Genomic DNA, 72,089 nt, shown 5'->3' on the forward strand with positions numbered 1-72,089 from the left:
CTCTATTATCATTTCCTTGACTTGCTCTAAATACTCTTTTTTCTTCATTTTGGTTTGATCTGTTGAAAATCTTCCAAACTGCTGGACCTTACAGAGAGAGGGGGTATTTATTCATGCAATCCCAGACATCCCACCTCTCCCGGAAGATCCGGGAGTCTCCCGCATATCAATAGTGGCTCCCTGATGCCCGGAAATTATATACAATATCCCGGAAGTAGATTTTTTTGAGAGGGAGAGCGAGCATCCTGATCGGTCTCTCTTCGTGCTAAGAGTGGTCCCCAACCACCGGGCTGTGAGGAAACAATATGATTTGGCGATATGAAACGATATGCGTCATTTGCACCTTCCCTCATTCCCTGTCACGCACTGTTGAACTTGAAAACACGCGAGGTCATTACCCGCGCGTCATCCATGTCAGCGCGGGAAAAAGATCAACTCCTCGAGCTTGCAAATGACGGCGGGTTGAAAACTATGTTTGACATAACATCTCTGCCGGCGTTCTGGATCAAAGCCAAGGCTAAATATCCTGAGATAGCCACGAAAGCACTGAAAACGTTGCTTCCATTTCCAATATCATATCGCTGCGAAGTGGAGTTTTCTGCAATGAATGTAACAAAACTAAATTGCGGAATAGACAGGACATAAGGAACCCCCTTCGAGTATCGCTGTCTCCCATCACCCCTCGATAGGACCGTGTTGTTGCAGGAAAACAAGCCCAGGGCTCCCACTGATTCAGCGACATTGGTGTGTTGCAATGATTTTATATGTTCATATGGGGAAAATATGCGCTGTGTGTTTAATAGCCAAACGTTACTTAAAATGTTATGATGCTATTGACTTATCACCTATATTCCGGTTGTGATTAACACCCCCCCCCCCCCACCACCACGGGTTGGCCGGTCCGCAAGAAAATTGTCAATATTAAACCGGTCTGCGGTGCAAAAGATGTTGGGGACCCCTGCTAAGTAGACCTATCAGTTTTCTCTGTGGGCGGGCTTTACAGTCGACCTCAAAAATAATGACAGTGTTGCTCGCTGCACTGTTTGCAACAGTGACTTTTCTATTGCCCATGGTGGGTTAAAATGTAAAAGACATGTTGAGGTGAGTTTAACAGGTGTCGTTACAGCATAGCTAACGTTATTTAAACTAGTTGACTAGCTGCTAAGGATCTACGCTATTGATGTCCTATGTGATGAGGCCAAACTCCCTGTAGACTTGCTTAAAGTTGTAATAGAATAAACATGATAATATAATATAAGTACATATTTTAATGTCACATTTGCTGCATATACCCAACTTGGTTTACAGATTAGACAAAATCACTAAACAAAGTATTACATACACCCTTGGAGGTCGCCGGGGTGGGGGTGGGGGGTGCTATCTCCCTGAAATGGTGGTGATACCTCCCTGAAATGAGTTTTTGCGGGATGGGATGTCTGCAATCCTCCAATTTTCAACATCAACAAATTAGGTGAATTGGTAAGGTAATATACAGTCTTGCACCTGAGAAAAGTTAGCGTAGTAAATTACAAAGGAGATGAATACTTTTTCAGCTTCAATTTTGGTTTTTAATTTTTTGTAATTTGTTGACAGGTTTTGGAATTTTTTTTTGATTTGATATTGCACAATGTTTTAAATTTAGAAAATGAGACAGTAAAATGTGAAAATAGTTGGGTCTGAATACTTTATCAAGGGACAGTATACATAGATTGATTGTATGTCCACAGAGCGATGCTAGGCTGCACATAAGGTGACTGATGGGAAATAACAAACTAGTGGTAGAGTTAGTGGGTGGAGATTTTGATCAGTCTTACTGCTTGAGAAAACTCTTAGGCACATGTATGATAGAGAAATGGAGGGCTGTGTGGAAGGAAAGGTTAGATTAACCTTAGATTATGTTAAAAGGTTGGTGCAACATCGCGGGCCTAAGGGCTTTTACTGTGCTGTAATGTTCTATGTTCTATGATCTAAATGCCGAAATGTAGCATTTCTTTTACACCAGTAGCTTGGAATAAAAAATTAAAGCGACAAATGTGAAACATGTGTTTGTTAATTATTAACAGAGGCCTAACATGGTGATTTTAAGTCTGCAATCTTAAGCACATCACTGATCCTAAATGCTGCCCTCGAACCAGATGAACCTTGAGCTTTGACAGTCAGAATGATTCAGATTCAGATACTGACTGGGTAAAATTGGATGATTTACCTCCTTACACAGCTACAATCAGTGGCCACCTGAACGCCTGCTCATTAATCTAATCAGCCAATCGTGAGGCAGCAACTCAATGTATAAAAGCATGCAGACATGATCCAGAGGTTCCATTGTTGTTCTGACCAAACATCACAACGGGGAAGAAATGTGATCCAAGTGAGTTTGTCCATGGAATGATTGTTGGTACCAGATGGGAAGGTTTGAGTTTCTCAGAAACTGCTGGTCACCTGGGATGTGCACACATAAGAGTTTACAGGGAATGGTGTGAAAAACAAAAACAAAAAATCCTGAGTAGTGGTTCTGTGGTGAAGAAGACAGAGGAGAATGGCCAGACTGTTTCGAGCTAACAAGATGGTGACAGTAACCCAAATAACCATGCGTTACAACTGTGGTGTGCAGAAGAACATCTCCGAATGCACAACACTTCGAAATTTGAAGTGGATGGGCTAGAACAGCAGAAGACTATAAACATGCACTCAGCGGCTACTCTGTTAGGTGTAGGAAGTACCGAGTGTATAGTGAACTGAAGGGGTTTCTACTGCAGTCCAGTAGTTTAGTAGTCATGGTTTCTCTTTTGAATTCCAGGTTTTACATAGAAACGGGCCTTTTGGCCCATTGTGTCCACACTAACACTCAACCATCCATATACACCAATCCTAAATTCCATGTTTTTTTATTCCCCACACACTCTCTTTAGCTCCCCACGAAGTCCACCACTCACCTACATCCTTCACCTCCCGACCTCCATATCTTTAGTAAATGGGAGGAAATTGAAGTATCCAGGGAGAGCCAATGTGGTCACAAGGAGAAAGTGCAGACTCCACAAGGCCAGACCCGAGGTGGGGATTGAACCTGGGTCTCCGGTGTTGAGAGACCAGCTGAGCCCCTCTGCCACCCAAATTTACTTAATGCAGATTCAGATTCATTTATCTATCACATGTACGTTGAAACATACAGTGAAGTGTGTTGTTTGCATGAACAACCAACACAACCTAAGGATGGGCTGGGGCAGCCCGCAAGTATCACCACTCATTCTGGTGCTGATGTACCATTCCTCCCTACTACCCACCCACCCGTGTTGATTGTGCCTTCTGGTCAAGATAGGGCTGGATTGCTGTCTCCATCAAGATCACGGCTGAGACCAGGAAATCAAACCTCAGCTTACCTGCACCTCCAACTCTAGTGCATTGTTCACCTACAGGAAACAATTCATCACCATCTATTCTGACAGAATCCCCCCAGCTGCCCATAGAGAAGGACAAGGGCAGCAGATGCAGGGGAGCACCACCACCTACAAGTGCTCCCCACCCCCAAATTATCCCCATAGTTAAACTTCAAAGTAAATTTATTATCAACATACAGATAGGTTACCATAAACAACCACATGATTCATTTTCTTCCAAGTATTCACAATAGGACAAAGAAATACAATAGAATCAGTGAAAAACTACACACTGTGCAAAAGATGACAAACTGTGAAAATATAATCAATCAATGAATAAATAGAGTAAATAACATGAGTTGTAGAATCTTTGAAAGTGAGTCCATAGGTTGTGAAGTCAGTTCACCATTAAGGTGAGTGAAGTTATCCATGCTGTTTCAGGGTCCTGATGGTGCAGGGTAATAACTGTTCTGAACCTGGTTGTGGGGGCTTCCAGATAAAATTTGCCGGATGATCCCACCCTTTTCCATTTGGACTATCGGTACTGCCATGGTTAAGGGATGCTTGTTGCTGATGTGGTTATAGAGTCATTGAGTCATTCCAGAGTTGGTGAAACCAGACATAAAGGCTCCCAACGTCAAAGCCCCTGGTTCAGCTTCAGCTTGTCCGGAGGTCAGATTGGTAGGCATGTTGTGGTGAACTTCTGATTGGAGTTTGTTGAAGGTCAACGTGATGGGCAGGGTTACCGATGCCAGCCAGCAACACAATATAACAGAACAAAATGGAGAGGATCACTTTCTCTCGTGTTAACCAAAGCCACAAAGGAAGAGTATTGCTTTACTTACTGTTAAGATGCTACAGGAGAGCTAAATGTAGCTCTCATGGTCATACTCTGAAGGCAGAGTGAGGCACTTCAGGGATCAGATGAAGTGTCTTAGCCCTTCAAACAGTGGAAATTAATTTAGACAATCCAGTGAATGATCTATGTACGATCATTAAAATGTCACATACAGTTACAGAAAATGATTAGACAGGCTAATGGAGCAATGACCTACAAGTGGATGGTGAGACTGTGCTACAGGTGATTTAGGTCAGATTAGACACCAGGAGCACGAAGCACAGTTCTGGCCACCCCATTCTACTGAGAATATATGAGGCTTGGCAGAGCACAAGGGTTTATCAGAACCAACTCTAGGCTCTAAGGGTTTAAAAATGCTTTATTATTATTGTATGTACTGAGGTACAGTAAAACATTTTGATTTGTGTCCATCCATACAGATAATTTCATCACAGTGATTAAGGTACAAGGTAAAACAATGCAGAATGCAGAATACAGTGTAAACACAAAATACTCTGCAGATGCTGGGGTCAAAGCAACACTCACAACACGCTGGAGGAACTCAGCAGGTTGGGCAGCATCCGTGGAAACATTGACTGATCATTTCCATGGATGCTGTCCAACTTGCTGAGTTCCTCCAGTGTGTTGTGAGTGTTGCAGAATACAGAGAAAATGCTGTACAGGTAGACTAGGCGGTAACGAGGTAGATCATGAAGCTGAGAGTTCATCATGTTGTACCAGGTGACTGTTCTGGGATAGATGTGAGGCTGAGAGTTCATCATGTTGTACCAGGTGACTGTTCCGGGATAGATGATAACAGCGGGATAGATGTGTCCTTGAGCCTGGTGCTTTCAGGTTTTTGTATCTTCTGTCCGATGGAGAGAAGAGAAGAGAGTGTCTAGAATCACACTTCTATCTACCCCCCACTTTCTGCTTTCTGCAGGCATTCCTCTCTCTCTGATTCATCTTTCCTCTCTAATGTCCTTCCTGGCATTTATCCCTGCAAGTGGAAGAAGTGCTACACCTGCCCATTCACCTCCTCCCTCACCTCCATTCAGGGCCCCAAAGAATCCTTCCGTGTGAAGCAACACTTCACCTCTGAGTCTTTTGGATTCTTCCACTGTATCTAGTACTCCTGATGTGGCCTCCTCTACCTTGGTGAGATCTGACGTAGACTGGAGGACCACTTTGTTGAGCAACTTTGCTCTATCTGCAAAAAGCAGGACTTCCTGGTGACCAACAATGTTAAGGCCAATCCCCACTCTCATTCTGACATATTGGTTCATGCCCTTCTTTACTGCCATGATGAAGCCCCTCTCAGGCTGGAAGAGACGCCTCTCATACTCCCTCTGGTTTGCCCTCAACCTGACGGCATGAAAATTGATTTCTCTAAGTTCCAGTAATTTCTCCCCCTCCCCCGAACCTCTTCTGCCATTCCCTACTATGGCTCACCTCTTACCCCTTCCCTTCTCCTTACCTGCCTATCATCTCCCCCAGGTGTTCTTCCTCTTTCCGTTTCACACATGGACCACTCTCCTCTCCTATCAAATCTCTTCTTCTTCAGCCCTTTACCTTTTCCACCTATCACCTCCCAGTTTCTCACCTCCCCTCCCACATTCACCCAGCTTCACCTATCACCTTCCACCTTTTACTCCTTCCCCTCACCCCATCCTCTTATTCTGGCTTCTTCCCCCTTTCTTTCCCATCCTGATGAAGGGTCTCAGCCTGAAATGTCAACTTTCTATTCCTTTCCAGATATGCTGCTGAGTTCTTCCAGGAGTTTTCATATTCCTTTGGACTTCCAGCATCTTCAGAATATTTTATATTCAGGTTTACTATCACTGACGTACGATGTGAAATTTGTTGCTCTAAAAGCCTTCTCGTAGGCACTCTAGAAATTCCCCCTCCTGGAATGCAGCACCAACATGATTTTCCCAATTTACTTTAATATTGAAATCCCCCATGGCCACTGTAACATTCCCCTTTTGGCATGCATTTTTTACCTCCTGTTGTAATTTGTACACTATATCCTTACTACTGGATGGAACTCCCATCAGGGTCTTTTTACCCCTGCTGTTCCTTACCTCTATCCACAATGGTTCAAGATTCAAAGATTCAAAAAACTTTATTGTCATTCTAACCATACATCAGCTCTGCAGGGCAGAATGAAACAGCGTTTCTCAGGGGCAGTGCAATCATAACATAACAAACGCAACATTAAATAATAAGCATAACAATAAATAGTAAAACACAACAGCCACATGTCAGTTACAATCAAGTTATAAGTGTCCAGTGCAAGTTAAAAGTGTCCAGTGCAGAGTCAGGTAGAGCAGCTATTTAGCAGTCTGACTGCCTGTGGGAGGAAGCTGTTTAGTAGCCTTGTGGTTTTAGTTTTGATGCTCCTGTAACGTTTGCCTGATGGCAGAAGAACAAACAGTTCATGGAGAGGGTGTGAGGGGTCTTTAATGATGTACCGTGTCTTCTGGAGGTATCAGCTCTGAAAGAGGTCTTGGACAGAAGGTAGGGAGACCCCAATAACCTTCTCTGCTCCCCCAACCACCCTCTGCAAGGCTTTTTTGTCTACAGCACTGCAGCTGGAGTACCAGGTTGTGATGCAAAAGGTCAGCACACTCTCAATATTCAACACCTTCTGACCCTATGTCACCTCTTTCTAAAGATCTGATTTCTTTTTTTTACTAACAGAGCAACGTTGACCTGTCCTTTTGATAAAGTGTGTATCCTTGGACATTAAGCTCCCAGCTGTAATCTTCTTTCAACTATGATTCAGTGATGCCTACTTCATACCTGCCAATCTGTAACAATACAACAGCTTCAGACCTGTATTCATACTTTTCAATTTTGTCAGCCTTTTATGTTGCAACTCATCCCATTGATTGTAATTTTGCCCGATCAGCAGCATCTCCTCACTACACATTGCCTCTGTTTGTAAACCAGCTACCTCATCTTCAGCACTATCATCCGCCTTTCTAACTTACACTTCTTGCATTGAAAAATACACAGGCCAGGGCACTAGTCACACCACATTCAACCTTTTGATTCCTAACTTTGTCTGAGGTCTTACCAACATCTGCCTCCACAACCTCTCCACTACCTGTTCTGGCACTCTGGTTCCCATCCCCCTGCGACTCTAGTTTAAACCCCACTGTGCAGCATTACCAAATGTTCCTGCTAGGATATTAGTTCCCCTCCAGTACAAATGCACACAATCCCTTCAATACAGGTCTCACCTCCCCTGGAAGAAAGCCCAATGTTCCAAAATCTTATGCCCTCCCTCCTACTCCAACTCCTTACCCATGTAGTAAACTATATAATCTTCCTTCTTTTGAACTCACTAGCATGTGGCACGGGTAGCAATCCTGCGATCACAATCGTAGAGGTCCTGCCCTTTAACTTAGCATCTAACTCCCTGAACTCCCTATGCAGAATCTTGTTACTCGTCCTACCCATGTCCTTGGGACATGGCTGTTCACCCTCCTACTTAAGAATGCTGAGGACTCGATCAGAGGTATCCCCGACCCTGGTACCCGGGAGGCAGCATGCCATCCGGGAATCTCATTCTCGCCCACAGGACCTCCTGGCTGTTCCCCTAACTAACGAATCCTCTAACACCACAGTGTGCCTCTTCTCCTTCCTTCCCTTCTGAGTCACAGAACCTGACTCAGTACCAGAGACCCAACAACTGTAACTTTCGTCTGCTAGGTCAACCCCCACAACAGTATCCAAAGTGATATACCTGTTGTTGAGGGGGATGGCCACAGGGGTAAACTGCACTGCCTCCTTAACCTCTTTCCCCTTCCTGACTATCACCCAGTTTCCTGTGTCCTGCACCTTGGGTCTAACTACCTCTTGGGTTTAACTACCTGTGTCCTACATATCACCCCTTCAGCCTCTCGAATGATCCAGAGTTCATCCAGTTCCAGCTCCAACTCCTTAACGCAGAATGTTAGAAGCTGCAACTGGATGCACTTCCTGAAGTTCCAGTCATTAGGGACACTGGAGGTCTCCCTGCCTTCTCACATTCCGCTAGAGGAGCATTCAGCTGTCCTGCCTGGCATCTCTACTGTTCTAGCTGAGCAGATGTACAGAATGGAAGGAGAAAAAACAGCTTAACCTCAAGCTTTTCTTTTGCTTTCTCTGACTGAAGTCTCAAAGAGCTAAAGCCTCAAGATCACCACTCTGACTCAGATGAAGGCTGCTGCGATGATGGCCACTGGGCTTGCCCCTGCCTTCCTTTTCTTGCTAATGAATCCCAAACGCGGTTTGGTCACTATTCAAAGCTCTTTTTCGCTGTAGCGACCCACTGCTCCCTTTTCTACTCGGACAATGGACCTGAGTGAAATCCCCTCCTCTCAAAACTTCTGATGTCCAGATTGGTCGCTGGTCAAAGCTCTTTGACCTTGAGCCTGGCTTGTGGTTAGGGTTGAGTTTGGGTTGAGTGTGTATACTGACCAAGTTCAAAGTAAATTTATTATCCAAATACCTATGTGTTACCGTATACTAACCTGAGATTCATTCTCATGAAGGCATTCATAGGAAAAAAATAAATACATAGAGTTTATGGAGAATTATAACTACGCAGACAAAGACTGACAGGCAGCCAATGTGCCAAAGAAGACAAACTGCGCAGCTGCAAATAATACTGTGACCGTGAGTTGTAAGGAGTCCTTGGAAGTCATCCTGTAGGTCAAAGAATCAGTTCAGAGTTGAGGTGAGTGAAGTTATCCATGTTGGTTGTAGGGGAATAACTGTTCCTGAACCTGGTGGTGTGGGACCCAAGGCCTTTGTACCTATGACACAGTGGTAGTATCAGGAAGAGGTTATGGCCACTTGACCATATTTTTGGGTTTGGGCTAGGTGTGTGTTCTGACCATACATGTGGTTTCAGGGATGGGTTAGCCAGTGCCTACCGGCCTCAGTACTTAATAAATACTTTCAGGAAGAGCAAGGTCTTTCCTTCTGCTTTCTTCAAGACCCTCCTGAAGATATAAGAATTACAATGTGTAAGCAATAGCAAGGTTTAGTTAATAGTGTCTACAGTGGTGGTCAGGACACATATGAAAACATATAACACCAGTCATGAGTTTGGATCAAGTTGGTTGTGGTCAGGACGAATCGAAGTTGGTTATGACAGCTCAAGTTCTGATTGGCTATGGTTGGGTAAAGTTTGGACAGGCTATGAGCAGGTTGAATTTGTATTAGCTGTAAGTGAATTGAATCTGAATTGGCCCCAGGAGAGTTGAGTTTGAATTGGCCCTGGGAGAGGTATGTTTGATTGGACCTGGGAGAGTTGTGTTTGGACTGACCATGGATAAGTTGAGTATGGTTTGGCCCTAAAGAGTTAGGATTCAATTGGTTTTAAGGGAGTTGAACTTGCATTGACTGTAGGAGAGTTGTGATGGATTGGTTAAAAGAGAATTAGGTTTAGTTTGACTGTATGAGTTGGGATGGATAAACTAAGGACAAGTTGAATTTGGATTGGCCATGGGTGAGCTGGATTTGGAATAGCATAGGAGAGGTGAGTTTAGATTGGCCAAGGGCAAGTTGTGTTTGAATTATCCATGGGTGAGGTGAGTTTGGAGTGACCATGGGTGAATTGATTTGGACTGACCCATGGGTGAGTTGGGTTTCAATTAACTATGGATGAGTTGTGTTTGGATTGACCATGACTGTGTTGGATTTGGTTTGATTATAGTAGAATTAGATTTGGATTGGCTATTGCAGAGTTGGACATGAATTGGCTGTGCAAGAATTGGATTTGAATTGGTTGTGGGAGACTTGGTTTTGGATTGACCATGAAATCACTTACTTCTTATCATGGCAGTCCTGTTGGTTGTTTAATCTCCACTTGAGAGTAATAATGTTGTATGTAGAAAACACTCTAACATGCAGCACTCCCTCTGTACTCCATTGGAGAATCAGCCTGGATCTTTGAGACTGGGTCTCAAGTGCTTTGTGAAAAAAGGTAGTTATTCTTTGTAAATTTTTCAGTTTTGCAATGAGTGGTTTGGTGACATAATTGCGTTATAGAAGTTATTTCCAAAGTTTCCTGCAAAAATTGCCAAAAAAAATATTAACTATTCAGATATGTGTTTGCCTTACTAAAAGTCTCATCTGTTAGAAGGGAAGAGAGGGGCATCATTGGTGCAAGACTTTGGATGATGTTGTTATAATGTTATGTCATTAGATAACCTCTACTAGGTTATCCCGTAGCCACCCTCACTCCAGGGAAAACAGTCCCAGCCTACCCTGTCTCCTTAGTTGAATGGTGATCTGAACGTGCTCCTGTATATAGGACATTTGGGGCCACTTAGTGAGTAATGCTTTTAATAAATTTGAGAGAATATCTATAGGTCAGCATGGTAGAATAGTGGTTAGCATAATGCTATTACGGTGCCAACAACCTGGGTTTATTTCCACTGCTCTCTGTAAGGAGTTTGTGCGTTCTCCCTGTGACTGCATGGGTTTCCTCCCATATTCCAAAGACGTGAGGATCAGTAGGTTAGTTGGTCACGTGGGTGTAATTGGGTGTCATGGACTCACTGGGCAGGAAGAGCCTGTTACTGTGCTGTATCTCTAAATATAGAAAAATAATACCACAAGGAAGCAGTAACCTGATGAAGATTCGATGGCCAGAAACTTTCCCTCCTGGTTGGGGTATCAAAAGCAAGTTTTGAGAGGTGAGAGAAGGAGTTTTAAAGGGGATTTTAGGGGAAAGTTAAACAGAATGGTTAATATCTGGAATGCACTGTCAGAGGAAGTACTGGAATTAGATACAATCACTTCATTAAAAGCAGATTTAGACATTTGTGCCATCAGGCACAAGGATAACTTCTACCCAATGGTCATAGGGCTGTTGAAATAACTTCTGGAACGTTAAAGATTAATTCTTGACTTCACAATCTGCCTCGTCATACCCTTGCACATTATTGTCTGCCTGCTCTGCACTTTCTCTGTAGCTGTAACACTTTGTTCTGCATCCTTTTATTGTTTTTCCCTTTGTACAGTGCCACCTTAATAATCAAGGTTTCAAGGTTTTAAAGGTTTCAAGGGTACATTTAATGTCAGAGAAATGTATAAAATATACATCCTGAAATGCTTTTTCTTCGCCACCATCCACAAAAACAGAGGAGTGCCTCCAAAGAATGAATGACAGTTAAATGTTAGAACCCCAAAGTCCCCCCAGCTCCCCTCCCTCCCATGCATAAGCAGCAGCAAAGCAACGACCCCCCCCCCACCAGCAAAAAAAAGCATCGGCACCCCCCACCGAGCACTCAAGCATGCAGCAAAGCAACAGCAAAGACACAGACTTGCAGTACCCCAAAGACTACTCATTCACCTGGTATTCAACATACCACAGGCTCTCTCTTCCTAATAAGGGAGAAAGAGGTGTCTCTATTTCACAGTGGGAGGGGAGACATAACAGACAACTCTCTGGTTTATGGTGTTAAATGTCTGTTGTGTCGCTTTTTCTGAGCTGTGTGCCCAAAGAACTCAGGTCTCTGGGCAGCTTGCTGCTTTTGATTTTCCATCTTCTACGACAGACAGGATTCCTGCAGAGCCACTGACCTCCGGGCTGCCCATCTCCAGAGCCATGAGATCCCGAAACTCAAAAGGCGAGCTAATCTCTTAGGCCGTATCCTTGGCATATTGAATATCAACTAGTTGTAAAACCCCGAGAGTGGGTCCCATTCCTGCAAAGAACTGATAATGACTTATTTAGTAAATTATAATTTATATTAATAATAATAATAATAATAGTAATAATAATAACTTATTTAGAGAGCACTTTTCACACAGATGATGTGGTTGCAAGTACTGATGTTTTGGACAATCAGCATGTGTTATGCAAAATTAAGTTTCTCGCTGTATCCTGGTAGATCTGATAATAATAACCAGAATCAGGTTTATTATCATTGACAAATGCCAAGAAATTTGTTATTTTGTGGCATCTGAACTGTACAAGAAATAAAACTACAAAAATCACTAAGTAGTGCAAAAGAGGAATTGTGTGGTAGTGTTCATGGGTTCATGGACCGTTCAGAAATCTGATGTCAGAGGGGATGAAGCCGTTCTTCAAATGCTGAGTGTGGGTTTTCAGGTCGCTGTACCTCCTCCCCAGTGGTATGAATGTGAAGCTATCTCTAAAACACTGAGTGTGTGTCTTCAGGCTCCTGCACCTCCTCCCCAATGGTAGTAATGGGAAGAGGGTGAATTCCAGAATCAAAATAATCAATTCCAATTCTGATTCCAGACGGCCACTTAAATAGACAAGGCATAGAAGGATATGGCCAGGTTGGGTGGGCAAAAGGATCAACACAGAACTGGTGGGCTGAAGGGCCTGTTTCTGTGCTGTAGAACTCTATGATTCTCTGCCTTTTGTTGTTGCTGAGAAACACGTTGTAAGTACAGAGCCAACCAAAAGCAAGGTCAGATGAATATGATAACAATTATAAATATTGTGGATCTATAGGACAGCAATGAACTTGTGTTGTAGATTAGATTGAAATGACCTTTACTACCATAAATGCCATAACATCAGTTTACACAGGATTGCACGAGATTGATTTTGTTGTCTGCAACACTAAACCTTGGAAGATGACTCGAGCATTAATAGGTTTGAACTGTCTCCAAGGTTGCTACCACAAATGGTATTAATCAGGCTCTTTTGATGATTATTTCTGTGCAGGCTGTCCCTGAGAAAGTCATAGCTTAATGTCAGATATTTCTATTAGCATACAGTTAGGATAAGGTGATTTAAGAATTATTCGGCTTCTTTTCAATCACTGTGCAATTCAATGAGAGATGTTTAAGAGGAGTGCACACAGAGGGCAGTTTATTAGGTATCTCCTGTACCTAATAAAGTGACCACTGAATGTACATTTGTGGTCCTCAGCTGCTGTAACCCCATCCACTTCAAGCTTCAACATGTGTGTTCAGAGTTGCTCTTCTGCACACCACTGTTGTAATGAGTGGTGATCTGAGTTACACAGGACTCACTTCACCAGGTTCAGTACAGCTATTACCCCTCAACCATCAGGCTCTTGAACCAGAGGGGATAACGTCACTCAGCATCACTTGCCCCATCACTGTACTGTTCCCACAACCCATGGACTAACTTTCAAGTACTCTTCATCTCAGGTTCTTGATATTTATTGCTTGCTTGCTTGTTTGTTTATCTATCTATTTATTATTTAATTTGTATTTGCACAGTGGTCGAGTACAGTCTTCCATTAATTCCATTATAGTTATTGGATTTACTGAGTATGCCCACAAGAAAATTAATTCCAGGGTTGTATAGGGAGAGAGGAGAAGATGGCGGCGCGACGCAGCGTGCGCGGCCGTTCCGAATGAATATCAATATATGTAACTAGGGGTGCCATGCATCAATCCGGATTTGATGGGGACAGCCGTGAAAGCGCAGAGGAACATCTGGAGCAACTTCTGAAATGCCTGCTTCGCTGCCGCTGCTACTGGGCGATCGAGAATCTCTGGAGACGAAGGCTCCAAATCCTCGGCTTTGCGTATCGTCTATTGCCAGGGCTGGGGTCGAAACGCTCAGCAGAGATGGTGCTCGGTGCTCGGTGTCGAATAGGTGGTCGGAGGCTCGAAGTTTTTCGGACGGACTCGGAGTCGGACTGTGATCGGATGCTTCCGGGATGCTGCATCGGCAAATTGGCGGCGCTGGGGGTTTACCGGCTGCATGAGATGATGGGACTTTTGAGAGACTCTGAGACTTCTGCTGTGCCATGGTCTGTTCTTATCAAATTACAGTATTGCTTTGTACTGTTGTAACTGTATTATAATTATGTGGTTTTTCTTAGTTTTTAAGTTGGTTTGTCATGTGTTTTCATTATATCATTCTGGAAAACCATTTTTATCATTTCTTAATGCATGCATTACTAAATGACAATAAAAGGGGACGGCGTGTCCTCATAATCATAATCATATATATGGTGACTTTGAAAATAAACTTACTTTGAATTTGAACTTCACTGTGGCTTTTCTGCCAGCTTGAACCAGTATGGCCATTCTCCTCTGACCTCTCTTACTAACAAGTTGTTTTCATCTGCAGAATTGCAGCTCACTGAATGTTCCCTTCTTTCTCTGAACACCAGAGATTGTTGTGCATGAAAACTCCAGGAGACTGGCAGTCTCTGAGATAATCCAATCTACCTGGCACCAACAATCATTCCACGGCTAAAGTCACTTAGATCACATTTCTTCCCCATTCAGATGTTTGGGCAAAGCAACAACTGAACCTCTTGACCATGTCTGCCTGCTCTTTGCATCGAGTTGCTGCCACATGATTGGCTGATTAGATATTTGCATTAACGAGCAGGTGTACCTAATAAAGTGGCCACTGAGTGTCACTCCAATCGATTTTCCCTGTTATTCAGCGCAATATAAATAAAAATGAAATCAATTGATATGTAAAAGGTTCAAATGCAAAACAAGCCTAAACTGAAATCCCAGAACTAATTTGCAGTAATGGCCGTGTCACATGGAACATTAAGAAGGGAGTGACTCTGGCAGGAAGCATGGCTCAGCCCAGCTGATGGCCAGAGTCACAGGAGACTGCTCATGCTGGGATCCAGCAATTTACACTTTTTATTGTGGCTAATTGAATCTTGCAGCCTGAGCTGAATCCAGAAATGAGCCAAAACGAATCTCAGGGTAGTATATAGTGACATATATGTACTTAGATATTATTTTTTGTGACTGTACATTACACTGCAATTATAATTATGCATGCTGTGTGTGACTGTTGGTACTGTGCTTTGCAAGCTGGCCCCGGAGGAACGCTGTTTCGTTTGTATTCATGTGTGTAGTGGAATGACAATTAAACTTGAACTTGAACTAGAAACTTGCTTGATGTGGAAAGGAGACATTTCCTGCCACTTTGCAAAGCGAGAGATCCAAAGGAGTGACAAGCGTCTCAAAGTTCAAAGTCATTTCTTTTAAATTTAGAGATCCAACACGGTAACAGGCCCTCCAGCCCAGTGAACCCACACTGCCCTATTACACCCATGGTACACCTTTAGAATATGGGGTGAAGCTGGAGTGCCCACAGGAAACCTACACAGTCGTGGGGAGAGTGTACAGACAGTGGTGGGAATTCGGCTCAGGTTGCTGGCACTGTAATAATGTTACAGTAACCACAACGCTACCACGCTGCCCTGACTGCATTTCATCAAAGTCAATATTTGTACTTATACACATTTATGTCACCATATACAACCCTGAGATTTGTTTTCTTGTGGGCATACTCAGCAGAGCAAAGAGACATAATAAAATCAATGAAAAAAACGCACACATCAAGACGGACAATGTTCAAAAGACAACAGACTGTGGAAATACAAAAGAGAAAAAACAATAAATGAATGAGCAATAAATATTGTGAGTAAGAGATGAAGAGTCCTTGAAAGTGAGTCCATAGGTTGTGGGAACATTTCAGTGATGAAGCGAGTGAAGTTGAGTGAAGTTATTCTGTCTGGTTCAAAAGCCTGATGGTTATGGGGGTATTAACTGCTCCTGAACCTGGTGACGTGGGCCCGGAGGCTCCTGTATCATCTTCCTGATGGTGGCAGTGAGAAGGAATCATGGTCTGGATGGTAGGTGTGCTTGAAGATGGCAAGGAACCAGCAGCTGAAGGAACTCATCTGGTCAGGTGGCATCTGTGAAGGCAGGGAGATGGTCAACATTTCAAATCCAGATCCTGCATTGGGACTGAGAGTGCAGAGGGGGACTAGCTGATGAGAGGGAAGGATGAGGCAGGAGCTGGCGGTTGATCGGTAGAACTAGGTGTGGAGGGGGATAGTACCAGGGGAAAGAGTTTGAGGGGTTGGGTTTGGAGTCTGGTGGGTGGTGGGGAGAGAAAGATAAGAAAAAGAGAGGTAGAAGGAGTTAGATAGCTGTAGGGGAGCTAGAGACAGAGGTGCTAATGATTAAGGTTTCACTTTATTTGCCATATGTAGAATCAGAATTAAGTTTAATATTATCGACATATGCCGTAAATATTGTTGTCTTGTGGCAGCAGTAGAGTGCAATACATAAAAAGAACTATAAATTACATTAAGAAATATATATATTTATTTCTTAATATATATATTATATATGTAGCATATATATAATATATAGTATAATTAATTTAAATGAATAGTGCAAAAAGAGAGACCTCAAATATAGAGGTAGTGTATATGGGTTATTGTTCATTCAGAAATCTGATGTGGAGGGGAAGAAGCTGTTCCTGAAGCTTTGTGTGTGTGTCTTCAGGCTCCTGTACCTCCTCCTTGATGGTAGCAATGAGAAGAGGGCATGTCCTGGGTGATAGGGGTCCTTCATCACAGAAGCTGCCTTTTTGAGGCATTGGCTTTTGAAGATGTCCTCGATGCTGGGCAGGCTAGTGCCCATGATGTAGCTGGCTGAGCCTGTAGCTTTTTCTGATCCTGTGCAGTGGCCCCTCCATCCCAGATGGTGATAAAACCAGTCAGAATGCCCTCTACGGAACATCTGTGGAGAATTGCTGGGATACCAAATCTCCTCAAACTCCCAATGAAATATAGTCACTGTCTTTCCTTCTTTGCATCAATATGTTGAGCCCAGGTAATGAATAGATGGTGCTGGAAAGTAGTGACTCTCTGTGTACAACTCCGAAGGGACTCTTCAAGTATTCCCGTTTAGGACGACTACATTTACGTATATTAGGAATTTACTGTCATGCATTGGTCAGGGCACGACATGCAACAAAAAAAACAAGAACATTCAACAATCATAAAGAATAAATAATTATATATAAATAAAAGAATAAACTATAAATGTATTTACAATGTAAACAGCATTATAAAAATGGTTTAAAGTGTCTACTTTAAGACACTTAAGTGACGATGTGCAGTGACAAAGCTAATAGATAGAGGGGGGAGGGGACTAACTAGAATGGTTGATCAGATTAACTACTTGAGGGAAGAAACATTTAAAATGGCGTGAAGTTCTTGTTTTAATAGCCTTGTAGCGCTTTCCAGAATGGAGCTTTAGGAAAAGGCAGTTTGCAGGGTGGGTAGTGTGTGTAATGATTTTCCTGCCCATTTCTTTGTCCTGGACACATGCAAGTCCTGCGGTGATGGTAGACTGCAGCCAGTGACCTGACAGATGCTGTATTTGTCTTATATTGCGAGAGGATGCTGCACCTTTCAACAATTATAAAGTTTTCCTATATTCTGAGAGGATGTTTCCTCAAACCTGACAGTACTGGGTGATGTGAGGATGCTCTCTATGATGGCAGTGTAGAATTGCACCAGTAGGTTCTGGGGAAGATGGAATTTTACCCACTGTCACACGAAGTACATACATCCTCTGTTAGTGAAGGAGATTAGATTAGATTAGATTATGAGGACACGCAGTCCTCTTTTATTGTCATTTAGTAATGCATGCATTAAGAAATGATACAATGTTCCTCCAGAATGATATCACAGAAACACAAGACAAATCAAGACTGAAAAACTGACAAAAAACATATAATTATAACATATAGTTACAACAGTGCAAAGCAATACTGTAATTTGATAAAGAACAGACCATGGGCACAGTAAAAAAAAGTCTCAAAGTGTCTCGAAAGTCCCACCATCTCACACAGATGGTAGAAGGAAGAAAAAAAACTCTTCCTGCCATGAACCTCCAGCACCGCAAACTTGCTGATGCAGCACCCTGGAAGCAACCGACCACAGCTGGCACTTGAGTCCGTCCGAAAACTTCGAGCCTTCGACCAGTCCTCCGACACCTAGCACCGAGCACCATCTCTGCCGAGCACTTCGACCCCGGCCCCCGCAACAGGCAATAGGCAAAGCCGAGGATTTGGGGCCTTCTCTCCGGAGATTCTTGATCGCACAGTAGCAACGGCAGCGAAGCAGGCATTTCAGAAGTTTCTCCAGATGTTCCTCCGTGCTTCTCACATCTGTCTCCATCAAATCAGGATTGTGCATGGCCCCTACTTAACAAATGAGGTCCCTTGAGATATGGTTCTCCCACTTGAGGCCCTAAGTGACAGGAGGAACAAGAGGCTGCAGATGCTGGAATCCCATAAGTAAGGGGTGAGTGATCAGTGGAACCAGGTGTGTTGATGAATAATGGACGGAGGGGGCTCTCGGTTAGTTGTGCGGAATATAGGCAGATGGAACCAAGTAGGGGAGGGGAACAAAATAGAATGATGGGCTTCAGGAGAGAGGGGATGAAATTGGGAAAAAAGGAATGGGAGAACCTGGTTGAATCAGAAGGAAAGAAAAGGGAACACAGGGGGTATGGGTTTCCTGAAATTGAGATATTCAACATTCACACCATGGGGTTGTAGTTTACCCAGGCAGAATTGATGAGGCCGCCTCAGGAGTATTGTGTTTAGTATTGGTTTCCTTATACTCTACAATGGTGTAGCTCAGTGGTTTCTGCAAAGCTTTACTGCACATACGATCAGTGATTGGGGTTCAATTCCCACACATTCTGTTGGTACATTCTCCCTGTGACCTCGTGGTTTCCTCTAGGTGCTCCGATTTCCTCTCACATCCCAAAGGCGTATGGGTTAGGGTCAGTAAGTTGAGGGCATGTAAGTTAAGTTCATGTCAAAAGTGCAGTGACACAGTGGGACCGCCCCCAACACACTTGTTGATACAAACGATGCATTTCACTCTATGTTTTGAAATTTAAGAGTACATGCGACAAATAAAGTGAATCTTTATTTAAGGTCCGCTGTAGAAGCAGCTCAGGGGAGGTTTACCAGACCGATATCTGAAGTGGGCAGAATACAAATGCTCTCGAGGTTAGAGGACTGTGTGTTGGGAGGGAGGAACGGGGCTTGTTTTGCTGTGATAGTTATGTTCTGTTTCATCGTGTTCTGTGTCATTCTGCTGAGCTTGGTGGGCATGTTATGTTAATGCCAGAATGTGTGGCAACACTTGCGGGCTGCCCCCAGCACATCTTTGGGTGTATTGGTTGTTTCACAGTACACATGATGAATGAAGTTCAACAGGCTAGTGTTCTTGTATAATAGATATCCTGAAGTGGGAGGGTGAGGAGCCAGAGGTCGTGGTACATATAGGTACCAATGACATAGGTAGGAAAAGGGATGAGGTCCTGAAAGGAGAATATAGGGAGCTAGGAAGGGAGTTGAGAAAAAGGACCGCAAAGGTAGTAATCTCGGGATTACTGCCTGCGCCACGCGACAGTGAGAGTAGGAATGCGATGAGGTGGAGGATAAATGCGTGGCTGAGGGATTGGAGCAGGGGGCAGGGATTCAAGTTTTTGGATCATTGGGACCTCTTTTGGCGCAGGCGTGACCTGCACAAAAAGGACGGGTTACACTTGAATCCTAGGGGGACCAATATCCTGGCAGGGAGATTAGCGGGGGCTACTGAGGTGACTTTAAACTAGAATGGTTGGGGGGTGGGAATCAAATTAAAGAGGCTAGGCGAGAGGAAGTTAGTTCACAACAGGGGGATGGGAACCAGTGCAGAGAGACAGAGGGGTGTAAAGTGAGGGTAGAAGCAAAAAGTACTAAGGAGAAAAGTAAAGGTGGCAGGCCGACAAATCCAGGGCAAGCATTAAAAAGGGCCACTTTTCAGCATAATTGTATAAGGGCTAAGAGAGTTGTAAAAGAGCACCTGAAGGCTTTGTGTGTCAATGCAAGGAGCATTCGTAATAAGGTGGATGAATTGAAAGTGCAGATTGTTATTAATGATTATGATATAGTTGGGATCACAGAGACATGGCTCCAGGGTGACCAGGGATGGGAGCTCAACGTTCAGGGATGTTCAATATTCAGGAGGGATAGACATGAAAGAAAAGGAGGTGGCGTGGCGTTGCTGGTTAAAGAAGAGACTAACGCAATAGAAAGGAAGGACATAAGCCGGGAGGATGTGGGATCGATATGGATAGAGCTGCGTAACACTAAGGGGCAGAAAACGCTGGTGGGAGTTGTGTACAGGCCACTAACAGTAGTAGTGAGGTCGGAGATGGTATTAAACAGGAAATTAGAAATGTGTGCAATAAAGGAACAGCAGTTATAATGGGTGACTTCAATCTACATGTAGATTGGGTGAACCAAATTGGTAAAGGTGCTGAGGAAGAGGATTTCTTGGAATGTATGCGGGATGGTTTTTTGAACCAACATGTTGAGGAACCAACTAGAGAGCAGGCTATTCTGGACTGGGTTTTGAGCAATGAGGAAGGGTTAATTAGCAATCTTGTCGTGAGAGGCCCCTTGGGTAAGAGTGACCATAATATGGTGGAATTCTTCATTAAGATGGAGAGTGACATAGTTAATTCAGAAACAAAGGTTCTGAACTTAAAGAGGGGTAACTTTGAAGGTATGAGACGTGAATTAGCTAAGATAGACTGGCAAATGACACTTAAAGGATTGACGGTGGATATGCAATGGCAAGCATTTAAAGGTTGCATGGATGAACTACAACAATTGTTTATCCCAGTTTGGCAAAAGAATAAATCAAGGAAGGTAGTGCACCCGTGGCTGACAAGAGAAATTAGGGATAGTATCAATTCCAAAGAGAAGCATACAAATTAGCCAGAGAAAGTGGCTCACCTGAGGACTGGGAGAAATTCAGAGTTCAGCAGAGGAGGACAAAGGGCTTAATTAGGAAGGGGAAAAAAGATTATGAAAGAAAACTGGCAGGGAACATAAAAACTGACTGTAAAAGCTTTTATAGATATGTAAAAAGGAAAAGACTGGTAAAGACAAATGTAGGTCCCCTGCAGACAGAAACAGGTGAATTGATTATGGGGAGCAAGGACATGGCAGACCAATTGAATAATTACTTTGGTTCTGTCTTCACTAAGGAGGACATAAATAATCTTCCAGAAATAGTAGGGGACAGAGGGTTCAGTGAGATGGAGGAACTGAGCAAAATACATGTTAGTAGGGAAGTAGTGTTAGGTAAATTGAAGGGATTGAAGGCAGATAAATCCCCAGGGCCAGATGGTCTGCATCCTAGAGTGCTTAAGGAAGTAGCCCAAGAAATAGTGGATGCATTAGTGATAATTTTTCAAAACTCGTTAGATTCTGGACTAGTTCCTGAGGATTGGAGGGTGGCTAATGTAACTCCACTTTTTAAAAAAGGAGGGAGAGAGAAACCGGGGAATTATAGACCGGTTAGCCTAACGTCGGTGGTGGGGAAACTGCTGGAGTCAGTTATCAAGAATGTGATAACAGCACATTTGGAAAGCGGTGAAATGATCGGACAAAGTCAGCATGGATTTGTGAAGGGAAAATCATATCTGACGAATCTCATTGAATTTTTTGAGGATGTAACTAGTAGAGTGGATAGGGGAGAACCAGTGGATGTGGTATATTTGGATTTTCAAAAGGCTTTTGACAAGGTCCCACACAGGAGATTAGTGTGCAAACTTAAAGCACACGGTATTGGGAGTAAGGTATTGGTGTGGGTGGAGAATTGGTTAGCAGACAGGAAGCAAAGAGTGGGAATAAACGGGACCTTTTCAGAATGGCAGGCAGTGACTAGTGGGGTACCACAAGGCTCAGTGCTGGGACCCCAGTTGTTTACAATATATATTACTGACTTGGATGAGGGAATTAAATGCAGCATCTCCAAGTTTGCGGATGACACGAAGCTGGGTGGCAGTGTTAGCTGTGAGAAGGATGCTAAGAGGATGCAGGGTGACTTGGATAGGTTGGGTGAGTGGGCAAATTCATGGCAGATGCAATTTAATGTGGATAAATGTGAAGTTATCCACTTTGGTGGCAAAAATAGGAAAACAGATTATTATCTGAATGGTGGCTGATTAGTAAAAGGGGAGGTGCAATGAGACCTGGGTGTCATTATACACCAGTCATTGAAAGTGGGCATGCAGGTACAGCAGGCGGTGAAAAAGGCAAATGGTATGCTGGCATTTATAGCGAGAGGATTCGAGTACAGGAGCAGGGAGGTACTACTGCAGTTGTACAAGGCCTTGGTGAGACCACACCTGGAGTATTGTGTGCAGTTTTGGTCCCCTAATCTGAGGAAAGACACCCTTGCCATAGAGGGAGTACAAAGAAGGTTCACCAGATTGATTCCTGGGATGGCAGGACTTTCATATGAAGAAGGACTGGATGAACTGGGCTTGTACTCGTTGGAATTTAGAAGATTGAGGGGGGATCTGATTGAAACGTATAAGTTCCTAAAGGGATTGGACAGGCTAGATGCAGGAAGATTGTTCCCGATGTTGGGGAAGTCCAGAACGAAGGGCCACAGTTTGAGGATAGAGGGGAAGCCTTTTAGGACTGAGATTAGGAAAAACTTCTTCACACAGAGAGTGGTGAATCTGTGGAACTCTCTGCCACAGGAAACAGTTGAGGCCAGTTCATTGGCTATATTTAAGAGGGAGTTAGATATGGCCCTTGTGGCTACGAGGGTCAGGGGGTATGGAGGGAAGGCTGGGGCGGGGTTCTGAGTTGGATGATCAGCCATGATCATAATAAATGGCGGTGCAGGCTCGAAGGGCCGAATGGCCTACTCCTGCACCTATTTTCTATGTTTCTATGTTTCTATGTTAATAGGTCCTGAAGAGTCCTGGATATGGAGAGGAAGTTTTGTTTTGTGGAAAACTCAAGAATTGAGAATCAAGAGTCGTTGTTTAAACATAAATTTTGTCAATTTCCAACCCAGATGAGTATTCCTCAAAGGCCTGAGGCCTGAACTTGCTGATGAAGTGGATGTGAGGTTGGTGTGCATTGATACGAGTGTGAAGCTACAATCTGCCAAGCCAGGACGGAACAGGCTTAAGGGGATGAGTGGCCCCTTCTTCCTTGCCCGCATGTTCCCACACACAGTTTCCGTACATCCCGGGTGTGGAGGAGACCGTGACAGTGAATGAAGGCTGGATCTCTTGCCCGTCATCATTTTGGCAGGGGATTGTTAACGTTTTGACAGGGAGCGGGACTGAGTTAGTGCAACGTTATCAGCAGCTCTCGCTGTGAAGAGCAAGCTGTGAACGTGTCAGTAGACTCCAGTGACGGCAAAACAGTCATTAACAGATGATACGCAGTGACGGGACCGGAGAATACCCAGCTCATTTAACACCTGATTGAACTTGGGCTTTGGAGGGGGTAACTATTCACCATTCCAAGTTCTCTTTTTATTCAAAGTCAAAATATATTTACTATCATGCAGCATATACTACCTTTGAGATGCATTTTCTTGTGGGCATTCACTGGCAATTAAGGAAATACAATAATTTATGAAAAGCTATACATAAACAGACAAAGACTGATAAACAACTAATGTGCAAAAGAAGACAAATCATGCAAATAATAAATCAATATGGAGAACATGAATTGGGAGGGAGGGAGGGAACATTGACTCAGACCATGCGAGGCCTGCGTCGGGCATTTTCATGCCTTACAAGGCACATATTGGAAGTCTGTGTGGGGCGCCACTCCTCGCACAGACTAGAGCAATGTGTGGTTAAGTGCCTTGCTCAAGGGCACAAACACGCTGCCACAGCTGAGGCTCAAACTAGCGACCTTCAGATCACTAGATGAACGCCTTAACCACTTGGCCACGTGCCCAACACAAAGAGTTCTTGAAAGTGAGTCTATAGGTAGGAAAATCTGTTCAGAGTTGTGGTGTGGTGAGTGAAGTTATCCACACTAGTTCAAGAGCCTGATGGTTGTAGGGTGATGACTGTTCCTGAACTTGGTGGTGGAGGACCTCAGGCTCCTGTTTCTCTTGCACAATAGTCGTTGCAAGAAGAGGGCACAGGGGTGGGGGTCCTTGATGTTGGACGCTGCAATTTTTGTGGCAGCGCTCCTTGAAAGTGTGCTCAATGGTGGGGAGGGCTTATTTATTTATTGTCATTATTTGTACCAAGTGATATTTTGCATTGACATTAAAAAAGTGATATGCTTAGTCCCCTGCTCTGCACACTTTATACATACGACTGTGTGGCTAAGCACAGCTCTGATGCCATTTTTAAGTTTACTGATAACACCACTGTCGTTGGCCGAATCAAAGGTGGTGATGAATCAGCATATAGGAGTGAGATTGAAAACCTGTAATGGTGCCACAACAACAAACTCTCACTCAACGTCAGCAAAACTAAGAGCTGATTATTGACTACAAGAGGATGAAACCGGAAGCCCATAAGCCAGTCCTTATTAGGGAATCGGAGGTGGAGAGGGTCAGCAACTTTAAATTTCTCAGTGTTATCATTACAGAGGGCCTGTCCTCGGTCCAGCACGTAAGTGCCTTTACAAAGAAGGCACGGTGACGTTTCTACTGTTACCCCAGGCCATGCTCTCTTCTCACTGCTGCCACAGGAGCCTCAGGTCACACGCCACCAGGTTCGGGGACAGTTATGACCCCTCAACCATCAAGCTCTTGAACCAGAGGGGATAACTTCACTCACCTCAACACTGAACTGATCTGTGACTATCTATGGGGAAGACAAATTCCATAGTTGTGTACTACATACATACTTTCCTAATAAATGAACTTTGAACTCACAGATTCACTTTCAAGGACTCTACAACTGTGTCCTTGATATTATTTATTTATTACTCTTATTATTTAGATTGTCTTTCTTTTTTGTATTTGCAAAATTTGTTTTTTTTTGCACATGTTGTTTGTCCATCTTTGTGTGTAGTTTTTCATTGATTCTAGTGGGTTTCTTTGTATTTACTGTGAATGTCTGCAAGAAAATGAATCTCAGAATAGTAGGTGGTGACAAGTATGTACTGTACTTTGGTAATCAATTTACTGTGAACTTTGAAAATAAATAGTTGATATTTTGTTCTGCTGATTAAGGCAAAAGATCATATTTAAAGGGTACTTGGACAGGTATATGGTTTAGAGCAGGGTTCCCAACCTTTTGTCTGTCATTAACTGAGGGGTCAGTGGACTGCAGTTTGGGAACCCTTAGTTTAGAGTGATATGGTCAAAGTGGGCAAATAGAACTAGCTTAGATGGGATGCTTGATTGGGCATCCAGACCAGACGAGATGGGCTGAAGGGCCTGTTTCCATGCTGTATGATTCTGTGACTAATTTGTTAACCATGTCATTAAGGCCAAGGTAGCCTACTTATTTGAGCCATGGGGAGGAGTTAGACAATCTTGGTCATGGTACTAATACAAACAGAGCATTTCACTGCATGTTTCAATGTGCATATGATAAGTATATGATAAATCTTGAATCTTGGGTTGTTTTGTCTTGAGACTGAGGGCAGATCTGGTAATCATGAGAGGCACAGATAGGCTAGAGTGTTATAATCTTTTTCCAAGGTTAAAAACGTCAAACACCAGAGGAGATGCATTTAATGACAGAGAGGTGTAATTCAAGGGACATGTGTGGGGTAACATTTTTGCCCAGAGGGTGGTGGGTGTCTGGAATGCACTGCTGGGAGTGGTGGTGGAAACAGGCATAATAATGCATTAAAGAGGCTGTTAGATCGACACATGAACCTGCAGGGAATGGAGGGAAATGGTTCATGAGCAGAAAGAAGAGATGGTTTCATTTGGCATTGTGTTCAGCAGAGACTTCGTGGGCCGACATCCTGTGCCTGTGCTGCATTTTCTGTAGGCTCTTCCCCAGGGAAGTATGGCAAACTGGAAGCCCCATCACCTTTCTGGATTTCCAGCAGCTGAAGAATCTGTCTGTACTTTCCGGGAGGAGAGTCAAGTGCAGAATCTGAAGCCTAGTTTCCCATAGCTGGGGGCGAAGACTTTGAAGACAAGTTGCTCTCATTCCTGCGGAGCGAGGGGACGGAGTGGTCTGATGAGTCCTCCAGTGAGGGGTGAGCACTCTGAGTTGGTATCGGCCCTTACCTCCCTGGTAAATAAATGGCCCAGTGCCCAGGTGCGAAGTCCCACTTATTGTAGGCTGAGGATGTTCTCGAGGATGATGCAGACCCCCGAAGGGGAAGAGGATGCTGGATGAGTGGCAGTGCTCTGATGACGTGAAAAGACAGTGATTGGTAGAGAGTCAGAGGGGGCCGGCTGCTGACATAGTGAGACCCTTAAAGGCACAGAGCCCTTCTGCTAACTCTGTGCACTACATGCAAACACTAGAAAATGCTCAGCGCCATGGAAAGGCCAGAGGAGCGCACGACAGGGTTTGGGAACATGCGTCAGGAGAAGGTGTAGAAACTTTCTGCCTACATTTTTTGGCTAGAGAGGCAGCTAAATTACTTGTGGCATAGAGGGGGCATTCAAACAACTGAGGTGAATCCATTAAGAATGAACTAAGTGGCAAAAGGTGCTCAGTCACTGGACCTGATCAGATGGGGTCTCCGAACGTCTCGTAAGACACACCCCCCTCCCTTGTTTGTCGAGCTGATCAGGGGAGTAAGAGAGGAGGAGAATGCAACGGAGGCGTGGGAGGCCTCCACCAGCAGGACACAGTCCTCGGTAGTACCTCCTTTGGATAGCCCACCCCCAGGGGTGGTAAAGGAGCTCATGGACTGAGGTGTCCCGGTTGTCATCGGAGGGTGCGGCCACCCCGCATGACAAAGCCGACAGGGAGTCGGACCCCCTGGGGGGATGGGCTAAGCAGAGGGCTACTAGTGACCGGTGTCCTACGAGAAGGGGAGCGACTGGTATTGTCCGCTGTAACTGAGGGGAAGAGGGACACTTCAGATGGGAGTGTGAGGCGGGAAAGCCTTTGGAGGGTGAGCCCTCAGGTACCTAAGTAGCGAGAGACGTAGGGAAACTTAGAAGAGACCCAGTGAAGGAATGGCCTGCCATCTCGGGGGAGCACGTTCCAATCAATATATCAAGGAACACTCGAAAGCAAAAAACCCTATTCCTGAAGGCTTAGAGGGGCCAAACTCCAGTGTATCACTATGGATTGAGGGTATTTATTCTGGAGCCATACTTGAAGTGGAGAGAGTGAGCAGCTTCGAGTTCCTGGGTGTCAAGATCTCTGAGGATCTAACCTGGTCCCAACGTATCAATGTAGTTATAAAGAAGGCAAGACAGCGGCTATACTTTATTAGGAGTTTGAAGGGATTTGGCATGTCACTCAAAAACTTCTATAGTTGTACCGTGGAGAGAACTCTGACAGGCTGCATCACTGTCTGGTATGGAGGGGCTACTGCACAGGACCGATAGAAGCTGCAGAGGATTGTAAATCTAGCCAGCTCCATCTTGGGTACTATCCTACAAAGTACCCAGGACATCTTTAGGAAGCGGTGTCTCAGAAAGGCAGTGTCCATTATTAAGGACCTCCAGCACCCAGGGCATGCCCTTTTCTCACTGTTACCATCAGGTAGGAGGTACAGAAGCCTGAAGGCACACACTCAGCTTCTTCCCCTCTGCCATCCGATTCCTGAATGGACATTGAATCTTTGCACACTACCTCACTTTTTTTTTAATATACAGTATTTCTTTTTTGCATGTTTTTTAATTTATTCAATATACATAATTGATTTACTTGTTTATTTATTATTATTTTTTTCTTTCTGCTAGATTATGTATTGCATTGAACTGCCACCCCTAAGTTAACAAATTTCACGTCACATGCTGGTGATAATAAACCTGATTCTGATTCTAACACCAGCTCTCAGGTTACTCTGCTGTACCAGTCGTTTTACAACTGGTATTTGATGCATTTACTATTGACGCCACTCAGTGCACTGGAGATCTGGGGTCTTAGCACTGATGACTACCGGTATGATAGTTACTTGTTGTTGGAGCTGGATTTTTCGGAGGCAGATGTGGGAGTAGCTGAGGTCCTTAGTACATTACTGTTGGTTTGTCCGAACCTGGTTGAGAAGGGCAACTAATATTGTGAGGAGGCTAGTGGGAGTCTGCAAGAAGAAAGTTGGAGAGAGCTTTCTGAAAATGTCCATTCACCCTGTGTTCCGAGCTGATATTGAAGAAGTGTGTGGCCACACTGGGCTAGATGATGGGCATAAACGAGGGACTGTGTGGTACACCCAGTCCAAACCAGTCATGTTACAGCCTGGAGAAGTAGCTAGAATGACTGGCATCCCCAAATTTCCAGGAATGCCTGAGGCCAAGGCCCTTCCGATGGATGCCCCGTAAGGCCACGAAGAGGAGTCACGCTGACCTGCTGGGTTACTGGTGTGGCCCGAACTGCAGAAGCCCTCAGTTGTGCAGGTGAACAGGATGACAAGGATTGTCAGGAACAGCTCAGAGAGAGAGGTCACCCTCAGGCAAGAGATGCCAATGGGACACCTCTTTCCGGTGATGGTAACATCTTAGTGTCCCTGTGAGACAAGCCAGGGAGAAACTCTTCAAAAAAGGAGAAGTTGATTGCCATGTCATTCAACTTTGGGGACTCTGGGATGCCTGGAGGTTGGAAGAGGAGGTTGATAGAGAAGATGCTGAAGCTGGAAGATGTCTTTTCTACTGACGAGTTTGATGTGGGTTGTTCCAAGAGCACTGGCCACCCCACCTGGGTGACAGAGGACACCCCATTCAGGGACAGATTTCTGCGACTGGCATCTGTAGAGGGGGAGGACATTCAGTAGCATCTACAGAAGCTGAAGAAAGCTGGGATTATCACTAAGTCCAGAAGCCCTTATGCATCTCCAATAGTGGAGGCCAAGAAGAAGAATGGGAAGGTACGGATGTGTGGGGACTTTTGGACTCTCCCCAGTATACTGTCCCAAGAATCGAAGACGCTTTGGCCTGTCTGAGTGGTGCGAAGTGGTTCAGTGTGCTGGACTTGAGGAGTGGGTATTACCAGATCCCCATCAGTGAGGCTGACAGAGAAGACGGCATTCATATGTCCACTGGGATTCTTCCAGTTTGAAAGGATGCCCCAGGACACATCGGGAGCCCCGATAACTTTCCAGCATGTTATGGAGAAAACAGTGGGGGATATGAACTTGCTGGAGGTGTTGGCATATCTGGATGGTCTCATAGTGTTTGGCTCCACCTTGGAGGAGCCAAGTTCAAGGCGAGGGAAGACTACAACCCCTTAACTTATATCCTGACCTTGGCGAAATTGGATGTTACAGGCCATCAGCGGTTGGCGGCCTTACCTGCCTATGATTTCAGCCTGAAGTACTGGGTGGAAAGTCGGAACGTTGATGCCGATGCCTTGTCCTGACGTGCACGTGAACAGCTGGATAGTGGCGGAGAGTGAGACAGCGTTCCTGCCCCTGGAGTTAAAGTAATGTGCCAGTTTTCCATCACGCTGGAAGATGCTGTCTATGAGGGCTACTCCGTTATCTCATTTAAAGAGTGTGGGCCACTTGATCTGGTGTGTATGGATTTCATATCAATAGAGCCTGATGACAGCAACACAGCGAATACCTTGGTTATTATGGATCACTACATCAGATATGCGCAAGCCTTCCCTACCAAGGATCAGAGGGCATCCACCATGGCCAAAATGTTATGGGGAAGTATTTCATTTATTATAGCCTCCCCAGGCTATAATAGTGATCAGGGACGGGATTTCAAGAGTAGGCTCTTACGTGAGTTACTGAGCATGCTTGGGGTCGAGAAGTCGTGGACTAACCTTATCACCCGCAGGATGATCCCCAGTCCGAGAGGTTTAATCGGACCTTGCTAGACATGCTCAGAACCTTGGAGATCAGCAAAAGGATGAAGTGGAGTCAACATGGGAACATCATCATTTGGAAATCCCCCTCCAAGTCACTCACCATCCTGACTTGAAACATATCGCCGTTCCTTCATTGTCGCTAGGTCAAGATCATGGAATCCCCTCCCTAACAGCATGTGGGTGCACCTGCACCTCAGGGACTGCAACAGTTCAAGAAGGGAGCTCATCACCACCTTCTCAAGGGCAACTAGGGATGGGCAGTAAACACTGGTTTAGCTACTAACGCCCACATCCCCTAAATGAATAAATTTAAAAAAACAACATATTAGGCACCTGGTCCACTGCTACAACTGTACACAAACTGAAGCTAATGGGTACTTGCCATATTATCTGATGTTTGGGCCCGAGGCGAGGTTGTCCATTGACCTCTGTTTTGGGACTGGCAGGGAAGATCTACCACAGAAGATTTATCTGAAGTATGTGTCTGATACGAGAAGGAAGCTAAAAAAAGGCTTATGATTTAGCAGAAGTCATGGCTGCCAAGCAGAATCAAGGAAATAAGAGGAGACATGATCAAAAGGTTAGGTTCTCCCAATTCATTCTTGGAGACTGAGTCCTCATAAAGAATTTGGACTATCTGGGAAGCGCAAGTTGGCTGACCGCTGGGCGGCTACGCCCTGTGAGGTGGAGAGTCAGATGCCAAACGTACTGGTTTTCTGGGTGAAACCAGAGGATGGGAATGGACCTGTCCAGATTCTCAATCAGAAACACTTTCTAACTCTGGGGCAAGAGGTACCTGTTGACCCAGAGTCTGACCTGGACCCTACACCTCGTAAGAGTACTCTGCAGTGACATGGAGGAACTGAAGGACAAGCAGTGGAAAGGACTGGACAGGGCCTTACCACTGAATGTGATACTGACTCAGAGGATGAGGAAATAGGGGTGTGGTATATGCTGCCCTTTGCAAACTCCCCAATAATTGACAAAGAGGTTCCCAACCCTTCTCGCGCTGAGGCGGGTGAAATGGGGGGAACTAGCAGTGGACAGGCAGGTTTGCAGTTAGACAATGACAGGAGGTTGGACTCTAAAGTAACTGGGCATGAAGGCGAGCTCAGCCAAATAACGAAGGGACCTGTGTTATCGGGAGGCACGAGTAATGGACAGGCAGGGGCCTCCTCAGGTACACAGGAGAGAGCCCAGGGAGTGTCTGAAGCTGAAGAAGTAGTTGATGGGGTAAGGAAGTCTCAAAGAGTCAGGAAACCCCCAGACAGACTGACTGGCAACACACATCAAAGTTGCTGGTGAACACAGCAGGCCAGGCAGCATCTGTAGGAAGAGGTGCAGTCGACGTTTCAGGCCGAGACCCTTCGTCAGGACAGACTGACTGGTCTGTGTCACACTGGGGGAACAGAGTGTGACACCTATCCCCTTGGTGAGATATGTCACTGCCATTTACACCTGGGTTGGAGGTTCTGATATCACAAAATTTCTGTGAGACTTTGTGCTATTTATGAAGGGGTGAATCTCAAAATAATGAGGACATGATTAGTTTTGGTGGGGGGAGAGTGTAATGCCCTGGGAAAGGTTTCACTGCTAACATAATGGTCTTTTTGTAGAAGCAGTGTTTGGGTTATGGTTAGAGATAACGGGCTCTTTGGAGTGTGAACCAACCAATCCAGGGTGTGGGTTTTTTTTTGTGTGCCTGACACCACTGTGAGCTGGGGTCTTTGTTCGGTGGGAGATGAAGAGAGAAGATGCTGGAGAGAACCGGTTGTAGGATTTGACCTGGTGGGGGACCATGATTTGATGGAGCAAGGTGCAGAGGTCTACTGAGGATCAGTGAATATGATTTTTGGAAAAGTTGAGCTCCAACTTGTGCACATTTGACTGTTTAATTATAATGGGCCTTTTTGTTTTTTCATTATTTTCTTTACTAACCTTTTTGTTAAGTTAAGATTCATAAATATAATTTTTTTAATTGTGTGCAGTGTGCTGTCTGTTATTTCTTGGCACCAAGTTGTAACAGGGTGGAAATTACACTGTGTCCACACAAACCGGGTTTTGGGGTAGGAGAGCTGTCCCAGTCTCATGGATTTGGCTGGACCGACTTACGCAGCCCAAGGGAACCGGGTTGCAGGGGTGGTGTGGTGGTGGGCTTCGAAGAAAAAACATGGAGGCTGGGATATGTTTAGTCTTCTACATTTTTCTTTTAGTAAGCCACTCACATGTGATGTGGTGGCATAATAACATAGGCCATTCAAATACTTCTTACATATAACCCAAATGAATTATGTAAACAAAGGATGCTTAATCAAACAATGAATTTGCAATCTTACTCAAATAGAGTGGCAGAGTAGAGATACATCTCTACCAAAGGAGGTGTAAGGTGCTCCTAGCCTGCAGGTTATCCTTGGGCAAGGTGTAGCACCTGCTTAGCACCCCCACACCCCCGATCAGGGTCACGTGAAACGATGGGAGCAGATAGTGGGTGGTCGTATGAGCAGCTAGTGTACATCACAAGTGCTGGTTATGTGATCACTGACACCAGGCAGACACTCTCTGAAGAGTCTTGATAATGGCTGAGGTCATCCACCTAGTTAAGACACTGCCCAGAAGAAGGCAATGGGAAACCACTTCGAGAGAAAAATTTGCCAAGAACAATCATGGCCGTCATCATTATGTACGTGTCCTATGACAGACATGTCCATGTCATATGTCTATCATATGACACGGACACGAAGATGATTATTACTCAAATATTACTGAAATATTAAATGCAGTACTGTAGCTTTGTACTGCCACTGCAAAAAAAGAAACAAATGTCATGACATGTGAGTGATGGTAAGCTTGATTCTGATATGGGTCTCTTGTGGACTGAGAGTGCGAAGGTGGCAGAGAGAGGGGAATCATGATTAGGAAAAGGGGAAGGGAGCAGGAAACACCAGGGAGACGTTGTGTAATGATCAATAAACCAGATGTTTGGAATCAAATGATCTTGCCTGGTGTCTCAGGGCTGGGTGTGTCTGCACCAGTGACACTCCCCGCTCCTGGCACTCCTTCTCTGCCACCTGTCCCACACCCCTCCACCCTCGCCAATCCCAACATCCTTTACTCTCACCAGATTTACAAACTCGATCTCCACTCCATGTTGACAAATACAGTACTGTGCAATTGTTCAGTGTGCCTGCTAGTGCTTACAGTTCTGTGTCAGATTCTGGGAAGTTTTTCTGGTGTTGCATTGTTTGAATAGGGGCTATCTGATTGTATCTAATGGGGCATAAGAAGAGCTGAACACATAGGCTTGCCATCTTTATTCCTTTCCCTCTTTTCTTTGTTCTTAGACTCTCGCTATTCCCTGCTTCCAATTCTTTTTGTTCTATTCACGCTTAATAAAACAATTATGAAACAACAAACTTTATTATTCTCTCTCGACTTCCGAAAGAACCTTGAATCAAAGACATCAGAATCCAATATAGGATATGGTCCCAATGGCGGCAAATGGGTTCAGTGTGGCAGGGTAAGAAGGTTGATACAGTGGGCGAATGGCCTACTTCTGTACTGTATATCTCTATATCTCTAAATATTATAAGCAGACACTTAGAGCATGTTGTGATCTTTGGATGATACCCAATAAGTCATACACACATTACATTGATTGAATTGGGGAATTGGATAACCCCAAGGATTTATAATTGTTCGACTTGCAATAATCTTCTTACTGGATTAAATATAATTTTCTATTGTGTTCTCTTAGGGAATGGCAGAATATTAAAGCCCGGCGATGAAATTGATTGAAATATTTATTTGCAATTCAATGGAACATGACATATAAATCACAAACATAGTTGGCAGAAGCTATTGAGTGCACACAGGAACTAAACATGGCAATATGCTCTGCTGTGGAGTGGGTCGATGGAACATCACTTTGGATTGGAATGGGCTTCTGAAGGACATTTTGACTCTTTCAGAGAGTTTAGGACCATATGACATAGGAGCTGAGTGCGGCTATTCAGCTCATCAAGTCTGCTCTGCTGCTCAATTATTGCTGATTTATTATTGCCCTCAACACCATTGTTCTGCCTTCTCTCCATAATCTTTGATGCCCTTAAAAAGAGGAGTATTTTGAGCTCAGTTATAAGTGACCTCAACTGAATTCCATGCTTATTTTTTGTACATCACATTTATGATCTTCTGTTTGGTGATCTTTGAATGCCTGGGAGCTCATTTCATATACTGACCGCCCTGTGTGTGAAGAAGTTGCCCTTTAGGTTCCTGTCTCTCTCCTCTCACTTTAGACCTATGCCCTCTAATTCATGATTCCCCAACCTAGAAAAAATTCTGTGTGCATTCATCCTATCTCTACACCTCCCCCCCCATTATTCTATACACCAATAAAAGGATGTGGAAGGGGAGATTGAAAATCTGGTTGAGTGGTGCCACAACAACAACCTCTAACTCAATGTCAGCAAAACCAAGCATCTAATTACTGAACTACAGGAGGAAGAAATTACGGGTCCATGAGCCAGGTGGAGAGGGTCAGTTACACCATAAAGGAAGATCTGCGCTGGGACCAGCATGTAAATTCATTTCAAAGAAAGCACGACAGCGCCTCTACTTTCTTAAAAGTTTGCACAGATTTGGCATGTCGTATATAACTCTGACAAACTTCTATAGATGCATAGCGGACAGTGTCCTGACTGGTTGCATCATGATCTGGTATGGAAACACGAGTGCCCTAGAATGGAAAAGTCTACAGAAATAGGTGGATACAGCTCAGTTCATCACAGAAAAAGCTGTCCTCACCATTTAGCTCCTCTACAACAAAAGCTGCCACAAGAAAGCATCATCCATCACCAAAGGACCCTCACCATCCAGGCCAAGTTCTCTTCTTGCTGCTGCCACCAGGAAGCAGGTACGGGAGCCTTAGGTCCCATAGCACCAGGTCCAGAAACAGTTATTACCGTACTGTGCAAAAGTCTAAGGCACATATACTATATACCTAGGGTGCATAAGACTTTTGCACAATACTGGCTTTGTCAAAATGGAGCAGAGAGCATGTTTGTAAGTCTGGTGGGAGCAAAGGACGCCACATGAGGGGTGTGGGATAGGTGACATAGAGGAGGCAGGGCTGAGGGGTGTAGACACAACCAGCCCTGAGACACCAGACAAGGTCATTTGATCCTAAGCAATTGGTTTATTGATTACAGAATGTCTCTCTGCTGCTTCTCAATTGCTCCCCTCTCTCTTCCCCTTTCCCAACCATTATTCCCCTTTCCCTGTCCCCTTCCCACTCTCAGTCCATAATAGAGACCCATATCAGAATCAGGTTTATCATCACTCACATATGTCATGATTTTTTTGTGGCAGCAGGACAGTGCAATACATAAAATTACTGCAGTACTGGGCAGAAGTCTAAGGCACCCTAGCTACATACAGTATATGTAGCTGAGACTTTTGCACAGTACTCTACGTCAGGCTCCTGAACTAGCATGAATCCCTTCTCTCACCAGTACACTGAACACAACCTTTGGACTCACTTTCAAGGACTCTTCAAATCATGGTCTCAGTTTGCTTGTTTGTCTGTTAATTAATTAATTAATTAATTACTTGTTTCTGTTTGTATTTGCATAATTTATCGGTCTGTAGTTATTCATTGATTCTATTGTTCTTCTTTGTTCTACTATGAATGCCTGCAAGAAAATGAATCTTGGTGACATATAACTGTATGTACCTTGATAACATTACTTTGAACCTTCTCTGGGAAAAAGATTCGGACTGTCTTCCCTATCTGTGCCTCTATAAGCTTCTATCAAGTCTCCCCTCAGCCTTTGCCACTCCAGAGAAAACAACCCTAGCTTGTCCAGCTTCTCCTGTAGCTTATACCATCGAATGCAGGCAGCAACGTCTTCCGTAGTCCTTCCAAAGACTTCCCACGTCTTTCCTATAATGGGGTGACCAGAAATGCACACGACAAAATAAAATCAGAATCAGGTTTATCAACACTGACAAATAGAAACATAGAAAACCTACAGCACAATAAAGACCCTTCGGCCCACAATGCTGTGCCGAATATGTATTTACTTTAGAAATTACCTAGTGTTACCCATAACCCTGTATTTTACTAAGCTCCATGTACCTATCTAAGAGTCTCTTAAAAGACCCTATTGTATCTGCCTCCACCACCGTCACTGGCAGCCCATTCCACGCACTCACCACTCTCTGTGTAAAAAACTTACCCTTGACATCTCCTCTGTACCTACTGCTAAGCACCTTAAAACTGTGCCCTCTTGCGCTAGCCACTTCAGCCCTGGGAAAAAGCCTCTGACTATCCACACGATCAATGCCTCTTATCATCATATACACCTCTGTCAGGTCACCTCTCATCCTCTGTCACTCCAAGGAGAAAAGGCCAAGTTCACTCAACCTATTCTCATAAGGCATACTCCCCAATCCAGGCAACCTCCTTGTAAATCTCCTCTGCACCCTTTCTGTGGTTTTCACATCCTTCCTGTAGTGAGGTGACCAGAAGTGAGCACAGTACTGCAAGTGGGGTCTGACCAGGGTCCTATAAAGCTGTAACATTACCTCTTGGCTCTTAAACTCAATGTCGTGAAATTTGTGGTTTTGAGACAACAGTACAGTACAGTACAAAAAATAGTGTAAATTATAATAAAATGTATAAAAATTAAATAACCGGTGCAAAAGTGAGCAGAAATAGTGAGCAGTGTCCATAACTAAGTATCTTTAGCGTAGACTACAGAGAAGGGTTTGTTTCAATTCAAATCATTATTTTACACTTGCCTTTAACATCTCATTCAAAGGAGTACAAATCTCTCAGTAATACAGTGACTTATCAGCAAGAGCATTGTGTTTAAATCCAGCTTCAATCGGATTCTGAGATGACAGTAAGTCAGGTTGTTAATGGCACAATTCCATCCTGCGTTTTAGAGAGCTAACGGGTCCAGTACTAGCAGGGTGATCCCAAGGTCAATTGATGAACGCTTAGCACTAGTTAATGAGACAATCACACCTAATTAGGTGGCAGCGTACAAAGCAGACACAATAGACGAAGGGGGCTGGTCATTGCAGAGAAGGTACGGAGCATCCGTGTAAAATATGGTTGTCATGGAGACAAGGCAGAAGGAGGGAAACCACTTGCATGTATTCGCAGCCTCAAGATGACCTGTCAGCCATGGAAATATGTTGTGAGGTGAATGTGCTTTCGTAACATGTCTATCAGTTTGCATACAGCCACTTCTTTCAGACAATGTGATAAAATGAACAGGTATATCTTTACAGTGGTGCTTTTCAGAGGGGTAAGTTCCAGCATGGCGCCGGCAAACCTCCCAGGAGAGAAGGTTGGATTTCATGAGTGAAATTCCATATCAGAACGTCGAACACAGAACAGTAAGGCAGAGAAACAGGCCCTTTGGCCCACAATGTCTGTGCTGAATACAACGTTGAATTAGGGTAGCGGTTAATGTAACACTATTGCAGTGCCAGGTACGTGGGTTCAATTCCCACCACTGTCTGTAATGGGTTTGTACATTCTCTCTGTGACCCTCATGGGTTTCCTCTGGGTGCTCTGGTTTCCTCCCACATTCCAAGGTTAATTTGATCACATGGTGTAATTTTGCAGTGCAGGCTTGTTGGGCTGGAAGAGTCTGTTACTGTGCTGTATCTCTAAATCGAAATCTAAAAATCTAAAGCACTCTAGCCTGCACATGATCCATATCCCTCCATTTCCTCCATATTCAAAACCTCTGTTGTATCTGCTTCCACCATCACCCTCAGTGCAAAAACAATACCCCGCACACCTTTATCCCTCCTTAAACCCTAGCCCTCTCACCTTAAATGCATATCCTCTGGTACTTGACATTTTTACCCTGGGAAATACCTTCTGGCAATCTACCCTCTTACCTCTCTTAATTTTATAAGAAAGTGGTGGTTACAGCCTTCCCCACCATTGAGCACATTTCCAAGGAGCACTGCCACAGGTATTCATCATCGAAGACACCCCCTCCCCACCCCCCACCCTGCCGCACCATCCAGGCCACTTCTCCCTTCTTGCCATCAGGCAGATGGGACAGTAGCTTAGGTGCTGTACCACCAGTCATTACCCTTCAACCAGTGTGAATAACTTCACTCACCTCATCGCTGAACTGATTCCACAACCTGCAGATGCACTGTCAGGGGCTCTACAACTCATGTTGTCAGTGGTATTTATTTATTTTTTAGTTCACCATTTGACTTCTGTTGCACTTTGGTTGTTTATCAGTCTTTATGTATAGCTTTTTGTAAATTCTATTGTATTTCTTGATTTTCCTGTAAATACCTGCAAGAAAATTAATCTCTAGATAGTCATTGATGACATAGATGTACCTTGATAATAAATTTGCTTTGACTCACCCTCTGACACTCCAGGGAAAACAGACCGGGTTTTTCCAAGCTCTCGCAGGTTGTATTCTCTAATGGAGGCTACAGCCTCTCCAGATTTTGAAGAAACAGGAAGGAGACCGGCAGAGATTTCACTCTGCTCGGCAACTACAATGAGTTTATTTTACTGTCTTTGTTCCTTATTAAATAATCTTTTATCTTGAGAGCCTCTGTCGATCCTTGCAGCCTGCTCCTGCCTATCCATGGGTTTCATTAACTATGCATTCTATTTTCCTAAGCTGGCAGCCTAGAACTGCTAAATTAATAAATTGAATTGAGAGCTAAGTACAAAATTAATTTACAACTTCCAATTGAATTCTCTTCAGTGCTGCCAGATTTATGAACCGTCCTCTCGCCTTCAGGCTTTGACATACTCAAAGTGTAATTCTGGAACCAGGGCAGGTGGGGCAAAGGTGAGCTTCCAGTCTCCACTCAGAATGAATACCTGCAGTTTAATTGCAAGGATGCGAAAATTAATCCATCAAAACAAAAGAGCATAAGAAATTGGAAACAGAAGAGATTCTGCAGATGCTGGAAACCTAGAGCAACACATACAAAATGCTGGAGGAGGTCAGGCAACATCTATGGAGAGGTTTTGGCCGAGACCCCTCATCAGGACTGCTTAATATAGTAGATTCCAGCTAATTGGTTCATCTCTGGTCACCTTCTTTATGTGGGATTTAAAATTCAAACCTGAATCAAGGATACTGCCCAAGCTTCTTCTGATTTTACAAAGGGAGCCAAGTTCCCAAGTTTATCAGGAAATGTATCTCTTTTAGCTTTGAGACAAACTAAAAGTCTTTGGATTTATCCTCATTTAGTTTTAGGAAATTATTGCTCATCCATTTGTTTATTGTAGCCATAGCAGAAGTCAGAGAAGATGGGGTGTTATCAACAGGCTCAACTGAGATATACAATTGAGTGTCATCTGCATAATGGTGGAAATCAAGGTTATGGTCTCTAATGATGTCTCTTAAGAGGAGCATGTATAAGGTGAAGAGTAGGGGACCAAGACGGTTTCCCTGAGCAACACCAAAAGGTACATCGTATTTCTTAGAAAAATGGTCTCCAAAACACAACAAAAACATTTCCTCTCTAACATATATGAACGAAACCAATTAAGGGCACTACCAGAGAGGCTAACCCGGTTCTCAAGATGATCCAGAAGACCAGTCTTCCATCTAATCTGTATGATCAGTGTGCCCAAAAATCTTGTGCTGTGCAATTTTTTTGCCTAGTGACAACATGTGCACACTGAATTTTATATATAGAGGTATTCATTTTAATAGCTAACAAAACACTGTCAATAAGAACTATGATCTCCTCTGGGTTTGATTGTTTTCGCTCTCATTCATGTGCACTCTCACAAAACATACATAGCAGGCCTAAAGCGGGTAATGAAGGATTTTCTCACCAGAGCTTTTGCACACCATCCATATGTGATTTGCTTGCTAAATTACACTTTAAAAAGCCAACTTTCCAAATATCACTCCACTTAATCCCACTTGCAAATTCTCCAGTAACTTTTGCACGTGACAATACATGTAGGAGGACTCCCAAGTCTCTTTGCACCTCTGATTTTTGAATTTTCTCCCCATTTAGAAAAGTCTATAGAGCAGGTAGACTGTTCTTTTTTTTTCCAAGGGTTGAAATGTCTAATACTGGGGGCATGCATTTAAGATGAGAGGGTGTAATTTCAAAGGAGATGTGAAGGGCAAGTTTTTTTTTTACACGGAGTGATGGGTATGGAATGTGCTGCCTGGGGTGAGGAAAATAGAAGGATATGGACATTGTGTAGGTGGAAGAGATTGGTTTACTTAGTCATTCCACTACTAATTAAATTGGTTTGGCATAACAATGTATATCGGAATAAAGTTGATTCTTAATGAAAGATAGGGCAACCATGGTGCAAAGAGGCAGCTAGGGCGGTGAACTAGATGTTATCCAAAATGGTGAAAGGCATGAAAAGAGTCCCAGATGGAGGTGAGAAAGGACTGGACAAGGGGAGACAGGACAGAGCCAATGTATGGGGTAAAATTTGGTGGAACACGAGCAGGTAGAAACAGGACAGTCCTGTTTGTGGATCTTGTGCAGGTTTTAACACTGCTTGCTGAAGTTATTATTTAAGGGTGGCAAGGTAGCTTAATGGTTTGTGTAGTGCTTTACAATGCTTGCAATCGGATTTTAATTCCTGCTGCCGTGTGTAAGGAGTTTGTATGTCATTCCCATGACTTCCTGGGTTTTCTCTGTGGGCTTCCACATTCCAAAGATGTATGGATTAGTTCCGGTTAGTAGGTTGTGGACATGCTATATTAACGCTGGAAGCGTGGTGACGCTTCCTCAGACTGTGTTGGTTGTTGATGCAAACAACGCATTTCACTCTATGTTTCGATGTACATGTGACAAATAAAAGCAAATCTTGGGGACAGCACGGTAGTATAGCTGCTAGCATAACATTCTCCCTGTGACTGTGTGTGTTTCCTCTGTCTGCTCCGGTTTCCTCCCACTTTCCAAAGATGTGCAGGTTAGTGAGGGTTCGGAGGTTGTGGGCATGCATTGTTGGCACCAGAATCATGGTGACTCTCCTCCCAGGCCATGCTCAGACTGTGTTCGTTGTTGACACAATAGTGCATTTCACTGTTTGTTTCAATGTATATGTACCAAATAAAGCTAATTGTTAAATCTTTATCTTGATGGAAACAGGCACTGTTGGTCTGGAGCAATATCAGGTTAGACCATAAGACCATAAGACATGGGAGCGCAATTAAGCCATTTGACCCATCGAGTCTACTCCGCCTTTTCATCATGGCTGATCCATTTCTCCTCTCAGCTGCCTTCTCCCCGTACCCCTTCATGCCCTGACCAATCAAGAATCTATCAATTCATTACAACTATAGGTGGATGATAGGAATGTAAGTTGTGTCAGCTAGCCAGTACTGATCCTGACATCCTCTGTTAAGAAACAGATTAAAATCAGTATGTTTTAATTTTCAAGACAAGCCTGAGTTGTGCTGTAAACAGGGCTTGCTTTACTAAATCTTAGTTGTTGCCGGACTGAGCATTGGCAAGAGCTCACATTCTGCAAGGGTTCTCCACCCTGTATCTTGGGAGCAATTTAATAACTGAAGGCTTTGAAGTTTATGAAAACCCTCCTAGTCCCCTTTCCTAATACTGGAGTTTGTTTTGTGAGTCATCTTTGGTCATTCCAGTGCATTATTACAATCAGGCTATACAATATGACATTGTGCATTTCATGAGTGGTGAGTAAAGGAGTTGATGAAAGAGGACTTCTGCAAGAACTACCATGATGGGGGGGTGGGGGGGGTGCGGCTCAGGATGTGGGAGTTCAAGGTTCAATTCTGGCACTGTCTGTAAGGAGTTTGTACGTTTCCCTCCCCACACATGGCTTTCCTCTGGGTGCTCCGATTTCCTCCCGCAGTACAAAGATGTACGTATTGGTAAGTTATTTGGTCATTGTCAATTGTCCTGTGATTAAGCTAGAGTTAATTAGATGGGTTGCTGGGCAGCACAGCTCAAAGGGTCTGAAGGGCCCGTTCCATGCTGTATCTCTAAATAAAATGAAATTAAAAACCTCTACCTTAAATATACATAAAGGCAGCCTCCACAGCTGCCTGTGGCAACAAATTCTACAGATTTACTATTCTCTGGCTAAAGAAACTCCTCCTCATCTCCATTCTGTTCTGAGGCTGTGTCCTGTGGTCTTAGACTCTCCCGCCATAGGAAATATTCTCTCCACATCCACTCTATCAAGGCCTTTCACCATTTGATAGGTTTTAAAGAGATCAGCCCTCATTCTTCTGAACTCTAGTGAATACAGGCCCAGAGCCATCAAACACTTTTCATATGACAACCTTTAATCCTGGAATCATTTTCGTGAATCTCCTTTGAGTGACATTTGCAATTTTGCAGTCTTTGGGAATCATTCCAGAATCTAGTGATTGTTGAAAGATCATTACTAATGCCTGCACCATCTCTTCTGCCACCTTTTTCAGAACCCTGGGATGTAGACCTTCTGGTGTAGGTGACTTATCTATCTTCAGAATTTTCAGTTTCCCAAAAACCTTCTGCCTAGTAATGGTAACTTCACATACATCATGATCCCTGACACCTGGAAATTCCACTATATTGCTAATGTCTTCCACAGTGAAATACTTATTCAATTCATCCATCATTTTCTTGTCCCACATTATTACTTCTCCAGCATAGTTTTCCAGTGGTCCGATATCCACTCTCACCTCTCTTTTACACTTTAAAAGAAACTTTTGGTATCCTCTTTAATGTTATTAACTAGCTTGCTTTTGTATTCCATCTTTACCTTCTTAATGACTTTTTAGTTGCTTTCTGTTGGTTTTTAAAAGCTTCCCAATGCTCTAACTTCCCACTAATTTTTGCTCTATTATATGCCTCTCTTTGGCTTTTATGTTGGTTTTGACTTCTCTTGTTAGCCACGGTTGTGTCATCTTGCCTTTCGAGTACTTCTTCCGCGCTAGGATGTATATATCCTTTGCCTTCTGAATTGCTTTAAAAATTTCCAGCCATTGCTGCTGTGCTGTCATCCCCGCCAACCCTTTACCAATTCTTTACCAATCAATTCTAGCCAACTCCTCTTTCATGCCTCTGTAGTTCTCCTTACTCCACTGTAATACTGATACATCTGAATTTAGCTTCTCCTTCTCAAATTCCAGGGTGAATTCTATCATATTATGATCACTTTCCCCCAAGGGTTCTTTCACCTTAAGCTTTCTAATCAATTCTGGTTGATTATGCCATTGAGAATAGCTGATCTCCTAGCGGGGTCAACCATGAGCTGTTCTAAAAAGCCATCTCAAAGGCATTTTAGAAATTCCCTCTCTTGGAATCCAGCACCAGCATGACCTTCCCAATCTACCTGCATATTGAAATCCCCATGACCATTGTAACATTGCCCTTTTGGCATGCATTTTCTATCTCCTGTTGTAATTTGTAGACCACATTTTTACTACTGTTTGGGGGGTCTGTATATAACTCCCATCAGAGTCTTGTTATCCTTGCAGTTAATTAGCTCAATCCACAATGATTCAACATCTTCTGAGGCTGTCTACAGGAAGGGTCAGAGCCGTCTCTATTTCCTGAGGAGATGAGGTCCTTTAACATCTGTTGGACGATGCTGAGGATGTCCTACGAGTCTGTGGTGGCCAGTGCAATCATGTTTGCTGTTGTGTGCTGGGGCAGCAGGGTGAGGGTAGCAGACACCAACAGAATCAACGAACTCATTCGTAAGGCCAGTGATGTTGTGGGGATGGAACTGGACTCTCTGACGGTGGTGTCTGAAAAGAGGATGCTGTCCAAGTTGCATGCCATCTTGGACAATGTCTCCCATCCACTACATAATGTCCTGGTTGGGCACAGGAGTACGTTCAGCCAGAGACTCATTCCACCGAGATGCAACACAGAGCATCATAGGAGATCATTCCTGCCTGTGGCCATCAAACTTTACAACTCCTCCCTTGGAGGGTCAGACACCCTGAGCCAATAGGCTGGTCCTGGACTTATTTCCTGGCATAATTTACATATTACTATTTATGGTTTTATTACTATTTAATTATTTATGGTCAACTGTAACAAAAACCAATTTCCCCCAGGATCAATAAAGTATAACTATGACTATGACCCTATGTCACCTGTTCCTAATGACTTGATTTCATTTTTGACCAACAGAGTAATGCCATACCCTCTGCCTTCCTGCTTGTCCGTTCAATACAGTGTGTACCCTTGGACATTAAGCTCCCAGCTATAATCTTCTTTCAGCTATGATTCAGTAATGCCTACAACATCATATATGCCAATCTGTAACTGTGCTACAAGTTCATCAACCTTGTTCCATAAACTGTACACATTCAGATATAACGCCTTCAGTCCAGTATTCACCCTTTTCAATTTTGTCCGCATTTTACATTGCAATTCATCCTGTTGACTGCAAATTTGCTGATCACGAGCCTCTCCTTGCTAGGAGTCTGACTACAATTGCTTTTGTTTGTAAACCAACTACCTCATCCTCAGCACAATCCCTCCAGCTCCCTTCCCCTCGCCAAATGGGTTAAAACCCACTCAGACAACTCTAGCAAACCTGCTCACAAGGATATTGATCCCCTTCGTGTTCAGGTGTAACCTGCCCCTTTTGTAGAGCTGAAACCTGCCCCAGAAGTGTTGCCAGTGATCCACAAATCTGAACCCCTGCCCCCTGTACCAGTTCCTCAGCCACACATTCACCTGCCAGGTCATCCTATTCTTACCCTCACCGGCAGGTGGCACAGGCAGAAATCCAGAGATTACTACCCTGCAGGTCCTGTTTCTCAGCTTTCGACCTAGCTCCCTAAAATCTCTCTTCTGGACCTCCTTACCTGCATGTCATTAGTTCCAATATGTAACAAGATTTCTGGCTGCTCACCCTCACCCTTGAGAATGCCATGGACCTGATCTGAGGCACGTCTGATCCTGGCACCAGGGAGGCAACATACCATCCGGATACTCTATCACACCCACATAACCTCGTCTCTGTTCCTCTGACTGAGGAGTCTCCTATCAACACTGCTGTCTTCTTCACCTCTGTGCTCTACTGAGCCACAGCACCAGACTCAGTGCCAGAGACCCAGTGGTTCTCCCTGGTAGGCTGCCCCCCTCAATAGTATCTAAAGTTGTATACTTATTATTGAGGGGAACGGCCACAGGTATACTCTGCACTGGCTGTGCATTTCTCCTCCTTCTCCTGACCATTCACCTGTCTCCTGCAACTAGGGGTGATTACCTCCCTGTAGCTCCTGTCTGTCACCCCTTCATTCTCCCCTATAATCTGAAGGTCATCGATCTGCAGCTCCAGTTCCTTAATACTTTCTCTCAGGAGCTGCAACTCGGTGTACCTGGTGCAGATCCGTTTATCTGGGAGAATGGACGCCTCCCAGACTTGCCGCATCCCACAGAGTACAAAACACTGCTCCTGGACCCATTCTCACTGAACTACTATGCCCTAGTAGATGAGGAATAAGCAAATAAGAACAGAGAGAGAGAGTAACTTACAAGACAGTTTACCACACCCAAGCCTGATGAGCCAAAGCCACTCTAAAGACTGGCAACTCAAATGAATGTCTGCTCAAAGAATAAGCTCTCGGCTTGCACCTGCATTACTTGTATTCCCCCTTTCTAATGAATCCCTCTTGCCAATTGGTCGCTCCTCAACTCAGAGAAACTGCCACAAAATTCTGCCTTTAAATCTTGATTAAGAAGTAACTCTTTTTATGCACCCCTGATGTGGATTGTCCCAACTCAGAGAAAACTGGCTGGAAGCGCTGCTTTTTAAATCTTGAACACGGATCTGACTGAAAGGTAGCTCCTTTTACTCACCCCCTCTTACTGATTAGTTGCTCCTCAACTCAGAGAAAGTGCTGCAAATCTTCGAGATTGGCCAGGGTCTCTACCCAAAACATCGACCACCCTTTTGTCCCTGCAGATGCTGAGTTCTTCCAATTTGCTTTTTGGGGTTATTTTCCATTGTTTGACAGACTTCAGAGCAATTCTGTCCACATTTATTCAGACAAACATGATCCTAACCAAAATGAAGCAGAATTCTAAGATCTGGCAGCCACTGGCTAAAACCATACAGCATAGGAACAGAATTAAGTGATTTGGCCCATTGAGTCTGCTCCACCATTCCATCGTGGCTGATTTATTATCCTTCTCAACCCCATTCTCCTGCCTTCTCCCCATAACCTTTGATGCCCTGAATCATCAAGAACCTGTCAACCTCTGCTGTAAATATTAGATTATTAGATTATGAAGACACACAGTCCTCTTTTATTGTCATTTAGTAATGCATGCATTAAGAAATGATACAATGTTTCCTCAGGTGTGATATCACAAAATACAGGACAGACCAAGACTGAAAAAGCTAACAAAACCACATAGTTATAACATATAGTTACAACAGTGCAACAATACCATAACTTGATGAAGAAGTCCATGAGCACAGTAAAAAAATTCAAAGTCTCTCAAATGTCCCACATTTCATGCAGAGGGGAGAAGGAAGAAAAACTCTCCCTGCCATACCCGACCACGGTCCGACTCTGAGTCATCCGAAAACTTCGAGCTCTGATCAGCTCTCCAGCACCGAGTACTGAGCGCCATCTCTATCCGAACGATTCGACCTCCATCTCGGTTGCCAACAGCAGGCAAAGCCGGGGGTTTTGAGGCCTTCCCTCCGAAATATTCCCGATCACGTAGTAACAACAGCAGCGAACTGGCGTTTCAGAAATTTTTCCAGATGTTCCTCTGTGCTTTCGTGTCCGTCTCTATCAAATCAGAATTGTCCATGGCCCCTATTTAACGGATACAATATCATTTTTCACCGGAGGGCTGCGCACGTGCAGCGCGCTGCTCTCTCTCCTCCCTGTGACTTAGCTTCCACAGTAGTCTGTAGCAATGAATACCGCAAATTCACCACCCTTTGGCTAAAGAAATTCCTCCTCCCCTCTATTTTAAAGGGACAGCCTTCTTTTCTGAGTCCATGCTCCGGTCCTAGACTCCCCCAATATAAGAAACATCCTCACTACATCGACTGTATCTCGGCTTTTCAATATTTGATAGATCTTAATGAGATTCACCCCCCATTCTTCTGAACTATAATGAATGCAAGCCCAGAGCACCAATCGCACATCATACATAGGTAGGGCACTGGAGTCTTCTCTTGCCTTGAATCTCTTTCTTTTAGAAAAGAATTTTTAATTGAAGCAATCATCTCTGCATTATCTGGAAGATTAAGCTGTGTGTTTAAGCTTAACTCCCTAAGACTGCAGGTTGCAAGGTGACGCAAGCAGCTCTCTCGTGAACTCAACAAACTCAGAATGTTTGAAAATGTAATCGAAATATTTTCGTGATAGTTTTGTGAAACTGTCTGTTTGATTCACCCAGGTGATTTTTGTTGGCTGGTGCAAAAATGCTTGAATAAATACATTTTAATGAGTTGGAACATCTGGGAGTGAGTGCTTGTGGTATTCACCTGTAATTGAAATGGAGGCCAGAGCAGGTTTACTGAAAACAGATTGAATTTTCCTCGGCTGTTATGGAGATTAATTTTAATTGCCCAGCAACAATTGAAAAGCCCGGTCTTTGCCATTTTACATTGCACCTGGATCAGTGAAGCTGTGTGTCCACAGTGTCCCTGCCAATGCTTTCATGAGGGAAGGCATAGGTAGACAGCAAAAAATCAACACAGTTTCTTGGGAAAAATGAGCAAAATACTTGGAATCATTCCACAGTTAATGCAAAGACACACGTGGAATAAATAGTGTTACAATAATATTGCAGGGAGGTTTGAACAAATCATTTGGAGATATCTCAGAAGATCTATTCTTGGCCCAACATTTTGATCCAACGGCAAAGAGGCTTGAGGAGATTCAACATGCCACTAAGTACCCTTGAAAATTTCTACGGATGTACTGTGGAGAGTATTCTAACTGGTTGCTTTGTAGCCTGGGATGGAGGTTCCAATTCACAGAATTGCAAACCACTACAGAGAGCTTTAGACTCAGCCCTCTCCACCACGGGCACAAACTTCCCCACCAGCGAGGACATGTCAAGAGCTAGTGTCTCAAGAAGTTGGGGTAGGGAGGAGAAGATGGCAGCACGATGCAGCGCGCGCGGCTGCTCCGAAATGATATCATATTTGTTAAGTAGGGGCTGTGCACAATCCTGATTTGATGGAGACGGACGCGAGAAGTACGGAGGAACACCCGGAGAAACTTCTGAAATGCCTGCTTCGCTGCTGCTGCTACTGTGTGATCGAGAATCTCCGGAGGGGAAGGGCCCAAATCCTTGGCTTTGCCTATTGCCTGTTGCCGGGGCTGGGGTCGAAGCGCTCAGCAGAGATGGTGCTTGGTGCTCGGTGTCGGAGGCTCTAAGTTTTCGGATGGACTCAAGTGCCGGCTGTGGTCGGGTGCTTCCAGGGTGCTGCATCGGCAAGATTGCAGCGCTGGAGGTTCATGGCAGGGAGAGTTTTTTTTCTTCCTTCTACCGTTTACGTGAGATGATGGGACTTTCCAGAGACGTTGATACTTTTTTTTTACCGTGCCATGGTCTATTCTTTATCAAATTACGGTATTGATTTGCACTGTTGTAACTATATGTTATAATTATATGGTCTTTGCCAGTTTTTCAGTCTTGATTTGTCTAGTGTTTCTGTGATATCATTCTGGAGGAACATTGTATTATTTCTTAATGCATGCATTACTAAATGACAATAAAAGAGGACTGTGTGTCCTCATAATTTAATCTAATCTCTCGTTAAGGACCCTCATCATTTAGGATATGCGCCACCTTGTTACTTCCAGCAGGTAAGACCCACACTCAATGTTTTAAGGACAGCATCTTCCCCTCTGCCATGAAACCATGAATACTGCCTCATTGTTCATCTTCTATAATATTTCTTTATTTCTGTATTTGATTTAGGAATGTTAGATTGGGAGCTCCTTCATTTGGAGGACACTAGGAGCATTTCCAGACATCCTGTTTGAGAGAGTGTTCCTGGGTTCATGGTGGAAGGGAAGATAGTTGCAAGGTGACATGGAACATAACAGTATAGCGCAATATGGCCCTTGGGCCCACAATGTTGATCCAACATTTTAACCTGATCCAAGATCAATCTAACCTTTCCCTCATAAATAGCCCTACATGTTTTTGTCATTCATGTGTCTTACCAAAAGAGTCTCTTAAATGTCCCTAATGTACCTACACCTACCACAATCCCTGGTAGTGTGTTCCATGCACTCACCACTCTCCATGAAAAAAAAACTTACCTCTGAACTGCCTCCTTCAATCGCGTTAAAATTATGCCCTTTCATATTGGCCATTTATGTTCTCAGAAAAAGTTTTTGGCTCTCCACTTGATCTATGCCTATCATCATCTTGTACACCTCCATCAAGTCAATTCTTCCTTTACTCCAAAGACAAAAGCCCTAGCTCGCTCAGCCTGTTCCGTTGGTTAGGTTATTGCTAGGGAGCGTGGTCACTGCAGTCAAACAGCAGAAGTATCTTTGTGTATATTGATCAGATTGTAACTCTCTAGTTTGGTAGCTCCCATGGTCTGGTTGCCAAGCTGTGACGTCTGTTGAGGTCATGGCTTAGACTTAGTTGTTTTTTTTTTAGGTTTTTAGGGATGGTTTTGGGGGCAGCACAGGGATTTAGGGGATCAGGTTAGGGTTTAAGGACGAGGATGAGTGGGAGCTAGAGGTCAGGGGCTGTATTTGAAGTGTCAGGGGCAGGGGCTGGTGGTGGAGTCGAGGTTGGAGCATTCTGCTGTTGAAAGCCAGGGATCCCTGTGAGTCCGGAGCACCCCTTGGATGACCTGCCCATCTACCACCCCCCACCACCACCACCTAGGGTGTTAAGTCCTGGGGCTAGAAGTTTGAGTGAGTGCAGAATTTGAGGCGTGGAGTTCAGGGTCCCATGACTGGAGAGTCCAGGGGTCAATACCAAAGCCTGAAGGTTGAAGACCAAAGTTGGTAGGTCCAGAAGCCGGAGACTCGATGTCTGCAAGTCTACTGGAGGCCCAGAGACATGTCCTGGGGTTGGAGGCCTATCTGTGTGTGTGGGTGGAGAGAGGAGAGTGGCTTATTTTGCTCTTATTTTGTTGCGTGTTGTGTTCTGTGTTCTTTGTTCTGCAAAAAATTATAGGCATACTATGTTGGCAATGGAATATGTGGAGACACTTACAGGCTGCCCCCAACGACACTTCACCTGAGAGTCGGCTGGATGATATACTGTGTCCGGTGCTCCCGATGCAGCCTTCTATATATTGGCGGGACCTGACACAGGCTGGAAGACCGTTTCGCTGAACACCTACGCTCTGTCCGCCAGGGAAAGCAGGATCTCCCAGTGGCCACACATTTTAATCCCACATCCCATTCCCATTCTGACATATCTATCCACGGCCTCCTGTACTGTCAAAATGAAGCCACGCTCAAGTTGGAGGAACAACACCTTATATTCCGTCTGGGTAGCATCCAACCTAATGGCATGAACATTGACTTCTCAAACTTCCGTTAATGCCCTACCTCCCCTTCATACCCCATCCCTTATTTATTTATTTATTTCTCTTTTTTTTTTTTCTCCCTCTGTCCCTCTCACTATAACTCCTTGCCCATCCTCTGGGCTCCCCTCCCCTTTCTTTCTCCCTAGGCCTCCCGTCCCATGATCCTCTCCCTTCTCTAGCCTTTTGCCAGTCAACTTTCCAGCTCTTAGCTCCATCCTTTCCCCTCCTGTCTTCTCCTGTAATTTTGGATCTCCCCCTCCCCCCCCCCATTTTCAAATCTCTTTCTATCTCTTCTTTCAGTTAGTCCTGACGAAGGGTCTCGGCCTGAAACGTCGACTGTACCTCTTCCTAGAGATGCTGCCTGGCCTGCTGCGTTCACCAGCAACTTTGATGTGTGTTGCTTGAACTTCCAGCATCTGCAGATTTCCTCGTGTTTACATCTTTAGGTTGTGTTGGTTGCTAAAGCAAACAATGCATTTCACTGTTTCGATATACATTTGGTAAATAAATCTGAATCTTTGAATCAGTAGTATTGATCTGTACTAATTAACTCATTCAAGGCAAGATCTAACTGAGTTCAAAAATTAACTGAGATCTGTACCAATTTGTAGGCAATTAACTGAACAGTGCAATGTTTTTTATTTCCTAGAGCTCTTGCATGACTTGGGAGTGTCCGTACTTCTAAATAACATTTCTCCTGCTCAGAGAAAGACGTTCAGGGGCAATTTCTGAGGTCTAGATCTTCTGTGATCTAGACCTAGTTTTGTCCTAAGGATGCTAGACCAGAGAATGGCATTCTGTACTTGAAAAACCCTTCATGTAAAATCTTCGATTTGAATTGAAATGTTAAACGAGGGTTCAACAGTGGGAACCTGCACCCTTTCTGTGAGAGTAATTTAAATGTCCTTCCAGACCATTGGATGCTTTGATAGCAATTATGTAAGTTTCTACTGAATTGATTCCAGAATTAAAGGGTTGGTTCTCTTTACTTGCAGCAGAGAAGGCTAAAGGCCAAGGTAGGTGAATTGATTATGGGGAGCAAGGACATGGCAGACCAATTGAATAATTACTTTGGTTCTGTCTTCACTAAGGAGGACATAAATAATCTTCCAGAAATAGTAGGGGACAGAGGGTCCAGTGAGATGGAGGAACTGAGCGAAATACATGTTAGTAGGGAAGTGGTGTTAGGTAAATTGAAGGGATTGAAGGCAGATAAATCCCCAGGGCCAGATGGTCTGCATCCTAGAGTGCTTAAGGAAGTAGCCCAAGAAATAGTGGATGCATTAGTGATAATTTTTCAAAACCCGTTAGATTCTGGACTAGTTCCTGAGGATTGGAGGGTGGCTAATGTAACCCCACTTTTTAAAAAAGGAGGGAGAGAGAAACCGGGGAATTATAGACCGGTTAGCCTAACGTCGGTGGTGGGGAAACTGCTGGAGTCAGTTATCAAAGATGTGATAACAGCACATTTGGAAAGTGGTGAAATGATCGGACAAAGTCAACATGGATTTGTGAAGGGAAAATCATGTCTGATGAATCTCATTGAATTTTTTGAGGATGTAACAAGTAGAGTGGATAGGGGGGAACCAGTGGATGTGGTATATTTGGATTTTCAAAAGGCTTTTGACAAGGTCCCACACAGGAGATTAGTGTGCAAACTTAAAGCACACGGTATTGGAGGTAAGGTATTGATGTGGATGGAGAATTGGTTAGCAGACAGGAAGCAAAGAGTGGGAATAAACGGGACCTTTTCAGAATGGCAGGCAGTGACTAGTGGGGTACCACAAGGCTCAGTGCTGGGACCCCAGTTGTTTACAATATATATTAATGACTTGGATGAGGGAATTAAATGCAGCATCTCCAAGTTTGCGGATGACACGAAGCTGGGTGGCAGTGTTAGCTGTGAGGAGGATGCTAAGAGGATGCAGAGTGACTTGGATAGGTTGGGTGAGTGGGCAAATTCATGGCAGATGCAATTTAATGTGGATAAATGTGAAGTTATCCACTTTGGTAGCAAAAATAGGAAAACAGATTATTATCTGAATGGTGGCCGATTAGGAAAAGGGGAGGTGCAACGAGACCTGGGTGTCATTATACACCAGTCATTGAAAGTGGGCATGTAGGTACAGCAGGCGGTGAAAAAGGCGAATGGTATGCTGGCATTTATAGCGAGAGGATTTGAGTACAGGAGCAGGGAGGTACTACTGCAGTTGTACAAGGCCTTGGTGAGACCACACCTGGAGTATTGTGTGCAGTTTTGGTCCCCTAATCTGAGGAAAGACATCCTTGCCATAGAGGGAGTACAAAGAAGGTTCACCAGATTGATTCCTGGGATGGCAGGACTTTCATATGAAGAAAGACTGGATGAACTGGGCTTGTACTCGCTGGAATTTAGAAGATTGAGGGGGGATCTGATTGAAACGTATAAAATCCTAAAGGGATTGGACAGGCTAGATGCAGGAAGATTGTTCCCGATGTTGGGGAAGTCCAGAACAAGGGGTCACAGTTTGAGGATAAAGGGGAAGCCTTTTAGGACCGAGATTAGGAAAAACTTCTTCACTCAGAGAGTGGTGAATCTGTGGAATTCTCTGCCACAGGAAACAGTTGAGGCCAGTTCATTGGCTATATTTAAGAGGGAGTTAGATATGGCCCTTGTGGGTACGGGGGTCAGGGGGTATGGAGAGAAGGCTGGGGCGGGGTTCTGAGTTGGCTGATCAGCCATGATCATAATAAATGGCGGTGCAGGCTCGAAGGGCCGAATGGCCTACTCCTGCACCTATTTTCTATGTTTCTATGTTTCTAGAGTGGATGTGGAGAGAGAGAATGCTTCCTATAGTGAGGGAGTCTAGGACCAGAGGGCACAGCCTCAGAATAGGATGTCCCCTTTAGACCAGGAGGAACTTCTTTAGCCAGAAGATGGTGAAGCTGTAGAATTCAATGCTGTAGGAAGCCGTGGAGCCCAAGTGGTTGAGTATATTTAAAGCGCAGGTGGAGAGGTTGTTAATTAGTGGAATGCCCTGGTTAACATTTTTGCTGTTAATGCTGTATGTATTTCATTCAGCAGTTCTGTAAGAGCAGTCTGTTCTGTTTTCAGCCTGTTTGGCTTATTGTTGAAGATAAGGGATGCTGAGGAGTGTGTGCCGTCCAATTAGGATGGTGGAACTGGGGAGAGGTTTTTGGTGAAGGGCACTAAAGTTGGGCTTGGGGTTTTTGTTTGGCGGGAGATGAAAAGAGAAGATGCTGGAGAGAACAGGTCGTAGGATTCGACCCGGTGTGGGACTGTGATTCGATGAAGCCAAGTGCTGAGATCGATTGAAGATCAGTGAATATCGATGAAACATTGAGCTCCAACTTGTGCACGCTTGACTGTTTAATTAAAATGGGCTCTTTTCTTTTTGTTTTCTTTACTAACCCTTTAGTTATGCTAAAACTCATAAATATAATTCCTTTAATCGCATGCAGTGTACTGTCTGTTATTTCGCGGCATTAATTTGTAACAGGGTAGCAGTATCCACACATTCCGGGGTTTGAGGTGGGAGAGTCGTCTCAGTCTCACAGGTTTGGCAGGACCAGAGTGTGTCTTCCCTGGACTTGCACAGCCAAGGAAACCAGGGGGTTTCATTAGTAAGGGTGACAAAGGTTACAGAGAGAGATGGCAGGAGAATGGGGTTGAGATGGATGATAAATCAGCTATGATGGAATGGCAGAACAGATTTGATTTGCAGAATAATCTAATTCTTCTCCTACGTCTCATGGTTTTATGGTCTAATTAGTTCGGCAAAACATTGTGGGCTGAAAGGCCAGTCCTGTGTTGTATTCTTCTGTGTATTGCGGTCAAATTGCCTCTCACCTTATCGGAACTGATTCTTACACACTAATATCCTTAAATATAGAGGCCAAGTGTACATAGTTCTCCAGTAATGGTCTCACTGTTTTGCTACTTATACCAAGTATAAGCTTCCTACTTGCGTATTCAATTCCCCTTGCAATAAACAATACCATTCCATCAGCTTACTTAATTACACGCTGCACCTGCAGGCTAGCTGTTTGAAAATTACATACCAGTTCATCCAGGTACCTCTACATCTCAGCATTCTGCAATCTCTCACCAATTAGATAAGATGCTTCCTTTTTATTTTTTATGCCAAAGTAGACAATGTCACATTTTCCCACACATCGCTCCATTTGCCAGATCTTTATTCACTCACTTAACCTTTTTGTATCCCATTATATCCTCTTTATGTTCTTCTTCAGTGTGTTTTCCTCTGTTTTTGAGTCGTTGGCGATTTTAGTAATGAGTTGGTCTTCATCCAAGTCATTTTATATAAATTGTAAAAACTGACGCCCAAGCATTAATCCCTGTGGCGTACCACTTGTTACTTCTTGTCAATCAGGAAAAGATCTTTTCATGTCTACTCTTCGTTTCTTGTCAGCCATCCAATCTTCTCTGCACAATCTCTAGATTTCATAGTTTTTAGTTGCTAGATACACATCTCTGGAAATCAGTTGCAGATATGGAAGGAGAAATGGTAGGAGGAGTTTAACCTGGTCAAAATCCCAAGGTGTCGTACTTAGAGAAATCAAATGTAAAAGGGCTGTACGCAGTTAATGCAAACCCTGCGGACTATTGATGTACAGTGAGATTTTGGGAGTCCAAGTCCATAGCTCCCTGAAAGTGGCTGAACAGGTTGGTAGGGTGGTAAAGAGCACGTATACTTTGTCAAAGTATTATGTTCACGTTGCAGCTTTATAAAACCCTGGTTAGGCCACACCTAGAGTATTGCATTCAGTGCTGGTCACCCTGTTATAGGATGGATGTGGAGGCTTAGGAGAGGGTGCAGAAGAGGTTTATCAGGATGCTGCCTGGATTAGAGGGCAGACACTATAAGGAGACGTTAGGCCAAAGTGAGTTGTTTTCTCTGGAGTGGTGGAGGCTGAGGGGATTTGAGAGAGGTTATAAGAGGCCCAGATAGAGAAGATAGCCAGTAATTGTTGCTAGGATCAATATGTCTGATACCAGAAGGCATGCATTAAGGTGAGAGGGATTACGTTCAAGGGAGGTGTGTGAAGCAAGAGAGTGGTGGGTCCCTGAAATGGGCTGCCTGGGGTGGTCGTGGAGGCAGATACAATAGAGGTGGTTAAGCATCTTCTAGTCAGGCATGTGAATGTGCAGAGGGTAGAGGGATATGGACATTTCATAGACAGAAGGGATCAGTTTAGTTAGGCATTCAGTTACTCGTTTAATTAGTTTGGCACAGTATCAAGGGCCAAAGGGTCTGCTCTTGTGCTGTCCAGCCCCAGGACAGGCTGCCCCCAGGCCTCCAGTCCTTAGACCCAGACTCTCAGACATCAGGCCTCCAACATCCAGTCCCTGACCCAGAGTCGCAGACTGTAGTGAGTGCTGAACTTCAAGGCACACTTAAGCACTGTTCAAAGCAGCGGGAGCTTTGACAGAAGGTAAAGCCTGGCCTGGGGCTGTCAAAACCACTGGCATGGCATCCTAGGGGTGGGGCCTGTGCATGACACTGCCTGAGGACTTGTAGGTGCTCAGACCCACTGGCAGCCTCCAAGTTACATGACCTGTCCTCTGCATCCTTCCCGGCTATGAGTGTTTGCAATATCTGGGGCAGTAGACCAGACTGGTCACAAGCTGATCCGAGATAACGCAGCTTCTCTCATCGTATAATGTGGAAGCTGGATAAAACTTTGGTTCATGTTGCAGTGTATTAAACCTTGGTTACTGAGTATTGTGTGCAGTTCCGGTCACTCCATTACAGAAATAACGTGAAGGCTTTGGAGAGGGTGCAGAAGAGATTCACCAGGATGCTGCGTGGTTCAGGGGGTATAAGCTACAAGGAGAGGTTGAGTCATTCCCGTCCTGTACTGTTCCATGCATGAAGCCGGGGTATATCCCAGTGAGCCGAAGATGACATATTATCTCCATGCAGATGGAATGACACTATATTACTGCACTGAAACAGTTAAATCAGTCCAGCTGCTCCATTGTGGTGTTGACCCACCAACCAGAACTCCTTCTGTGAGGCATCCATATACAGTGCCTATCAGAAGTACTCACACAGCACCTCCCCCCCCACCCCCCCAGAACCCTGGAGGTTTTCATGCTTTATTGGGTTACAACATTGAATCACAGTGTATTTAATTTGGCTTTTTTGACACTGATCAACAAAGACTCATGTCAAAGTGAAAACAGATCCCTACAAAATGATTTAAATTGATTATAAACACGAAACACAAAATAATTGATTGCATAAGTATTCACCCTCTTAAATGTGACACATCAAATCATCACTGGTGCAGTCAAATTTTTTAGAAGTCACATAATTAGTTAAAAGGAGTTAAAAGGTGTTTCAATTAATTATAGTAAAAATACACCTGTATCTGGAAGGTCCAACTGCTGGCGAGTCAGTATCCTGACAAAAACTACACCATGAAGACAAAAAACACTCCAAGCAACTCCACGAAAAGGCTATTGAAAAGCACAAATCAGGAGATGGATACAACAAAATTTCCAAGTTACTGAATATCCCTTAGAGTAGAGTTAAGTCAATCATCAAGAAATGGAAAGTATATGGCACAGCTGTAAATCTGCCTAGAGCAGGTCATCCTCAAAAGATGAATGACCATGCAAGAAGGGGACTAGTGAGGGAGGCCACCAAGAGACCCATGATAACTCTGGAGGAGTTACAAGCTGCAGTAGCTGAGATGGGAGAGACAGTGCATATAACAACTTTTGCCTGGGAGCTTCACCAGTTGCAGCTTTATGGGAGAGTGGCAAAGAGAAAGCCACTGTTGGAAAAAAAAACTCACATGAAATCTTGACTAGAGTTTACCAGAAAGCATGTGGGAGACTCTGAAGTCAGTAGGATGAAGGTTTTATGACCTGATGAAACCAAAATTGAGCTTTTGGCTAACAAACTAAATGCTACGTTTGGCATAAGCCAAACACTGCACATCATCAAAAACACCACATCCCTACATGAAGCCTGGTGATGTCTGCATAATGCTGTGGGGATGCTTCACTGCAGCAGGCCCTGGAAGGCTTGTGATGGTCGAGGGTAAAATGAATGCAGAAAAAATACAGGGAAATCCTGGAGGAAAACCTGATGCAGTCTGTAAAAGAACTGTGATTTGGGAGAAGATTTATTTTACCCCAAGAATAAAGCAAAATCTACACAAGAATGGCATAAAAAACATCAAAGTTAATGTCCTGGAGTGGTCAAGTCAGAGTCCAGACCTCAATCCAATTGTGGATGTGTGGCTAGACTTGAAAAAGGCTGTTGACTCAAAATCACCATGCAATCTGAGAGAGCTTGAGCAGTTTTGTAAAGAGGAATGGGGAAAAATTGCAGTGTCTAGAGGTGAGCTGACAGAGACCCAAGGGTGTAATTGTAGCCAAAGGTGCATTGACTAAATACTGACTTGAAGGGGGTGAATATTTATGCAGTCAATTATTCAGTGTTTTATATTTGTAATTAATTTAAATCACTCTGCAGAGATCTGTTTTCACCTTGACACGGAAGAGTCTTTTTCTGTTGATCAGTGTAAAAAAAACCCAAATTAAATCCATTTTGATTCAATGTTGTAAAACAATAAAAGATGAAAACTTGTAAGGGAAAGTGAAATCTTTTTGGAGGCACTGTATATGGCATTCCATTGGGTTACAGACTTGGGTCAACTAGGTAGGTGACATGTTGTTCCAACCCAAGGTTGAGACCAAAATGAGATTGGACATAGCAGATTGGGTGCAGAATGTTTCACGTGTTCCAGGGATGTTATGTATGTTCTGTATTCTGGCAATACAGATACAAAATTTTTAAGAAGTGACGTTGCAGGTAGATAGAGTCGTAAAAAGAGTTTTTGGCACATTGGCCTCCATAAATTGGTGTACTGAGTACAGGAGTTGTGATGTTATGTTGAAGTTGTATAAGATATTGGTAAGGCCTAATTTGGAGTATTGTGTGCAGTTTTGGTCACCTACCTACAGGAAAGGTGTAAATAAGATTGAAAGAGTAAAGAGAAAACTTACAAGGATGTTGCTGGAACTTGAGGACATGAGATGTAGCGAAAGGTTGAATAGGTTAGGGCTTTATTCCTGGAGTGTAGGAGGATGAGGGGAGATTTGTTAGAGGTGTACAAAATTATGTGGACTATCGATAGGGTAAATGCAAGCAGGCGTTTTCCACTGAGAACGTATTCACTCAGAGGCTGACGTGAACATGCAATGAGCTGTCAGCGGAAGTGGTGGAGGTGGGTTCAATTGCAACACTTTGGAGAAGTTTGGTTAGGATCATGGGAGGGGGTTGGAGGGCTATGGTCCAGGTGCAGGTCGATGGGACAAGGTGAGCCTGTTGCTGTGCTGTGGTGCTCTATCACTCTATGTAACTTCAACATTCTCTGTATTTTAACAGAATAATTGCTTAGCTGATCCAGGACTCTGAAAGTCAGTGCTACTGTCACTTTTCCAAGTAGGAAGGTATATGAGGTGCAGTATGTTTTACACGAGTTCTTATGTAAATGATTCTCCACTTGTGCTAAACTCCATCTCAGTATTCCATCCTCATAAATGATTCAGTAGCCTGAGCAGGTTTTTGTTTCGCCTGGCTTATTCCAAGAGCTTCTCCATTATTTAAAATCATTCCAAAAATGCCTGTTTCTAACGAGCTGGTGATGATCAGATTTGTTTCTCTCTAATAAATCCATTTGTTTACATGTTCAGCTTTGGGTAGAAGGCTTGTATCCCCCTTGAGAGGCAAAATCAGATTTTTTTATTTATTTATTCATGGTTTCTAAATGGGGAGCGATTTCAGAAATCCGAGGTGCAAAGGGACTTGGGGGTCCTCGTGCAGGATTCCCCAAAGGTTAACTTGCCGGTGGAATTGGTGATGAAGCCAAATACAATGTTAGCATTCATTGCAAGAAGACTGGAATGTAAAAGCAAGGATGTAATGCTGAGGATTTATAAGGCATTGGTCAGATCACACTTGGAATATTGTGAGGAGTTTGAGACCCCTTATCTAAGAAGAGATGTGCTGGCATTGGAGAAGATCCAGGAGGTTCACAAGAACAAACCTGGGAATGAAAGGATTAACATGTGAGATTAGTTGTAGATGGGTTTTTATGCTTGTCTCCTCGAACAAGAGATCTAGTCCCAGCCCCTTCCATGAGGGTTAGCAAACTCCCAGCGTGTCTCCTAAGTCCTATATGTTTCAATAAAATTGCCTCTCATTCTTAATAAATTTAATTGAGTATAGATCCAATCTATTCAACCTTTCCTTATTGGATTAAAGTTCAAAGTAAGTTTATTAGCAACTACATATGTCACCAAATGCTACCGTGAGATTAATTTTCTTGCAGGCATTCACAATAGAACAAAGGAATACAATAGAATCAATGAAAAATCATCCACAAAGACTGGCAAACAACCAGTGCGTAAAAGAAGACAACCTGCAAATACACCGAATAAATCAATAATATTGAAAACATGAGTTATAAAGAGTCCTTGAAACTGAGTCCATAGGTTGTGGAATCAGTTCAGTGTTGAGCTGAATGAAGTTATCTACACCAGTGGTCCCCAAACATCGGGCCGCGGACCGGTACCGGGCTGCAAAGCATGTGCTACCGGGCCGTGAGGAAATGATATCAGTCAGCTGCACCTTTCGTCATTCCCTGTCACGCACTGTTGAACTTGAACATAGGGTTGCCAGCTGCCCCATATTTGCCGGGACATCCCGTATATTGGGCTAAATTGGTTTGTCCCATATTTCCCCCACTAAGGTAGAGCGTTCCTATGAAACCTTTCGTGCTGAAATGGCGTAAAGCGAAGAAGCAATTACCATCAATTTATATGGGAAAAATTTTTGAGCATTCCCAGACCCAAAAAATAACCTACCAAATCATACCAAATAACACATAAAACCGAAAATAAATAACACTAACATATAGTAAAAGCAGGAATGGTATGATAAATACACAGCCTATATAAAGTAGAAATAATGTATGTACAGTGCAGTCAGGAAGATGAAGGCAAAACTGAGAAAATCGGCACATCACGCATGCGCACACAGGTGCCCACGCAAGGCTTCATGGTCATTGTAGTCTTTCCTAGGGTAAAGTGTCCCGGGATTTGACTGTTACTTTTGTCCCTTATTTGCGAGTGAGAAAGTTGGCAACCCTAACTGTAAAAGACATGTTGAGGTGAGTTTAACCCTACTTGACCACCCCTCTGGTCAGCCAGTCCGCAAGAATATTGTCAATATTAAACCAGTCTGAGGTGCAAAAAAGGTTGGGGACCCCTGATCTACACCATTTCAGGAGCCTGTTCCTCAGCCTGGTGGTGTGGGACCTAAGGCCTCTGTGCCTCCTTGCCAATGGTAGTAGCGAGAAGAGAGCATGGCATAGATTATGGGGGCCTTACTTATGGATACTGCTTTTGTGCAGCAGCAATCCTTGTTCATTATGTAATTCAGATTCAGACTTATTAAATACATCCACTGATATCTTTGCTTATATAAAAGGACCAAAGCTGTACACAGTATTCTGGATATGTATCGACTAGTACCTTGTGCTGAAACATCCCCACTTTTGTACTGCAATCCTGTTTCTCGATTGCTTGATGTATTTGCAGATCAGCCTTGTGTGTTTCTACCACATTCCTTCATGCTGCAACTTCTGAAGACTTTCCTCCTTTTAGAAGTGGTATTCGTTTATTATTGTCACATGTACCTAGACACAGTGAGAAGCTTGTCTTGAATACACATCACATGCACATCAGAGCGTTACGCAGCACACTGAGGTAGCATAAGTTACAGCAATGAACAGAATGTCAAATAAAGTGTAACAGCTACAGAGAAAGTGCAGTGCAGACAGACGATAAGATGCAAAATCATAACAAGGTAGACGGTGAGGTTAAGAGTCAATCTTATTGTACCAGAGGACCATTTAGTAGTCTTGTAACAGTGGAATAGAAGCTGTCCTTGAATCAAATGATATGGTCTTTCAGGCTTCTGTATCTTCTGCCTGATACAGGGAGGGAAAGAGGGAATACCCAGAGTGGGCCAGGTCTGTGATTTTGCTGACTGCTTTACTGAGGCAGCGAGAAGTATAGACAGAGTCCATAGAGGAGAGGCTGGTTTCCATGATGTGCTGAGCTGTGTCCACAACTCTGCAGTTTCTTGTGCTAATGGGCAGAGCAGTTGCTGTAGCAAGCTGTTAAATGTTAATCTGCTTCATTGTTATTCCTTTCACATGGATCTTGTTGCTCCATTTTAGAAGGCTGCAGACTAAATACAGGTAGAAGAAATGGGTACTGAGGGTCAGTATGAGTACTGGGGATTATTAGGATGAGAACATCCTTCAGGAATTATGTGAACCGCAGGTGAGAAGTGAGAACCAGCCTTTAAAAGTACTTTCAAATATAACCTGGCGACAGTAAAGCAATCAGTTTTGAATTTTAAAGAACTTCAATTGCACTCTCACTAAGGTTGGCTTTTTGATTCCTACTTCATTTATTTGTTCAATGGTGCTGAGCGGCTCATTGCAGGCTGCTCTCTCCACATCCACTCATTACTGCTGCCATGTTTGCTCAACTCTTTTAAATATGCATTCCTTGTTTCTAAGAATTGCCAATAGCATTCTTTTCTGTCTACCTGCACTGCACTTTCTTTGTAGCACTTCATTCTGTTTAATATAGAAGGGTGTCCCAAACTGTACACACTTACCATAATGTCTTCATAACAGAAACCAGCCTCCCAAAAGAAAAACAGGACCTCCAGGGTAGTCATCTCTGGATTACTGCCTGTGCCATGCACCAGTGACAGTAAGAATGGGATGATTTGGCAGGTGAGCGCACAGCTGAGGAACTGGTTCAGGGGGCAGGGCTTCAGATTTCTGGATCATTGCGATCTCTTCTGGGGAAGGTATGACCTGTACATAAAGGGAGGGTTACACCTGAACCTGAGGAGGACTAATACACTTGTGGGCAGGTTTGGTAGAGCTGTTCGGGAGCTAATTTAGCAGTGGGAACAGGAGTGATCGGGCTGAGGATGGGGTAATTGGCTTACTAACAGACACAATGTATTGAGACAGCTAACATAGAGAGGCTGATAATGGGGCAAAATTGCAGTCAACAGGACAAATTGCAATGTAAAAGGGGGACAAAATCAAAGAGGGATGATGAATACAAGACTGAAAGTGTAATTTTTGAATACGCACAGTGTACAGAATAAGTTAAATGAACTTGCAGCACAGTTACAGATCGACCTGTGTGATGTAGTGGGCATCACTGAATTGTGACTGGAAGTTTATAGCTAGGAGCTTAATGTCCAATGATATACAAGGACCGGCAGGTAGGCCAAGGGGGTGGGTGGCTCTGTTGGTAAGAAAAGAAACCACATCATTAGAAAAAGGTGACATAGGATCAGAAAGGGTAGAATCATTGTGGGAAGAGCTATGAAAATGCAAGGGTAAAAAGACTCTGATGGGAGTTATATATAGACCTCCAAATAGTAGTATAGATCTATGAATTACAATGGAGAGATGAAAATGCATGTCAAAACAGTAATGTTATAATAGTCATGGGGTATTTCAATATGCAGGTAGATTGGGAAAATCAGTTCAGTGCTCCTGATTTTTGCAAAGAGGGGGTCTTTCTAGAATGCCTACAAGATGTTTTTTTTAGAGCAGTTCGTGGTTGAGCCCACTTGGGTGTTGTGCAATGAATCGGACTTGATGAGAGATCTTAAGGTTAAAGAACCCTTAGGGTCCAGTGATCATAATATGATAGAATTCACCCTGGAATTTGAGATAGAGAAGCTAAAGTCAGATGTATCAGTATTACAGTGAAGTAAAGGGAACTACAGAGGCATGAGAGAGGTGCTGGCTAAAATTAATTGGAAGGGAACACTAGCAGGGATGACGGCAGAGCAGCAATGGCTGGAATTTCTGGGAGCAATTTGAAAGGCACAGGATAGATATATCCCAAAGAAAAAGTAGTATTCTAAAGGCAGGATGATGTAACCGTGGCTGATGAGATGTCAAAGGTGGAAAATGATGCTGGAGTGATGGTAATGGGGGAGAAGGAAATGGCAGACAAACTGAATAAGTATTTTGCATTAATCTTCACTGTGGACACACTAGCAGTATGCCAGAACTTCGAGAGTGTTGGAGCAGAACTTTGTGAAGTTGCCATTACTAGGCAGAAGGTGCTTGGGAAACCGAAAGGTCTGAAGGTAGATAAGTCACCTGGACCAGATGGTCTACACACCAGGGTTCTGAAAGAGGTGGCTGAAGAGATTGTGGAGGCATTTAGTAATGATCTTTCAAGAATCAGTGGATCCTGGCATGGTTCTGGAGGACTGGAAAATTGCAAATGTCATTCCACTTTCTGGGGTTGAAAGTAGAGAGGTTGAAGAAAGGGAAATTATAGGCCACAAAGTCTGATGTCAGTGGTTGGAAGGATGTTGGAGATCAACGAGCAGGTGTTCAGGTTTAATAAAGTAGCCATTGAGTGTACATTTCATATGGGGTTGAAGGAGGCCATTTGACCTATTGTCCATGCTGGCTCACGGAGTAATCAATTCTGCAATTTACTTCCTGATACCTGTGTTCTCCTACCAATCCTCGTCCTCATTGTGGGGTAAGCTACAGTTGCCAGTTAGCCTACCAAACGATGTACCTGGAAGAAATCCACATGGACACAGCAAGAGCATGTGAGCTCCACACAGACCGCACCCAAGGTCAGGATTGAACCCAGGCCTCTGATGCAAAAGGTCCATGCCCCGATTTTGAATCAGAATCAATAATATATGTCATGAAATTTGTTGTTGTGTGGCAGCTCTGCAATGGAAGACACAAAAGTTCAGTTGCAATAACTATATAGATGTATAGATGATAGGTAGAAGATGAATAGAACATCTCCTCCTCACTGACAATCCACACTGGCACAACTCAAGGATGTGTGCTTACCCACTACTCTACTCGCTCTACAGCCATGACTGTGTGGTTCGGCACAGCTCAATCTCCATTTATAAATTTGCCAATGACACAACTATTGTTGGCAGAATTTCAGGTGGTGACGAGGAGTCATACAGCAGTGAGGTAGATCAGCTGGTCGTGTGTTGTTGCAGCAACAACCTTACACTCAATCTCAGTAAAAGCAAGGAAGTGATTGTGGATTCCAGGAAGGGGAAGTTGAGGGAACACACTCCAGTCCTCATCGAGGGATCAGAAGTGAAAAGGATGAGTGGTTTCAAGTTCCTGGATGTCAACATCTCTGAGGATCTATATCAATCCAATAACAATCAAAGCATGACAGTGGCTATATTTCGTAGCTATATTTCATTTGGAGTTTGAGGAGAATTGGTATGTCACCAAAGATACTTTACAGGTATACTGTGGAAAGCATTCTAACTGGTTACAGCACTGCATGGTATGGGGGTGGGGGGGTGAAGCGTGGGGTCAGGGGTGAAACTGCACAGGATCAGAAAAGGCTACAGAGCGCTGAAAACCATCCAGCTCCACATGGGCACTAGCCTCCCCAGTATCGAGGATATCCTCAAAAGGCGATGCCTCAGAAAGTCAGTATTCATCATTCAGGACCCCCATCACCTGGGACATACCCCCTTCTCATTGCTACCACCAAGGAGGAGGTACCGGAGCCTGAAGGCACACACTCAACGGTTCAGGAACAGCTTCTTCCCCTCTGTCATCTGAATAGACAATTAACCCATGAACACTACGTCAGTGTTTGTTTCTCTCTTTTAACACTAATTTAATTTATAAATATATTTGTTATTTATTTACTGTAATTTATAGTTTTATTATTATGTATCGCTGCAGCAAAACAACAAATCTCACAATTTATGGCAGTGACATTAAACCTGGTTCTGATTCGGAGAGTCAGAGAAAGATAGATAGTATGAAAGAGAAATAACGAGGTCATGTTCATGGGATATGGACCATTCAGAATTCTGATGGCAGAGAGCAAGGAACTGTTTCTAAAACATTGAGTGTGTATCTTTTGGCTCCTGTACCTCTTCGCAGATGGTAGTTAATGAGAAGATGGTGTGTTTCCTTATTTACGGTTGCCACTTCCGTTGGACATCACCTTTTGGAAATGTGCTCAGTAATGCGGAAGCTCATGTTCACCCTCTGCAGCCTTTGTGATCCTGCACATTTGAAGGTGAACTGTTTTTATTTTTCTTAGTACGGGACTCCCATTCAGTGTCACAGAAACAGGCTAATCTGGTCATTGCCACGTTTCTCTGTGGGAGTTTGCTGTGCACAGATTGACTACATCCCTGATGGGGGTTTTCATGTTCATGGTGTAGCACGGCAGTGTGTGTTCCCAGGATGAGAAATTGGCCAGTTGGAACAGGACCAGGAACAATAACTTCCCTTTGGCGGTGGTCAGAACTTGTTCCCCAGAGTGCGCTGAATTCCAAATGTTTAATTGACTGTAAATTATCTTGGGATACTACAAACTATGCTCAATATGTGAAAACTTTATTGATTAAATGATTGAGTGATGGTTTATGGCACAGCGCAACATATGTGTTTGAGGATTGATTGAAATGTTGCCGTGGCAACAGATGTAAGGTACACAGAAAAGTCTTAACGCCTTTGGCATTTCCAATGAAAGTTGAAAGTGGAGCTTATTGTCATATGTACAAGTACATGTATGCACAGGTGCAATGAAATATTGTTTGCAGCAGCATCACAGGCTCGTAGCATCAGATAAACAGAAGGATTCAAGACAGGGAAAGGGAATGGGCTTTCTTTCTAGTTCCAATGAAGGATCTTGGCCTGAAACGTTGGCAGCTTATTCTTCTCTATATTTGCTGTCTGACTTGCTGAATTCCTCCAGCATTTTGTGTGTTACATAGCATCAGATAAGTAGCATTCACAAGAAAAGCATAAATAAACTAACTACATTAATTATGCAAAATTATACATACAATTAGAGCAAAAAAAAGTCCATTGTGGTTAAAGTGGTCATAGTGTTCATGGTGTTGCTGTACTGAAGTGTTGATTAAGGCTGCGCAGGTTAGTTCAACAGCTGAATGGTTGAAACAAAGTGGATATTTTTTCTTTCTATTTATTTGAACGTAGACCGTGGAACAGGCTCTACTGGCCCAATGAACTGTGCTGCCCAGCAACCCACCTATTTAACCCTAGCCTAATCACAGGACAAGTTACAATGACCAGTTTACCTACCAACTGGTACGTCTTTGGGCTGTGGTGGGAACCAGGGCACCCAAAGGGAACCCACATCCTCAAAGGGAGAATGTACAAACTCCTTACAGACAGTGCTGGAATTGAAAGCTAAACTCTGAACACCCCAAGGTGTAATAGCATCGCACCAACTGCCAATTGAAGCCTTCAGACTCCTGTACCTCCTGCCTGATGGTAGCTGCCACAGGATGGCACGGCCCTGATGGTGGGGATCTTTGATGATGGAAATTATCTTTCTGAGTCAGCACCTCCTGTAGATGCTACCGATGGTGGAGAGGGATGTGCTTGTGATACATTGGGCAAAGTCTACTACTCTCTGCATATATACAGTTGGTATATTTGAAGTTTAGTCCCCTCTAAGAAACACAACAGCTCACAAATGTCACAGTATTCTGGAGTTAGGGTATAGAGCAAATATTAACTTCAGCAACGAATATTCAGACCTGAATATGGATTGTGGATTGATTCCAAAAAGTGCACGGAACAATAAATTGCAGACCAGGAAACACCCATTTAACTGATATTTGTCTGCATATGCATGAATGCAATCAACACCGTTTTGCATGAATAGGCCTCAGAGACCACAGTAATTAACACTCATTTTGGTTGTTGATGGGAAGAATCATGGATTTGAAAACTACGAGTAACTCAAAAGAAGCTTTATGAGGGCATTGTAACTATAGAAACTGGCCTGTTACCTTTGTTCTTTAACATATAAAAATGTGCTGAAATGTTGACTCTCTCTATCTCTCGCTCTCCCCATCTTGCACTCCGTCTCTCCAGTTACTTTGTTCACATTACAACATTTGGGGGCTATCAAGGAAAATTAATTAGAACTAATCTATATTTGAGATATTGATCAATAAAGATTGACAGAAATATACTGCTAAACATCTTGGTTATTGGAAACAAAATGTCTGGTTTTAGAATTGATTCAAACTGCATTCAGAATAGTGTACTCTGTATTACAGCTCCGGGTAATGGAAATCTTCCCTTATGGTAGTCATAAATGACAACCAAAAATTTATGATATGGAATAAATATTTACTCTTACAGAATTAAGTGAGAAAAAATAACTTAATTGGAATATTATGTTCAGTTCTGATCACCTCATTATAGGAAGGATGTGGGAGCTCCGAACAGGGTGCTGAGGAGCTTTACCAGGATGGTTCTTGAACCAGGGAGCTAAAGGTTGAGTGAGCTAGGGCTTTACTCTGTGGAGTGAAGGAGGGTCAGGAATGACTTGCTAGTGGTGTATAGGATGATAAGAGGCATAGATAGAATGGGCAGTTAGTGGGAGAAGTAGGAATAAAGGGATCCCATTTTGGTTTGCAGCTGGTTACTAGTGGTGTTCCACAGGGGTCAGTGTTGGGGCCGCTTCTTTTCACGTTGTACATCAACGATTTGGATTATGGAATAGATGGCTTTGTGGCTAAGTTTGCTAATGATACAAAGATAGGTGGAGGGGCCGGTAGTGCTGAGGAAACAGAGAGTCTGCAGAAAGACTTAGATTGAGAGAATGGGCAAAGAAGTGGCAAATGAAATACAATGTTGGAAGGTGTATGGTTATGCACTTTGGTAGAAGAAATAAACTGGCAGACTATTATTTAAATGGGGAGAGAATTCAAAGTTCTGAGATGCAACGGGACTTGGGAGTCTTCGTACAGGATACCCTTAAGGTTAACCTCCAGGTTGAGTTGGTGGTGAAGAAGGCGAATGCAATGTTGGCATTCATTTCTAGAGGAGTAGAGTATAGGAGCAGAGATGTGATGTTGAGGCTCTATAAGGCGCTGGTGAGACCTCACTTGGAGTACTGGTGCAGTTTTGGGCTCCTTATTTAAGAAAGGATGTGCTGACGTTGGAGAGGGTTCCGGAAATGATTCCAGGATTGAGAGGGTTAACATATGAGGAACGTTTGTCCACTCTTAGACTGTTCTCCTTGGAGTTTAGAAGAATGAGGGGGGACCTCATAGAAACATTTCAAATGTTGAAAGGCATGGACAGAGTGAATATGGCAAAGTTGTTTCCCATGGTGGGGGAATCAAGTACAAGAGGGCATGACTTAAGGATTGAAGTGTGCCCATTCAGAATAGAGATGCGAAGAAATTTTTTTAGCCAGAGGGTGGTGAATCTGTGGAATTTGTTGCCATGGGCAGCAGTGGAGGCCAAGTCATTGGGTGTATTTAAGGCAGAGATTGACAGGTATCTGAGTAGCCAGGGCATCAAAGGTTATGGTGAGAAGGCGGGGGAGTGGGACTAAATAGGAGAATGGATCAGCTCGTGATAAAATGGCGGAGTAGACTCGATGGGCCGAATGGCCAACTTCTACCCCTTTGTCTTATGGTCTTTTTTTTAAAACCAGGGTGGCAATAGCTAATACAAGAGTGCACAATTTTAAGATAATTAAATGAAAATATAGGGGGATGTCTGCCAGGGCTGGTGGTAAGGCAGATACACCAGGAAGATTTAAGAGACTCATGGATGACAGAAAAATGGAGGGCTATGTGGGAGGAGAGTGTTAGTTTTATCTTGGGATAGGTTAAAAGCTCACCACAACATCATTTAAAGGCCTGGAATGTGCTTTACCACTCTATGTTCTAAACATAATGTGAAAGAAACAATAAACATTGTCAATTTTTGTCAAGGCTAGGAATTAAAGAAAAATGCAACATTGATAGTTTTTTAGGAATGCAACCTCTCTGTAATGGGTGAACTGCATTGGGATTTCAAGAAGATCTCAATTTAAAATTACGATGTACATATTGGAAGTTAAAACCTAATTTTCAAAGCAAACTGAAAATGCTGGAAATTCCCGGCTGTGGAGAGAGAAGCAGAGTTCATGTTTCAGTTGAACGGCTCTTCATTCAATGCCCCGATTGTTAGTTCATGGTTGTGACATCTGCATCCTTACTGGTTGTAGCTTCATGAACAATCTGCTGTAGGAACTCAGAGGGTTGAGCAGTATTTAATCCAAAACGATGAAGTTCTTTCCCCCCCTCGCCAACCCCCACAGCCATTGCTGAACCCGCTATGTTCCCAAAAGAAGAATGGGTATTACTCCTGATCCCAGTATCTCCAGTCTTCACTGGTTGTGTCTTGCAGGCTGGACAAGTGTGCAAGACTGCCCTATTGCTAAAGATAAACAGAAATAGCTTTTATTTGTCACACATACATCAAACGTACAGTGAAAAGCATTTTTTGCTTCAAAGACCAACACAGTCCAAGAACATGCTGGGGGCAGCCCGCAAATGTCACCATGCTTCCAGTGCAAACATAGCATGTCCATAATTTACCAATGCTAACCCATGCAGCTTTGGAATGTGGGAGGAAACCAGATCACCCAGAGGAAACATAGATGGTCATGGGGAGAACATACAAACTCTTTACAGATAGCAGTGGGAATTAAACCCCAATTGGTGATCAATGCCATTGTAAAGTGTTCCACTAACTGTGTCACTCCTATGCATAGTAATTCTGACACAGGACAGTGGCTGGCTCAGGTCTGAGTTAGCGATAACTAAGTGCAGGGATGGATGTAAGGAAATCCTTTGGTTCACAGTGAAAATGGGACCATCTCATCCTTGTACCCTGTGGGATCTTGCACACTCAATTAGCTGCCAAGTTTCCACTTTCTATGAATGACATATTTAGTGGTTGCTATGTGCTTTGTGTTCTCCTGAGGTGGTAAAAGATAAAACACTTTTGCTTTTCAAGTTTTGCTCTTGTGTAGAACATAGGAAACTGGAGGATGAGAAGGCCATTGAGATTCCAATGTTATCAACCTCCTTTACTGCTATAATGAGGCCATGCTCAGGTTGTCAGTACTGGATAGGAAACGAGAACATACAGGAACATACAGAAGAGTGGCAAAACACTTCATGTTCTATCTGGGTAGTCTCCAACTTGTTGGTATGAACCGTTAATTTCCAGTAATTCCCCCCCCCCCCCATCTTCTCTCTTTTTCCATTCCCCATTCTGGCTCCACTCCTACCCCTTCTCTTCACCTCACCTGTCCATCACCTCCTTCTCATGCTCCTCTTCCTTCCCTTTCTCAGGGTCCACTGTGCTCTCCTATTAGATTCATTCTTCTTCAGCCCTTTAATCCTTCCAACTATCAGCTTTCAGTTTCTTACTTCGTACCCCTTCCCCACCGCCCCACCTCCCACCTCATCTGGTCTCTCACATCAGCTGACAGCTTATACTCCCTTCCCACCCCACACCTTCTTATTCTGGCTTCCTTCCCTTCCTTTTCCTGTACTGATGAAAGGTTTCAGCTCAAAATGTAACTATTTATTCCCCCCCCATAGATGCTGTCTGACTTGCAGAGTTCCTCCAGCATTTTGTGTGCATTGCTCAAAACGTCTAGCATTTTCTTGTGCTTAACATCAAATATTTGCTGTCCCATCTAATCCCCATTTCCCATTTTTGCCATTTTCCTGAAAATCAGTAACTCCATTTTGAATAGATCCTAAGTTTGGACATTCACAGGTTTCCAGGGCAGAAAATTCCAAAGATTCACAACCCTTGGAGTGACAGAAACATCAGTCCCTAACACCAACTCCTTTATCCTGACTTGGTGGCCCTGGATGTAGACACTCCAGCCTGGAGAAACAGCCATTTGCCTTTCATAGAACAGAGAACATAGAATATTACAGCTCAGGAACAGGCACTCTAGCCCATAGTGTTGGGCTGAACCAATTAAATTAGTAATCAAATGGCTAACTAATTTCTTCTGCCCTCACAATGTCCATATCCTTCCATTTTTTTCTCATCCATTGCCTATCTAAACATCCCTCTATAATCCCTCTACCAGCCGCCCAGGCAGTGCGTTCCAGGCACCCACCACTCTCTGTGTAAACATCTTACCCCTCACATCTTCACGTCTCTTTTGAAATGACCCCTTTGGAATCCTTGGAATTCTTTTGTTTTCAATGGAATTGGTACTCTTTTTTTCATGACTTGCCTTTTGCACAGTGGTTGTTCATCTTTGTTTATGTATCGTTTTCATAAATTCTACTATATTTCTTTATTTTCTTGTAAATGCCAGCAAGAAAATAAATCTCAAGGTTGTGTATGGTGACGTATACACTCAGTGGCCATTTTATTAGGTATGTCCTGTACCTAATAAAGTGGCCACTACATTATGTTCATGATCTTCTGCTGCGTTAGCCCATCCATTGCAAGGTTTAACTTGTTTGCTGAGGGATGCTCTTCTGTACAGCACTGTCACAATGCGTTATCTGAGTTATTGTTGCCTTCCTGTTAGTTTGAACCAGTCCGGCCATTCTCTTCTGACCTTCCTCATTAACAGGGTATTTTCATCCACAGAACTGCTGCTGTCTGGATTTTTTTTTTCCCCTTTTCACACCATTCTCTGTAAACCATAGAGACAGTTGCACATGAAAATCCCAGGAGGTCAGCTGTTTCTGAGATACTCAAACCACTCTACCTGGCACCAGCAATCATTGCACAGTCGAAGTCACTTAGATCACATTTCTTTCCCATTCTGATGTTTGGTCTGAACAACAACTGAACCTCTTGACTGTGTCTGCTTGCT

This window comes from Mobula birostris, chromosome 9, assembly GCF_030028105.1.
Source record: "Mobula birostris isolate sMobBir1 chromosome 9, sMobBir1.hap1, whole genome shotgun sequence".
NCBI lineage: Eukaryota > Metazoa > Chordata > Chondrichthyes > Myliobatiformes > Myliobatidae > Mobula > Mobula birostris.